General features: G+C 38.7%; 5 protein-coding genes across 5 annotated transcripts; 2 read left to right on the top strand and 3 right to left on the bottom strand.

Annotated features, from left to right (window-relative positions):
* Window positions 1–1,168: 1,168 nt before the first annotated feature.
* Window positions 1,169–6,414, bottom strand: LOC143606760 (serine/threonine-protein kinase PBL27-like). Its single transcript, XM_077082423.1, has 5 exons — window positions 5,605–6,414; window positions 5,213–5,418; window positions 4,940–5,129; window positions 3,060–3,451; window positions 1,169–1,796 (listed from the first exon to the last, which is right to left on the bottom strand). Exons 1-5 carry the CDS (start codon window positions 5,735–5,737, stop codon window positions 1,218–1,220), a joined length of 1,500 nt encoding a protein of 499 aa, XP_076938538.1. The 5' UTR covers window positions 5,738–6,414; the 3' UTR covers window positions 1,169–1,217.
* Window positions 6,415–22,540: 16,126 nt separating this feature from the next.
* LOC143605226 (putative feruloyl esterase A) lies at window positions 22,541–25,604 on the top strand. Its single transcript, XM_077081430.1, has 10 exons — window positions 22,541–22,734; window positions 22,816–22,895; window positions 23,948–24,013; window positions 24,287–24,334; window positions 24,413–24,480; window positions 24,568–24,640; window positions 24,721–24,882; window positions 24,964–25,158; window positions 25,241–25,329; window positions 25,399–25,604. The coding sequence occupies exons 1-10, from the start codon at window positions 22,665–22,667 to the stop codon at window positions 25,571–25,573; spliced, it is 1,026 nt and encodes a 341-aa protein (XP_076937545.1). The 5' UTR covers window positions 22,541–22,664; the 3' UTR covers window positions 25,574–25,604.
* Window positions 25,605–29,529: 3,925 nt separating this feature from the next.
* LOC143606750 (pentatricopeptide repeat-containing protein At1g11290, chloroplastic-like) lies at window positions 29,530–32,146 on the bottom strand. Its single transcript, XM_077082417.1, has one exon. It carries the CDS (start codon window positions 32,143–32,145, stop codon window positions 29,713–29,715), a length of 2,433 nt encoding a protein of 810 aa, XP_076938532.1. The 5' UTR covers window position 32,146; the 3' UTR covers window positions 29,530–29,712.
* A 12,461-nt stretch (window positions 32,147–44,607) lies between these two features.
* Window positions 44,608–55,847, top strand: LOC143606003 (cyclin-A2-1-like). The gene is made up of 11 exons (XM_077081923.1): window positions 44,608–44,680; window positions 45,135–45,259; window positions 53,588–53,947; window positions 54,064–54,381; window positions 54,782–54,874; window positions 54,958–55,091; window positions 55,221–55,296; window positions 55,362–55,438; window positions 55,505–55,538; window positions 55,628–55,777; window positions 55,827–55,847. The coding sequence occupies exons 1-11, from the start codon at window positions 44,608–44,610 to the stop codon at window positions 55,845–55,847; spliced, it is 1,461 nt and encodes a 486-aa protein (XP_076938038.1).
* A 3,434-nt stretch (window positions 55,848–59,281) lies between these two features.
* On the bottom strand, window positions 59,282–61,761 carry LOC143605216 (putative WRKY transcription factor 40). The gene is made up of 5 exons (XM_077081423.1): window positions 60,961–61,761; window positions 60,788–60,853; window positions 60,452–60,715; window positions 60,235–60,351; window positions 59,282–59,767 (listed from the first exon to the last, which is right to left on the bottom strand). Exons 1-5 carry the CDS (start codon window positions 61,015–61,017, stop codon window positions 59,504–59,506), a joined length of 768 nt encoding a protein of 255 aa, XP_076937538.1. The 5' UTR covers window positions 61,018–61,761; the 3' UTR covers window positions 59,282–59,503.
* Between the last annotated feature and the right edge of the window lie 10,328 nt (window positions 61,762–72,089).

Raw genomic sequence — 72,089 nt, 5'->3', positions numbered from 1 at the left:
ATTGGTACAATACCAGCGTTCAATAAACTATAAGGCCAAAACCGCAAAAACAAAACAAATAAACCATATTACCAAAGTAACCCTTGATATCAAACGGGTACCGAGTACCTTAATACCCCCCCCCCCCCTTGAATATACGCATGGTTTGGGTTTCCCAATAAAACTCTACATATTTTAAACAGGTATCGGGTACCGAAATGCCCGTATCCGTACCCCGTGACTCCGTGAGTAGCGAATACAGAATTTCTAAAAGCTTGGTACCAGTTCGGTACCAAATATGTGGGTACGGGTATTTAGTAAAAAAAACTCATCCCAAAATCATAATTTTCAAAGTTAGAGATCGAAAATCGAAACTCACTTATACAAAACATTAATCATCTCAATCAAATATTAAACAAAACTCCTTCAAAGTAATTGACGGATTGACACATTAACCTGTTTAACTCAGTTACGGTCTTTAACTCAGTCAAGCCATAAAAGAAATATAAACCAAATAGGCTCAAACAACATCGCCTATAAAACCCGTTTAGCTAAAGTGGTTGTATTCATTTCAACCCGACAGGTTCACACGTTTACCCATTTAACCCGGTTGCAGTCTTTAAGCCGTTCATTCCATAAAAATTAAAAACCAAATATAGCGAAGTGTTCAAACGAGAACACAAACTCAAACAAAAAGTGAGTACTGAGTATGCAAGGCACTGTACAAACTACAAACAGCCGCAAAATCCGAACATATCATTGGTTACGGTACGAAGAGAAAGGATCGGTACAAGAGAGAACCGTGCCCTTTCTACTTCAGCCATAGCGTTCCAAAAGTACAAAATCTTCACCGCATAAAAGGCTTAGCAAGAAACCAAGGCTAACCGACCAAGACGATTGATCTGACTGTAATACGTGTATCGGCTAGAAATGTATACATCCATATGAGAGATCATTACATATCATATAGATGCAAGTATGCACATTGTAGTACAGTACATAAAAAACAAACATCTATTCAAATATACCTACAACAAATACAAATGGATAAAGACAGACACATCTCAGTTAACTCAAATCCATGATATAATTACCAACAGTCAAACCAAATATCAACTTTTTTTTACAAAAGTCAACAGCACTTTCCCCTTTTTACCCCAACCAACATAATAACCAGCAAGTAACTTGCTCATGAAAAAACACAAACACATGATATTAACCAACAACCTTAAATTCCATTACTCATGTGTAGCATCAAAACTACCACCACCACCCATCGTGTTTGTCCGCTTTCTGTCCCTCCGATTCTCTCCCACCCAAACTTTAGCCTCCGCCACCGCCCGTTCTCTATCAAGATCCCGGTTCCTAGCCCGACCCGTATTCACAGGACTATCCTTTTCACAATCCGGGTCATCCACCAAACCCCATTTCCTACCCGACCCATTACTGCTTTCGCCGTTTCCAACATCGGGCCGAGTACTAATTTTTCTGTAATCAGGTGAGTTTTTGCCGGTAGAAGGGGACCCGGTGTCGCGACCAGCGTCGACACTAGGGTTCCTAGTCCGGGTCCTGGGAGTGCCTGACCCACTGCCTCGGGCTCGTTCAGTGCGGACTGCTTCGGGGTCGTAGGGCTGAGAGGCTAAGTAGGTTAAAGCGGTTACAACGTCACCGATTAGAGGGCGTGTGGAGGCTTGTTCTTGTAAACACATTGCTGCCACTGCAAGTGCTTGGTAAAGCCCTCTCACTGGGTAGCGTCCTTGTAATAACGGGTCAGCCATTTTTGGGAATATCCTCCGGTCTTTGAAAAGCGGTCGGGCCTACAAATTATTACAAGAAAAAAGTGATATACGATCTCCAGTGAATATCAAATACCTGATTCTTATCCTTCTTATTTTAGAGGTGCAAATGAGCCAAGCCGAACCAAGCCCGACCTCGGCTCGGACCTCATCTCATTTATTACTTACTAATTAATCTATATGCATTTATTTTTATTTTTTTATCTATATATATAACAGTATATATGTTAGTTATTTTCTATCATAATTTTATGTATAAATGTATAGTAATAACTATTATACAAATATGTATATAATATACTGAATAAAAATTATAAAAATAATAGGTTCGTTAAGGCTTGCGAGCCAGCTCAAGCGTGATAAGTAAAGCTCGGCCTCATGCTCCTTTATTAAATAAGCTACTTTTAAGGCTCGAGTTCGCTTAAGCTCGTATGCATTTGATCTTTAAGCGAACCACACTCGAGTACCTCATGAGCGGCTTGGCTCCGTTTACACCATATTATTCTCTTCGCGAGGTGGAAAAATGGGCGGTTGGTAAATTGTCAAGCATGTGTTAAAGTTGGTAATTTAATATTCAAATCAAGCCAGGTTGAAACAGGTTATCTTTAATAGTCGTTCATGTTGGTGAAAGTTGGTTTGACCCGGCAACACTGTCTACCTTTTTCCAAAAAAAAATAATAATTATGTATTTGGGTGGCAAACTGGCAAAGTATACTCGTCTTTTCAAAATTTTAAAAGGCATTTTTGTCATATGAAACCAAATACATACTAGAGTGTGCAAGTGGCCTATAATATACTTTCACTGTATAATAAAATAAGTTGAATAACTGGCTTCCGCATACATTATCTCAAAGTCTTATTGATAATTAATATATTAAATATGATTATAGAAACTGCATTTAAACAATAATCTGACTATGTGTTTGACCCATAGGAAATATATGCAACTTGACTCTTAAAAATATCAAAAAGTGAAGGTTCGTAAATTTACACGCACACACACACACACTAAAGTACAGGGTCAAATGGGTCGTCCAGCATCAACCGAAAGTGTATTTTCAGACTTCAGTGCATAAAGCTACTAGCTTTTTTTTAAAAAAATTTGCTGAAATTATATTATTCTCATCACAAGTACTTATTTTTTTAGTTATAACAAATAGTATTTTGACTCATAAAAAATAAAAATGGTCCGTTTTGACCCGTTTCCCGCCCCTCCCATTTTACCACTTTTACATGTAGATTTGACAGTTGAAACTTAAAAGTTAATTGCAATATAAAACTTACCCAAGCAACAAGATTATGTTCTCCAGGAGCACGGGTATTGTCAATGGCTTTTCGTCCAGTAATAAGTTCAAGAAAGACGACACCAAAACTGTAGACATCGGATTTCAAAGTGAGTTGACCGGTCATGGCATATTCAGGAGCACAGTAGCCATATGTGCCCATAACCCTGGTGGAAACATGTGTTTTATCGCCTACGGGGCCCAGTTTCGCAAGTCCAAAATCAGAGAGTTTAGGGTGGAATCCTTCGTTAAGAAGAATGTTGGATGATTTTAAGTCTCTGTATATGACAGGCGGGTTTGCTTTGTCGTGTAAATATTCCAAACCCTTGGCTGCACCAGCAGCTATTTTCATCCTTGTGTTCCAGTCTAATGGTTCTTTATCTGGTGGAAGATCTGAAAAAAAAATGAGTTTCTTTAACAAACGAGCCCGAGTCGAAGCTTCACTTGTTGACCTCAAGCAGGCATAAAGGTTTAAACAAGCCTACTACTTATGTTACTTTTATATAATATATAAATATATCTATATAATAATTAATATCGTATATAGAATTATGATGATAAAAATGTAACTTAAATTCATATAAACTAATTAATAAATAATCAACAAGCCGAGCCTGAGCTTGAAAAACTACTCACGAGCCGAGCTTGAGCTTTAGAAATAAAGCTCGAAACGAGCTCTTGTAAATTAAACGAACCGAGCTCGAGCTTGCGCTTAGGTGAGCTCTGGCTTGGCTCTCCATAATTACACACGTACTAAATAGTATGCAAAAGGGATGCTATGAGTATATTTTCTTATTCTTATTTGTATGTTAATTATGCAAGATATGGATAAACAAACAATGAGACGTAAACTGCGCGCGTGTGCAATGAAAGTTATCCAGATTGGGTTCCTCGTATGCCTCCTATTAAATTATGACTACCAAAGAGAAGTCTTAACTTTTTAACTAAAAGATAATAACACCCAGGAAGGCCTAGAGGTGCCTAGGTGGCAAAATGGGTGGGTTGGGTAGCGGGTCAAACTGGTAATTTTTATACAGGTCAGGACGGATTTACCCAAAACGCATCGTTTAAAAAATATTATAATGCATGATGTGTCAAATGTCAAATATGATTAGAAAATTGATATTATTTCATTATTAACCTTATTAACTAAGTTATTTATTTTACCCCTTTGACCCATTAGAAATAATGCATAACCTGAATCGAATTGCTATCCTTACTCAGGGCCAACTAAATGATACAACAGCCAATGTTCTAGCTTCACTAATGGTTATATATAGCAACATAATGAAATAAATAAATAAATAAACGCCATGGATGATTAAAAATAATGAAAATACTTATAGAAAAAGTTCTCTAGTTGTTCTTATCAACAATTAAACGACATTAAAGTTAGGCATGAATGCTAAAGCAGGATAGCATGCCTACAAAAGCTGTTAATGAATTTAATGATATTAAAAGTCTATCCATTTTCTATTTCTTTTTGCCAGTGGTGTTTTTTAAGCATTTACATAAATATGTTAGTCATTAATAAGAGAAAAGAATTTCGTCAAGTACAATGAGATAAAATGCTAATCTCTCCACATGTGATACATTAGACGCCAACTCTACTTCAACCCTACACGTTGACTCATTGTTATAAGTTCTCTAAAAAACGAGTTCAAACCAGGTCTCGTATGTGGTAAATTTGGGCTTTGATGACTTATGGGTGCATTTGTATGCTTACTAATGTTCAACTTAGAAAATAATGTCATATCATGGTTCCATCTACTTTGTATGTCATGTCTAAAACTTTTTAGGTAACAAACTTGACGCCATTGAAAACATTTCTAACGAATAACGATGCATAAAAAATTAAATGAACAAAGAAAAGAATATGACCATGTAAATGATCCTCGAGCGATCCCAAAGGCATAAACTCATAAACAAGAAGCCGTTGGTCTCCATCCGCACAATAACCAATCAAATTCACAAGATTCGGATGATGTAACAAGCTAAGCATCAAAACCTCCACCAAAAACTCTCTATTCCCTTGAAGACCATTTCTATCAAGCTGTTTCACTGCAACCACCTGTAACCAACTTACTTTCATCATTCACGATGACAACGATTAATATTAACATCACAATACATGAATTTCAAAATGTAACTCACCTGTCCCGTGCTATCCAAACGACCTTTATAAACCCGCCCAAAACCACCTTCTCCTAACAACGATTCGGGCCTAAAATTCTTGGTCGCTGCAGCCAGCTCACGAAAAGTAAACGTTTGCGCTGCAATGTTCGCGGGCGGTGCGTCTTTCGTTACCGTTTGTTCTTTCTTAGGATCCAAATTAACCTTAGATTGAGATTTCGATTTTCCTATCACAATTATAAAACACAAAGCAGATCTTCAAATTACATTCTTGAACCATCACATTACTCCAAACCAATCCAAAATCAAGAAAATCAAGAATCTAACCAACTCAACAGATCAATTACAACCCACAAAAATTACATTAAAAAAATCAAAACTTGATGATGAAAAGTGTTTATTTAATCAATTACCTGAACTAACCCTACTGACATGATTCAATTGATGACCAGCTGAACCTTCTTTCCCAATATCCTTCTTCACCACTTCTTTCACACCATTTCCTTCTTTGTTTGATGACCCAAAGCATGGAAAACACCCACCCATGCCAAAAAGATGCAAACCCACTAATTATTTCAGATGGGTATGTGTAAAAACACCTCCTTTTGCAATTATCTTGAACACCCACAAATTATATCAGATGGGTATGTGTAAAAACACTTCCTTTTGCAATAATCTTGAATACCCACAAATTATTTCAGATGGGTATGTGTAAAAACACCTCCTTTGGCAATAATCTTGAATACCCACAAATTATTTCAGATGGGTATGTGCAAAAACACTTCCTTTTGCAATAATCTTGAATACCCACAAATTATTTCAGATGGGTATGTGCAAAAACACTTCCTTTTGCAATAATCTTGAATACCCACAATATTTCAGACCCAAATCAAAAACCCATGAATAATTTGAGCTGACCGATCATCAACAGTAAGTAACAAAAGTAGATCAGCAAATTGAAGAAATGTTGTTGTTTTAATAATAATAATAATAATAATAATAATAATAATAATAATAATATCTTGTGGTGAAAAAGATTGGATTTTTAGGGCGTTAATGTAATGTAAATATGTAATGAGATGAAGAAGAATTAGGTGAAGTAGATAGTAGATATTATAGTGTCGAAATCTACGGTCATGGGTTTGGATTTGGGAGCAAATTACGGGTTCGGGGCATCATTAACGGCTCCGGTGGGTTTTGTGATGGGTGGGTGGGTGGTGGGGTCGGCAAGATGTATGTGTGTATGTGCTTTCATAATTCTTTTATAAGTATATAGTTTTTTAAGTAAAAGGAGATGAGACTGGAAATATATGTTGGATACAGTTTATATGGCTTTTGACTCGTGTAAGATGCTTTAATTATCTTAATTAATATTATTATACACTTTGTTTTAAATAAATTAATTTTCTTCTTGTACTAGATTAAACTATTAAAGACATGTGTTAGACTATAAGACCATGCGGTGCTTGGTTCTACCACACAAGTGTGTGTGTGTGTGGTGTTGGGTGGGTGTGGGGGGGTGTGGCACCGCAACAATGGAAAAATGTGGCAGGCGAGATGGTGGAGTGCATGAGCGGGGATCATTACATAAGGATGAAAACTGAGCAAAAAGATGGGGTGTGATGGAGCAGTTATGGGGAGAATTTCCGTCTGGCTAGCATGACATGTGTGGGGCTTGCGATAGTGTGGCGTGACCATTGCACATGCTTAAGAGAGTTATAAGTTTGGATAACAGTGGGATTATATTATATAATTTGTATTTCCTATTAGAATAATGTATGGTCATTCATTATCACCAGGTACAACGTTTCACTATATGTTAATTTAACATATGCTAGTTTGATTAACATACAATAACAACACGCTCATGCACGCGCACCATTTAAAACACAATCCAAACAAATTTAAAAAAGATCTTAATATCATGTGTAATGAAAGCCAAGGGGGAGTCAATCAAATGATACCATTTAACTATGAGTGGCACCCTCTTGCGTAACCACCACACATAGTTGCAGCACAAGAGTACAAGGCCACTGCCCACGAAAAAATGTTGACTAGAGGTATGTTTACGTAATTGCATTGGAATTTTTTGTATTTTTTTATATTTATGCATCACTAAAAATTATAATATAATATTTTTCTATATAGAAATTATTTGGTATTCACAATATAATATGTACCGTAAACATATTTTAGTCATCAAATGTATCTTATCACGTTATTTGTGTGTGTGTCGGTGTGTGAACAATTAAGGGTAAAATAATTATGAAATTTGTGCAAATCATAATGTTTCCTTTGTTTTTAAGTGTACTTTTAACATAATTAGACCATATATTTCTATGAGAAGAATAGAGAAACATATAAAAGGGATCATAGGGATCATAATGATGTTTTTAAGGACTAGTGTTTAGTATTTTGGTTGGTTTATGAAGAGGTAGGTCCCCGCAAAGCCTAGTTGGACTCGCAAGACACACCTTGAAGAGGTACGTCTGCGCAAAGACCAACTGGTTCCGCAGGACCCACCATGCTCAGAGAGATGAAGACCTTACACGCAGTAAGCCAGCTGTTCCCGCAGGAAAGCCTCCCTTGGTACAGTACCCTGCCTGTCCCCGCAGTTGTGGGTACAAGCCAAGAAGGAAGGCCACCCGCACTAACAGTAAGGCTACACGCATAAGGCACTAACTCTTAATACTTCAGCAATGTCACATGAAGAAGGAATGAGCAGGGCGGGAATATTCCCGCCCAAAAGAGCTAGTCCGTACGCTTCTGGAAGATCTTTTGTACTATACCTGCCAAGGTATGGACAAAATAGACAAGATCTGACCAAAGCAGCCCATGAACCAATCACAGGGTGACAGCTCACCGACAATAGTACGAGGAGGAGCACGCTCCATTACAAAATGTCACTATCATCCGCTGCCTACCCACCAACTCCCATCGTGGCACGTACATAGCCCGTAGTTAGTGGAAAAGGAATATTATACAGCTGGCCGTACCTGCTTGGAAACCTACCTTCGGCTATAAATACTCCAACACCTTAGAACGGTATGATCATCTTATCTTCTCTCTAGCTATTCCTCTCAATATACACTTATATTCAGAGCAATCTAGTCTGATTATCAAGCCGGAGGGTGGTCACAAGGAGGAACCCCCCCCCCTTCTCAGTGACGAGCTCACGGTGTCTGTTTTGCAGGTCAAGAAGAATAACCATCTTTGCCGGACCTAACCCTCATGGGAAACATCTACTTAACCCTAAGATTATCTGTAATCTGTCAGGGTCATTTAGTGTTTCTTCATTGGCGCCATCCGTGCATTAAGCTAGAACTAATTCTTTTTTTCAGTTTTTTCAAAATTTCTAGAAAGATGGTTAAGGTTACTCCGAGGCCAAGGCCACCGAGTGACCAAGAAACCCCGGTAACCACAACCCCAGCTACTGGTGGGAATACCGGTGAATACACGGTTTTTACGAACACTACCCCAGCTACCCAAGCCGGGGCAAGTGCAGTAAACAATCCGCCCCTGGGATTCATTGATACCCAGGTGGAGAAGCAACAAACGAGGCTTCCCCGCCAAACACTAGATCAAGTTAAAGCTTGGGCGGAAGCACGTCAGAAAGAATTCCAAGCTGAGTTGGATGAACGTTTACGTTCACTCCAACAGGCCAACGACGAATTCGGAAGCACTCGACAACAGCTCAACACGAGCAATGATTGCGAGTATTCGGATGACGATTAGGAAGAATCTGACAGTGACGCAAACCCTCGTCATAAGGCGAAAGGGAAGCGTAAAGAAATAGACTTCCGCTCGAAAAGAAATTTTGGAGAAACTTTCAAGCCAAAGAGCGTGGGGAGAAACCCACGTGACTTCTCCAAAACTTTCAGACCGACTGTTGCAAATGCGGGAACGTCCAAGTTTGCAAGAGACATTGCGGAAGCAATCGCTCCAAAGAGTGCCAAACAGATGTCCAACATAGGCACTTATGATGGCGTATCCGACCCAGACGATCACTTGAACAGATTCATAGCGGGGGCAACCGTCAGTAATTGGACGGAACCCACGTGGTGTTACATGTTCCAAATGACGCTCGTCGGGGCAGCCAAAGCGTGGTTGATCGTGTACCGGTCCACCACATCTATGATTGGGCAGACTTCCAGCACAAGTTCAGCCAGAACTTCAGTCAACAAAGAAAATATACTTAAGAGCAGTGGACGATCCTCAACTGCGTCCGAGAGGAAGACGAATCTTTGCTAGACTTCATCACTCACTTCAACTCAAAGAAGCTAAGTCTAGGCACTATAAGCGAAGATCTTGTTCGCGCCGCTTTCATCCAGGGCGCCGAGTACCCAGAGCTTATCCGCACTTTGACGGGTAAAGATGGCATACCATCTACGTGGGATGCCATCATGACGGCAGCTAAACGCTTTGCCGAGAAGGAGAAGCAACTGGGTAGAAATCTTCCCCAGAGCACAAATCTCTACACGCAGAGGACCAGAGAAAATAACGTCCGTACCGCCCGACAGAATAAGAAGAGGAAGCTTGGTATTTGGCAGTCAAGGATAAACTTTGACACCTCATCCAGCTCTTGCCCTCTCTCAGGCGGAAGGGACAACACGCACTCACCAAACAGGAATCCCAGATGGACGCCACTCACCAAAAGCGTCACCGAGATATTTGCCACCGAGAAACTCCCATGGCCAAAGGCTCCAATAATCCGACAGCGTCATAACGCTGATCAGAGCAAATCCTGTGACTTCCACGGGACAAAAGGCCACACCACAGAGGAGTGTACGTCTTTGAAGGATATTGTCGAAACATTCGTCAAAAATGGAGAACTTACACACCTCGTGGCGGCGATTAAGAACGGAGGGAGAAATGACAATCGGTACAAGGGCAACGGACGAAAGCCCGTCGACATCAGCATCCACATGGTTCATGGCAACGTCAGAGTAAGAAAACGACGAATGACAGAGCCAAGTGCGTGGAAGGAAGCTGAAGTGCGCTTCCCGCGTGTACCAGGAGGGCCCAACAAATAAGGCCCCATAGTGATCAAAAGCCAGCTGGGGCACTACATCACTTCCCGCACTCTTGCTGATAACGGCACTTCGTCAACGGTTATGTATAGGCAATTCTTCGAAAAGCTAGACGACGAAGACAAAGAACGCCTAGAAACGGTCTACGCCTCAATGGAAGGGTTTGACGGCAGCACAAACACCCCCTTGGGGATCCTATCCTTCCCCGTCACTCTCACAGACGGGAAGTACTCCCGCACAGAAGACGTGGACTTCGTCGTAATGAGGAAGCCACACCACACGTACGACATTCTCTTCGGGAGAGATGGGATGGCAAGGTTCAATGCTGTGGTGTCGTCGGTCCATGGTATGATGGGATGGCCAACAGCTGAGGGCGTTGCTATGATCACGGGCATTCCCCCGGTATGCATCGCATGTCTCATCCAAACCTAAACCAAAGATGGCTAAACCAACAACCTCTGAGCAAGAAGAATGGGCCTTCAATGACAAATACCCTGACCAGGCTGTTACCATTGGCCCAACGATCACTCATCCCACACGCACCCTGCTCAACGCTTGTTGCAAAAAAATGCTGACATCTTCACGTGGACACCAGCCGACATGATTGGTGTACCCCGAAGTAGGGCTGAGCATAAGCTCAAGTGTGACCCGGCGTTTACGCCGATCATACAAAAGCGTCGCGTGATGGGGACTGAACAGGCTAACGCGTGTAGAACCCAAATTAAGGAACTCCTTGACGCAGGCATCGTACGCGTTAGTAAATATCAAACATAGGTTGCAAATCCCGTCATGGTACCGAAATCCAACAAACAATGGCGCATGTGCATAGACTTCAAAGACCTAAACAAAGCATGCCCCAAGGATTGTTACCCGTTACCCGAAATTGACCTTAAGGTAGATTCGTTGGCACCGTTTCGCCTTAAATGCTTCCTTGATGCGTATAAAGGATACCATCAAATCCACATGGCCGTTGACGATCAGGACAAAACCGCATTTCGGACGCCCGATGGCACATTTTGTTATCAAATGATGCCATTCGGACTTAAGAATGCTGGGTCCACATACCAACGTCTGATGGACAAAGAGTTTCACGCCCAAATTGGGAGGAACTTGGAAGTTTACATGGATGACTTGGTCATCAAAAGCCTTGGGCCAGAAGCGATGTTGAAAGACATCGAAGAAACTTTCAACATGCTCAGAAAAATAAACATGAAGCTCAACCCGAGCAAGTGTTCCTTTGGGATGGAAGAAGGGAAGTTTTTAGGAGTCATCATTACTAAAGATGGCTTCAGAGCGAACCCTGAAAAGGTCGAAGCCATTATGAAAATGGAATCACCTACTACCATCAAACAAGCTCAGACACTGAATGGACGACTAGTCGCACTTAACTGCTTTTTGGCAAACCATGCGGATAGGTCGTTCCCATTCGTGTCAACATTAAGAAATTGCTTGAAGAAAACGCACTTCCGCTGGACACCAGAAGCGGAAGCAGCTTTTTAGGAGATTCGGTCACGCTTGATCGAACTCCCAACGCTCACAGCACCAGAAGCGGGGGAAGAATTAATTCTCTACCTCTCCGCCACAGACAGAGCAACCGGGGCAGTCTTACTAGTAGAACGAAAAGACATCCAGATGCCTATCTACTATGTTAGCCGCGTCTTGACAGACGTAGAAACCCGGTACTCTACCCTGGAAAAATTAGTCTTAGCGCTTGTACAGGCTTCACGCAGGCTAAGACGATATTTCCAAGGTCACCCAATCACCATTCTCACCAACTTCAAACTTGCAAACGTTCTAGGCAAACCCGAGTTGTCGGGACGCCTAGCCAAATGGGCAATTGAGTTGGGGGAATACGCGATAAAGTACAAGCCAAGACCAGCCATAAAAGGCCAGGTCTTGGCCGATTTTATTGCAGAAGTCCCCGCATCGCGGGAAAAAGAGTGCCAGGTAGAGGCTCAACCCTCTCCAGCACAAGACATTAACGATGTCTGGCGACTCTATACTGATGGAGCAGCCAACAACGAAGGTTCAGGCGCAGGGTTGAAACTAACTAACCCGGCAGGCCAAGAATACACTTACGCCATTCGGCTTGATTTCCCAAGCACGAATAACGAAGCGGAATACGAAGCATTCTTGGCCGGGTTAAGAATTGCGCGTAAGATGGGGGTGAAAAACTTGGAAGCCCACGTAGATTCCATGCTAGTAGCCAACCAGATTAACGGAACGTACACGGCCGTAAACGACACAATGACCCTGTACCTCGCACAAGAAAAAGCCCTTATGCGCGATTTTAACGATTGCAAAGTTATGCACATCAAGCGAAGCGAAAACAAATCTGCGGATGCGTTAAGCAAGCTTGCATCGTTAGCCTTCACCCACTTGGGGAAGGACATCCGCATTGAACTTCTTGGAGCACCATCAGTCCCGCATAAAGAAATTTGTGTCATCCAAACCGGCACGGAAACATGGATGACACCAATCATAAATTACCTTGCAGCGGGTATACTACCAGAGTCGAAGACACATGCAAGAAAGATACGCTGTAAATCACTGAACTATCAACTTGTTGATGACATACTTTACAAGCGTAACTTTCTTGGCCCACTCCTCAGATTCGTGGACGACCAAGTTGCCAACTACCTCCTAAGGGAAGTACACGAAGGCATCTGTGGAGTACACGCAGGTCCACGAGCAGTTGTAGCTAAACTAAACAACGCGGGATACTTTTGGCCGGGGATGCACACGGATGCACTGGCCTACATCAGAAAATGTAGATCCTACCAGCTTTACGCACCCAACACGCATCGCCCGAAGAACGAACTTGTTCCAGTCACGTCGTCGTGGCCATTCCAGAAGTGGGCCATCGATGTGACAGGCCCATTTCCCACAGCAGCAGGGAACGTTCAGTTCCTAGTGGTAGCCATCGACTACTTCACCAAGTGGATAGAAGCAAAACCCCTAGCCCAAACAACCGCAAAACATATCAAAAAATTTATTTGGTAATTTATTATTTGTCGTTTTGGACTTCCACAGAATTTGGTAAGCGATAACGGCACCAACTTTGCTGACCAGAAGCTGCAAAAGTGGCTGAAAGAACTTCAAATCACCCACACCTTTACCTTAGTGGCACACCCGCATGGTAATGGTGAGGTGGAAAGAGCAAACAAGAGCATCGTCGACGGCATAAAGAAAAGACTCTTGGAGCATAGATCCGGCTGGGTGGACGAAGTTCCACATGTTCTTTGGGCGAACAGAACGCTAAGAAAGGCAAGCACGGGCGAAACCCCGTTCAGCCTCACCTATGGCACTGAAGCCATGGTCCCGGTCGAAATTGGTCTACCCTCACCAAGAGTCATAACTCAACCAGAAGACAATGATGCGGAAAGACGGTTAGACCTTATGTTAACCGAAGAACGCAGAAACTTAGCCGCAGCGCGTGAAGAGAACTACAAGCGACAAATGCAAAAGTACTACAACACGCGGGTAAAACTCTGCAACTTCAATATCGGAGACTACATACTGCGTAACAACGAGGCTTCGAACCAAGAGCGCCCAGGAAAGCTGGCCCCGATCTGGGAAGGGCCATACATCATTAAAGAGGTTTTAGGAAAAGGCGCATACCGGCTCGAAAGGCTCGATGGCACTCCCATCCCAAGAACATGGAATGGAGCTCAATTACGCAAATGTTACATGTAGATCAATTCCAAACTTGTAAAGAAAAGGCCTAGAGCCACTTCTAATGGAAATGATTCTCCTTTATCACATTGTGTTGATAGCCTTACCTTTATACTTATGAACTGACCACACTGATATGCCGGTGTTCACCGCATAAATAAGTGTGAGAGGAAGTAAGTCGTTGCGTGTGGAAAGCGTCACAACCCGCATAAACACAAAAACAGTAAATATTTCTAAGGGGAAGATGAGGAAAACCTTCACGCAAGACAGATATAGGTAAAGTTTGGTCATCCTACTAAGTGAAAGTGACGGGTGTACCCGCACAATCATGATTGAGGAAACAGAACATTAACCTATTATCCAACACGCGTCGAAAAGTTAACTTATTCAAAACACTTAGAAAATTGCTAAGTTAAACTAAAATATGCATGAGCAAATCATATAAGGTTTACAGGGCAAGGCGTTAACAAAATATTTATATTCACAATAAAAATTCAAACATTACAAGAATGGCTAGGTATCTACCCGCCTACAAAATTACAAATCTATCCTAACGGTTGGAAGGGATCTCAAGGTTCAGGCTTCAGGACCACTCCCTCCAAACCCACTCGAACCCGCACCATCAGTTGTCTGCGGCGGTTCGAGGAAAGCCTTGAGAACAGCTAGCCCGTCATCAGCAGCCGCAATTTCGTTCACCTTCTCCACAACCGGATGCGGGAAGGCAGCATACTGGTTCACAGCTTGGTCGTAGGCAGCTTCAGTGTCTACATCGTGTAAAGGAAAGTTGGAAGGCGGGATGCCCTTCTCTGCAAATCCTAGACCAAGCAGGAAACCAGCCTTCTCCCCGTCCTCATGAGAAGCGTTGAGGGCTGCACTCATGGCATCGTCATAAGATGTGTTCGCGAAAATCCGATGCACAACCTACAAAAAAAATATATATATCAAAAACTTTTCTAAGTATAAAAAAAAGCGTAAAGCAAAGGAATTATTAAGTTATGCGTACCTGAGGCAACGCTTCTCGTAGAAGCCACTCCTTAGTGATTAGAGCTTCTTGGAGGGTAGCTTGAGCTTGATCGCGGGCACGTTCGGCTTCATTTTTGTTGAGGTTGCGAAGCAACACATCCTTAGCAGCAGCCTCTTCAATGCCCCTAAGCTTGCGCTCAGTGCGATCAAGCATACCCTTCTGATCCAAGAGCTCTTGGAGCTTCTTGGCATCTTCCAAAGCCAAAGCATCATGAGCCTGCTGAAGCTTCTCTAGTTTGGCTTTGAGCTCTTCGTTCTCAGTGCGCAGAGGCTCAGCAACGGCTTCAGCTTTGGTGGCCCTCTCGGTCGCATTACGCGTGGTTTCCTTGGCCAACCTAAGCTGTTCATTGACAGCTTGGGTAGCCTTGGAACGGGCCTCATGCCTGGCCTGAATCTCGACCTCGAGGTCCTTGAAGGCCTTCTCCTTCTCCGCAGCGGTGGCAGCGAGCCTCTTGTTCTCTTCCCGCAATGCTTGCGCTTGAGCCACTTCTAGGCTACGCGCCGTCTTTAACTTGTCGTTTTCGACAAAGTAGCTCGACACGCGGCTGCATCCGGGCAAGGAGGATTCGGAGCTCATTGGACAGCCTACCCTCCTGGTAGCTGGCCATTGCCTCCCCCAACGCACCGCTTGGGGCGGTGTGGCGCGCCCAGTCGACACAGTCCGCAGCCGTTCGGAGGGTCGTTCCCCGGAGGATATTCCACCGTGGAGCGTACACCTCATTGGAATCTGCTGCAAAAACAAACAGTTAGGAAAAAAATGACAAAAATGGGTGATAGGCCAAAACAACCCCACGCACCTGTAGGGTCGGTAACAGGTCGGTAGCCGCCAAACCCATCACCCGAACCTAGAGGATATCCATCCAAAAGGTCAAGGAGATGGGAAGGAGGCAAAGATTGGACCCCCCTCATCAACAAAGGTAAGTCCAGGGGTCCCAACCCCAAACATACCTGAAGAACCAGCCATGGACGAGGTAGCCGCTGACACCGGAGGGGGCATGGTAGAAGCCACCGTGGTAGAGACCATCGGAGGTGAACTCATTGGAGATGAACTCACAACCGTGGTCGCCGCTGCGGATGAACTCGCAGAAAAAGTCACCGCCGGCCCAGTGAAGGATGCGGTAAAGATGGCACTAACGGCCGGCGGAGACGACATCATAACCGGAACAGTTGACTCAACAGTATGAGCAACTGAACCAGCACTGGAAACAGGCGCAGCCGCCTGGGTCATCGCCTCGGATAGGTTGACCAAACCTATCGTCGTGGGTCCTGAACTGCTTCCTCCCACACCGCTCTGGAAAGCGGATACATCCACTCCTGCGTGAAGACAACAAAAGATTAAAAACAATGGCGGAAAGAAATGCGGGAAAGGTAAAAAATTATACTTACGGGTTTTCTTAATCTTGAAAGACCTGACTGGCGGAGACGAACCCGATAGAACTGGCCTCTTCACGCCAGTCACCGTCGCAACGCTTGGTTGCTCGGAGGTGACAACCGTCTCAACCTCCAAGACAATGGTCTCGCTACCACCAAGGTCCCCCGCCGCCTCCTCACTCTCAGTATCAGAATCCGACTGATTCCCCAGGTCGACGACGGAAGCGACCTTCGCCTTGCCCTTCCCGCCAGCAGCCTTCTTTTTCCTCGCAAAGAAGGGCCCATCTGCGGATTCCTCATCAGAAGATGACAAAATCAGAGGAATTCCGGCAGAAGTTTGAGCATGAAGAGGACGAGGGTTGAAGAACTTATTACCTGGCCGAGTGGCGCTCAGGATCTCATGACCTGCCGGATAGACTTCTACGAACCTATCCGCAGTTTGCTCCAAGATGGGCAACTCGTTCTCGTCAAGATCACGAGTACCCAACCGTGCGGGACCACCAATCTCCCGCGGATACAGGAGCGATTGTAAGTCGTTCCCCTCTGAAATAAGAAAAGATAACAGTTAGTTGAAAAACCCTAAACCAACACAAAAAATGGAGCATACCGTAAGGAATAGAGCTCAAATCGTATTCAAGGACGATTGGTATCTGCGGCGTCCCGGACCTAGCATATTTCCACACGCGGCTCATGCCGAGCATAACCATCCCAGACTCCGCGAAGCGATAAACCGGAGTCTGGATCTGGGAGATCTTGGCGAACCATTCCGCCTCCTGGTAACTGGAGGCGTGAAAGCTAGGGAGCGCCCTCCCGTTCTTGAACGTCATCGCGATGGGGACGACGCGAGCGGAGATGAAGAAAAACTCCCGCTTCCAAGAACGAAGACTACGCTCGGTAGCGCAGATTTTCAACCCCTTGATCCGAGTGACCAGAGTATACTAACCTTGGATGCACCACCAGGAGTAGAAGGTCATCAGGCGGTCAACGCGGGGCTCGATGCCCAGAATACGGCACACCCATTCGAAGTGGCGAACTTTAGCAATCGCCATTGGGTGCACCTCCGTCAAATGCACACCGTGTTTCTCCAAAACACGGTATACAAACTTCGTTAATGGGAATCTAAGATTCCCATATATAAAGAACGAAGCGTAGACCCCTATCTTGCCCTTAGGGGCATCGTACACCGTCTGGTGAGGCTCCGGAAACTCAGGCTCATAAGGCTCGAGCATGAACTTCTTGACGATATAGTGGTATAAATCGACAGAAAGAGTACACTGGCACTCGCCAGCAGTACTCTTATCGTCCTTATCAGACGTGGACGTCGGGTTCTCAGGGTATACATCGGACTCCTCGACAGTAACCTCGGGATCATGTGTAGAAGAAGACATTTTTTAGATGTTAAAGAAAGCGATTTCAAGAGAATGCTCGACAGAAAAGTTAGAGTATTCGCCGGAAATCGCTTAGAAGAAGAAGAGTGAAGTGAAAGTATGGAATGGGATACACCCTCTTCCCCCTTATATACTCATCGCAATGAAAGCGATGAATTTAATGCGGAGGGGAGAGAAAACGCAGGTGCAATGAAACGGCGACACGTGGATAAAGCAAGCTGGCAACAGCTGTCAAAAGGACGCGTGCCATAAATCTCGCGCCCACGCGCCTGAAAAAGCGTCCGGATTGACCACATACTGTCACGTCGTCATAACTTCCTGCACGTCCTGAAACCGTCAGAAGAAACCGTCAGGAGACGCCAACGTCACTTCAACCGTTGGGGCTGTCCTTATCCTTTCACCAACTCTTCGAATTTCAAAAAAGATTCAAAAAGATTCAAAAAGATTCAAAAATAAGAGGGAATATACCCCCTTACATTGGGAAGCAAAAAACCGTAGGACAAGCGCGGGTACAGTGTCAAGGCGAAACCCTTCACATACTTAGCACTTGCAGGGAATTGAAGCCAAGAAGGATCTTATGGTTCATGCTTGCGGAAAGGGAAATAACACCTCCGCATGGCGGGAACGTTGAGAACTAGGTTGTTTGAAGCTTCAAGGTGGAATTGGTGGTTTAACATAACTGATCACTATGTCCAAAACTACCAAAACCTCGTGAAGAATCTGTACAAGTGAAACTCAACGCTCCCGACTTGCGAAGAGGTTAAACACCTACCCGCATCATAACCAAAGATCAGGCAGAAAAGTCAGGAATTTCTGCAAGTGACGTTAGGAAAACTGCGGGAAGAATCCCCGCGGAAAACCTTAGAAAACAAAAACTCCTCTTTAAAACCCCTTGCTTAAAGTCCAAAAGTTCACCTCACTTATTGACAATTCATGAGAGTAACAATGGACTGGGGGGACTTGAAGAGGTAGGTCCCCGCAAAGCCCAGTTGGACCCGCAAGACACACCTTGAAGAGGTACGTCTGCGCAAAGACCAACTGGTTCCGCAGGACCCACCATGCTCAGAGAGATGAAGACCTTACACGCAGTAAGCCAGCTGTTCCCGCAGGAAAGCCTCCCTTGGTACAGTACCCTGCCTGTCCCCGCAGTTGTGGGTACAAGCCAAGAAGGAAGGCCACCCGCACTAACAGTAAGGCTACACGCATAAGGCACTAACTCTTAATACTTCAGTAATGTCACCTGAATAAGGAATGAGCAGTCTGGAAGATCTTTTGTACTATACCTGCCAAGGTATGGACAAAATAGACAAGATCTGACCAAAGCAGCCCATGAACCAATCACAGGGTGACAGCTCACCGATAATAGTACGAGGAGGAGCACGCTCCAGTACAAAATGTCACTATCAGCCGCTGCCTACCCACCAACTCCCATCGTGGCACGTACATAGCCCGTAGTTGGTGGAAAAGGAATATTATACAGCTGGCCGTACCTGCTTGGAAACCTACCTTCGGCTATAAATACTCCAACACCTTGGAACGGTATGATCATCTTATCTTCTCTCTAGCTATTCCTCTCAATATACACTTATATTCAGAGCAATCTAGTCTGATTCTCACGCCGGAGGGTGATCACAAGAAGGAACCCCCACTTCTCAGTGACGAGCTCACAGTGTCTGTTTTGCAGGTCAAGAAGAATAACCATCTTTGCCGGACCTAACCCTCGTGGGAAACATCTACTTAACCCTAAGATTATCCGTAATCTGCCAGGGTCATTTAGTGTTTCTTCAGTTTATTTTTGGGAAAATTCCCAAAATAAACGTTTATGAAAACGTTTTTCAGGTTTTAGGTGCCATTTGCAAGAAAGTTCCAAATAGGTATTATAAACCAGTCGTGACGAGTAGTTTATGATTACACACGAGTAGTTTGTAGAACTAGTTAAAACTTGTCACGTGCCCTTAAACTAATTGTAATGAGCAGGTTCACTAATCATTTGCTCGTCACGAATAAATAATATCCATGCCTTGTAATCAACGCCCACGAGTAATTCATAAGTTATTTAGTCGCGAGTCGCGACGACTAGTTTACCTGGTTTACATTCCCACACGAGTAGTTTATTAGTAATTAACTCGTCGCGACTAGTTTAACTTTACAATCTACTCGTTTCGACTAAAGAACTTATGAACTACTCGTGAGTGTTGATTACGAGGCATAAAACTTATATAATCGTGACGAGTAAATGGTTAGTAAATCTTTTCGTTACGGTTAGTTTAAAGACACGTGTCCAGTTTTAATTGGTTATACAAAATACTCGTTACGACTATACTATAATACCTATTTTAGGAATTTAAAGCAAATGACACATAAAACCTGAAAAGCGTTTTCATAAACGCTTATTTTGAGAATTTTCCCTTTATTTTTTATTATTCACTTCGGCAACGGTTTAATATATATTATTCATTCCAACTTTATTTTTAACAAATGTTTGCATGACTGATTCATTGATATTATTCACGTCAACAACACTATGCTTGTTTTTTCTTCCAAACAATTCTCTAATGTTCATTAAACATTTTATATCTACATCCACCGGCGCCGAGACCTACCTTCACAATATGTGAACGTATGTGGCAAATACACAAACCATGCATATGATTAGATATTTAGGGTCTACTACAAGATATACCATTATAAACCGGGATGGGTTGGATATTTAAACATATACTTTTGTGACATAGCTATATAACCTACCACTTAACCATAAAAAGTTTTATTTACATTGTGGTCCATTTCCTATCACCATCTCTTTCGCAGCTACCGTCATCTAGATATGTTGCATTTTACATGTCATCTCGTAAAGTTTGTCATTATAACGACCTCATTCATCAATTATGTATATAACTTTATGCTATCTTTAACAACCTCCCCGTTTATATAACATTTGTTCAACCTCTCAACATCTCCTAAACTCAAAAACTTGTAAAATGTAACAAAAATATATTTAGTGTGAGATCTTGGTCATGCTAATATTATGTCGAAATGAGTCGACTATTAAGTGTTAACTTAATGATACGTTTTGCAAATCCTTAAAAATGAACAATGCTTTGATTGAATTGGAATTAAGTGAAATATTAGCAAAGGTTTTTACTATTTCATTAAAGATTATTTTATTTTATTTAATTTACCTATTTATTTATCACTCAGATTCACTCTAGTCCTTATATTTTATTTTTTTAACATATTTTTCAACCGGTTGATCAATGAAGCGATATTCATATGATAGTTAGTTCAACGACCGGTCTAAAAACAATGCATATTATATATTACTCTTAGTGCGATTTGTGATTTGAAGTTTTGCTACGAAGGCTGTCATGTCATCATCTAAAAGTTATACATCATCTAGAAGGCAGGCATATGCGACAAGAATATGCTCCCTAGAACTTTCATGATATAAGAATATAATTATTATATTATTTAATAAAATTATTTTATTTTTTTAATAATGTTCTGATATACTTAATACTCGAGTTAGTTTTTCTAGGACAAGATCTTAACCCATACTGATTTTGAATGACACTTCAGGTCTGACTCACCTAGAAACATCATCAAGAAAGGAACTCACTATTGTGAGTAAACTACTACTGAGTCATGCTTCGAACTTAAGAAATTAATATCCAAAGCCTTAAACATCATATACATGTCACTGGATCACAAGACAAACTACAATACAATTATTTTATATTTATTACACTTTCGAACCATGGCGATACTCTCATTTATGATTTTTCTAGTGGATACATGTAGACAGACGAAACAATCATATACTTTTAACTATTTGCATAAAACTTAACAGCATATTTAATAAACAAAAAGTTATCATTTGGTTTAGTGGACATTTTTGAAAGAATGAAGGTTAAAGTGGAAAATATTATTGGAGTCATAAAATCTCTTGCCTTCTTGCGTTTAAAAATAGGTTTAAGTGCAGATCGATAAGTTGATCTAGTTTGTGTAATTTTGTTTTTATGCAATTGTGTTTTCCCTTTTATAGCAGCCTCCGGGTTGTGGAGGTCGCACGGCAGTGGTGTTTTGTTGGTGTTTTTACTTATTTATAAAAGTTTACAGTTCGAAAAATTTGGTTTAACAGACGGGTTAATTGGTATACATAAATATTTGATTTTTTCTATCATTTTGGTTTATATATATTAAATAAAAAATGAGAAATGGAACAAAAGAATACATAACTTCATATAACTAAAAAAAATACAATGTATTAGTTTAGTATATTTCTTCATTATTTATTTATAGTTATCACTTGTAATTCATTATTTGTATTTTATTATTTCATATAGTTATCACTTAGTTCTTTTCGTTTTAGACGAATAAATAAAGTTGTCACATTACATTAAAACAAAAAACATTTACGAGTCAAACCGAGAGATAAGGCAATGTGAAACTTGAGCTAGAAAAGCTTACAGGTTATGAACCAAGCAAGCCTAGTTGAACACTGTTTACAACGAGCCAATAACAAGCATCTAAGATAAAAAATATATGTTTTAAAATCCTTTTAATCAACTTTTGGTGGACAAAGACAGGTTCGATACCCTTCAGTACCGACAGGAACATCTCCCACTGGTGGCCAGTACCAAGACAAAAGAGCAACTCGATTGGCTTGGCTTTGCCAACAACCCCCCCCCCCCACCCCCACCCCCACACCCTTGATGTAAAAATAGGTGAAGCCGTGAAGCAGAGAGCGGTGAAAGATGAATTTTTTAGAATTTTAAAATAATAATAATAATAATAATAATAGATAATGGTGGTGCAAATAGAATTGGTTTAGAGTCATGTACTGCAAGCACACGACTCAATAACTTCCAAAATTCATGTTCCACATAACCTGAATATTTCAGTACAATTGCGTATACAAAAACCGCAATCAAATTAGCTTAATTAATAGTTCAGACTCCATCATTTTCTTTATTATTATTATCCATGGAGCAAAGATGGTGGATAGTATTGCTAATTACAACTTCTCTATTTGTTGTTGGTTCAACTGCTAGAGGTAACAACAACAATTCTAAAGACTTAATTTTGCCCTAAAGTTTATTACTTTATATAAAATTCAATCTTTTTATGGACACAGGGATTAAAATCAAGCATAAGGTTGACTCACCTGTGTACAATCATACACTCACTACAATTATGGTGGAATATGCTTCTGCAGTAAGCTCTGTTTATTATATTAATTGCAATCGATATATATATATATATACACTAGTTTTTACCCCCGTAAGGTTGTTTTATATTGTTTGTTCGAATATTTATTTATTTTTTGAATTTATATTTTTTTTATTGTATGAAAGTTAATAATATACTTATGGTTTGATGATAAATTGTTTCACAAATAAACGAGATGTTATAACCCGGTTTAAAAGCTATATGGTTTTGATGAGACCCAAGACCCGTTTATTTTTTTTACTATAAAATTAGTTTTTTAATTATAAATAATATTTATGAAAGTTAATAATAAACTTATGGTGTTATGAGACACAAGACTCGTTTATTTTTTTTACTATCAAATTGGTTTTTTAATTTAAATAATATATATATCTTTTTTAAAATAAATAAGATATTAATTTTTAATATATCCTATTTTTTAGGATTTTTACATCAATAATTTGGTGAGAATAATTTTTTATTTAGTGAGATGTTATAACCCGTTTAAGGAATATCTGGGTTTGGTAAAACCCATACCCATGAATTCGGTCAAATGCATGAGAAGCCTCCATTTAAAAATCAAGCAAATCTGGTGACTCCAAAAAAAGGGGGAGCGACCACATCGCGACACGTAGAATTTTTATATCTTCGTTTATATATTATATATATATATATATATATATATATATCGGTTATCAGTCCCTTGGTAAAATATCGCTCTCAGCGATATTTGACTGATATATCAACAATTTTCCCGAGATCAGTTTTTTAAGTCTTAATTTTGTCACTTTTTAGTGTTTAATGTTAATGTTTTAAGTCTTATCAGTTCCTACTTGCTACAATTGTTTGTTAGTGTTTTGTAAGTTGCAAAAGGTTAATTTGTTAATGACGGGAGAATATACTGGATTGTTACTGTTAAATTTTACTATTACCGATATCTCACCGTGATAACCGATATCTCAAATATCGGACTTTGACCGATATCCGATATTTTTTCGCATTAACTGCATAGTTAATTATATAATAAGTTGATAAGATATTACTGTGGGATATTGCAGGTTTACATTTCGGATTTAGCGGATCTTTTTACATGGACCTGTTCAAGATGCGATGGTCTAACCAAGGTATTTGTTGGTGTATAATTTATCGTGCATACAATCTTTCGGTCCATAAGTCCCAAAACTTCGTGTTTAGTAGGATCGGTTTTGCTATTCAAAAGGGGGTTGCCCGTTTAGTTGTCACTTTATTGTAACCGTTTGAAATTAATGGTAAAAGCACGTTGAACTTATTGTGATAGTTGCACAATGTGTTCGTTTTTTAAGAAAATAAAATGAAATTATAAGTACAAAACAGTTTTAAAAATAATGCTCATGTTTGGTGTTATTATCTTGAATCAGGGATTTGAAGTTATAGAGCTCATTGTTGATGTTCAGAACTGCTTGCAGGTACATCTGGTTTGTACTGTTTTAGTGGCATTAACTTGATAACTTTATAATTTATATTGATTGTATACTATATTGCAGGCATTTGTTGGGGTTGCAGATGATCTTGATGCTATTGTTATTGCATTCAGAGGCACTCAAGAAACCAGGTATTGATTTGGAATATTGATAATGATTAACTGTTGCTCACTTATATTTTGGTTCATGTTTGAGTAACTTATTTATGATCATCATAGTATAATGAACTGGATTGCGGATCTGTTCTGGAAGCAGCTTGACTTTGACTATCCTGGTTGCACAGACGGCAAGGTGCTTGTTGCAACGATTTTGCTTATTGTGTTTGCACATGTGATATTATTATAATTTCATCTTTGGTTTCATTGTTTCAGGTGCATCATGGGTTTTTTAGTGCTTACAGTAATACAGTCATGCGTTCGGGAATTCTTGATGGTGTTAAAAGAGCAAAAGACGCATATGGAAACCTTAAAATTATGGTGACCGGACATTCGATGGGTGGGGCAATGGCGGCTTTTTGTGGATTGGATCTTGCGGTAACTATCATTATTATTCCGCCCCTTAATTTATTATGTATCTTTTGAATCTATATTAACGGATTGTTTACGTTTCCACAGCTTATGTATGGATCAAATAACGTTCAAGTTACAACCTTTGGACAGCCTAGAATCGGGAATGCTGCTTTTGCATCATATTATAGTAAACTTGTACCAAATACGTTTAGAGTGACACATGCGCACGATCTGGTCCCGCATTTGCCTCCTTATTATCAGTATTTCCCACATAAGACATATCATCACTTTCCAAGAGAAGTAATCGTGTTTGACAACATTCTTGACTTTTAGCATTTTCTATACATGCATTTCAAATATATTATTTACTTTTCATTTGCAGGTATGGGTTTATAACATTGGATTAGGGTTTCTTACGTATCCCGTTGAGATTATCTGTGATGGTTCTGGTGAAGATCCTGAATGTAGCAGGTAGGTCAAACAACTTAATTTTAGATATATGTAACGATGAAATTTCAACTGCTCGTTGAATATTTTCAGATCGGTGTCGGGAAACAGTATTTCAGATCATTTGACTTACTTTGGTGTTGAAATGGGGTGTGATGTACCAAGCAAATGCAGCATTATTATGACCCCTGATCTTGCTTCTTATGGAGAAGTAGATAATAATGGTAATTTTGCCTTGAAGAAGGAACCAAAAGTGAGCGCTCAGTGAATCAACTCGTTTCACGATTGTGTATGTATATGTTTAACAGGTTTTTATGCTCGAGCGGAGGGGCTCTAGCGCCCCCGTTGAAGCCCCACACCCCTAAGTCTAACAGGTTTTTATGCTCTTAATGGATTGTTTTCATGGGATTTGGTGTTTCAAAGTAGAATGTATATGATGATTTATAGAAGTATTTAATAGTTTAGTTTGTCGTGGAAAAATAGTCTAGGAATATATTTTTTGTTGGTTATGGAAAGTATTGTTTGTAATAAGTTATTTTATGTGTATTTGAGCTGCTTTTATTTGAAAATGTAGGCTATCGGTATGACTAGAAACCGAATCATGTGATTGGATTAAAGTTCAAAATATATTTTTTGAAAAGATTATTTAGTAATCTGGTTGATACTTTAAATCCTGTATATAATTATTTAAGGGTATACTTTATTGTAAATAAAAAAAAGTATTTTGAACTTCTTATTATTCTTCGGCTTGGTCTTATTCTTCGGCTTGGTCTTCTTCGATCAACCTCTTTCGGATACGTTTCTTTTGCTTTTCCATTAGCATTTGATCGACCGGATTTAGGTTACTGAAGTCTCTAGTAAGAAAGTCCAAATCTCTCATTCGAGTTTTTTCCTTTTTGTCATAAGAGACCACCGCCATGTTTTTGTTGAATTTATTGAGGGATTCAACAAGATTGGCGATGTTTACGGCTTCCCCCTCAGCCGGTTTTTTCCCCTTGGCGTCCCTTCCCAATGGCCGCCTCCTCGGTGGTGAAGACGTTTCCTCCTTCGCAATGTTTAGGTCGAATCCAACGCGGCAATCCGACCCGGTTGAAGTGCTATACGCTCCAGACGAACTAGTTTTAGTCCGTTTCGGCCCTACTTCCGCATCAAAGTCCGGCGCCACCAGCTCAACCCACTTGGAACACTTTTTCAACCTGTCCCACAACTTTAAATCGTCCCACGTCTTCACCATCTCATACCTCCGCAAACACTCCTGCTTCCACTCTTCGACCGTGAAATTGTAAACCGCCAAATCATCACTGCCACTTGGTCTCATACGACCGCTGTTCCTGTTGAAAAGATTAGTAAACATACCAACAAATTTTCTGATTTCGGACCACCGACCCGAAATCATATCGGCGTTCCACTATGTACTCCCAACGAGCATGTAGAACGTCTCCCTAACCTTTGTCCAAAAAATCTTTCTCTTTTGGTAGTCGGCTGCAAAATGAATAAATAAATTAGATTTCCATTTAACTTTTTTATTAAAAATCTTTTTTAAAAACGTTAAAACAATTACCGCAACGCCGATCCTCAGAAATGACTATCCAAGCCCGACACAAGGCTTCCTTCTCATCCGATGACCACGGAGTGGCTTTCCGTTTCGTCCTCGGAGTCGAAGCCGGTCCCGACCCGTCCGTTGCAACTGGTTTTTTCCGGTGGACGTGTCTTTTTGGTCCCGTAGCTTCACCTTGTGATTCTTGTGTCTCCGGAACAACAAAGTTAGGAGACGGTTGTGTGTTGGATGGTTGAAAGCCGGATGATTCTTGCGTCTCCGAATAAAACATCGGTTGGTGCGGTGACGACCATAAATCGTTGTCAAGATAATCTGAATCAAGGTTTGGGTACCAATTTCCAGACATTTTTTTTAAAAAAAGTTGAGAAGATGAATTGATTTTGGGTGAAGGTTTGAAGTTTTGGTATAAAAGTGGGTGAAATGGAGTATAATTATATAGAAAATATAATTTTTTTTGTTTTTTTCGGCTCCCAACGGTCCAAAATAACTCAAAAGGTGTGCTCCTCTCTCTCTTCTCCCGCTAACCAGCTCACGCCTCTCTTTTTTTTCCCGCTAGCGCCCCGTTCGCGCCCCTGGTGGCGTGGTGTTAGCGTCTGGGGGCGCGAGCGGAGGGGCTCTAGCGCCCCCGTTGAAGCCCCACACCCCTAAGTCTAACAGGTTTTTATGCTCTTAATGGATTGTTTTCATGGGATTTGGTGTTTCAAAGTAGAATGTATATGATGATTTATAGAAGTATTTAATAGTTTAGTTTGTCGTGGAAAAATAGTCTAGGAATATATTTTTTGTTGGTTATGGAAAGTATTGTTTGTAATAAGTTATTTTATGTGTATTTGAGCTGCTTTTATTTGAAAATGTAGGCTATCGGTATGACTAGAAACCGAATCATGTGATTGGATTAAAGTTCAAAATATATTTTTTGAAAAGATTATTTAGTAATCTGGTTGATACTTTAAATCCTGTATATAATTATTTAAGGGTATACTTTATTGTAAATAAAAAAAAGGTATTGTTACATTTTATTTTGAACTAGATGTTTTCACCACACGTTGTGCTGTGGTTGTAAGGTTATTACACCGTAATAGATTGAATATGTTGTTTGTTTATAGATGTGCTTTGAGCTAATTAGGATGTTAAGCTATAAGTCAACTATAATCAAATGAAAAATATTGTCAAGAATTAGAACCTTTCTTCTTTGTTTGTTCGTTGGAATCTTTGCGAAATCGAAACATAAAGGTATATTCGGATTCCAAATGTGAAACTTAAAGCTATATTATACGTGGTAGAAGCCCAAAATAAGACTATAATAATAACTGACGTACACCGGAAAAAAAAACAAATTGTAAAGACCTAATATGCTACATTCTACTGGGCTATATATGCATAAAGGAAATTGTTACCGTAGCATCTTTGGTTTCCTATTATATATAGGATAATTCGTTCTATGTTTATATAATTAATTTTTATTTATGACTGATCAAATGTTAGCAAGTCGTTTTATATTCATCAAGTATTGCTTTTATTTATGTCTTGGAAGTTACGTTGTTTCTCGAAATGTGTTAATAGTTGAGTTAAGTTAGAACAATAATATGTTATGAAATAGAAACTATACGAGAAAATAGGTAGGACAAAAAGAGCAACAAGCTTACAAAAGCCCAAGTATATTTTAACTATGGTCAGGGGCGGATATACACCCCTCAACTTTCCCTAGCAAAATTTTATTTGTTTTTAATAGTTTGCTATATCAGGACCCTTGCGGGAAGATTAGGTTACCCTAAGCAAACATTATATAAAAGAGAAATTGTAAAAAGTTTCATCTATGTAGACTTGCAGAAAAGTGAAAGAGGATGATAAAGGTTGAAGATGGGTTTTGGTTTACAAATATCGAGGTAAAAATAGTGGGAACGGAAAACTCATGTCATTGCATTTGAGTTATTATTAAATTATTAATAATATAATATATATTTTAAAATAATAACCGTGAACCTGAGAGTTCAATTGTTTTTCAATTATCGATATTGAATTTGGATTTCTTATTTTCCATAAAAAAAGTAATAAAATTGGATTTTTATTTGTTAGTTATTAGTTATGTATTTATACATTTGTTGGAAACTTGATATATTTAATTTAGTTGATCTTATTTGCTTTATTTTTATAACGACTAATGAATAAAGACAAGTTGTCCGAGGTAATGAATAAAGACCGGTTACCCGAGGTAATACACTAGCAAAAGGCCCACGATGGCAGACAATATTGGGTAACCCGGACCAATCATCTTCTGTTACGACGTGCTTATTTATATATACGTATCGATATAAATTTATTCACAACAATCATGTGTATGTTTCAATGTAAATTTTATTCAAAATGAGTTGGGTCAAACATGATGTTATAAATAACTAGATACGTTAGACGTTAAACCCAATTTAAAATTTGAAAAATAAAAAAATAGGGGCTCACTGTTACACTCGTATAGGACCTTGAGGGTTTTTTGAATTCTCATAGATGACCTTGTATGGATGTACGGTAAAAAAAATTAGGTTACCCCTGATTTTATTTTCTAGATCCGCCACTGACTATGGTATTACATGGATTTGTGTTGTATATTACCATGATTCCTCCATAAAAGGACATGGATTTCGGATGATACAGATACAGGAGCGGAGGTCAATAGTCACATATAACACATATTTACGTATGCATTAATTGTTGTTACACGGGCAAAAGTAGATACACAACTTTGGATTCGTGTATGTCATGACTATAAACATAAATTTCGAGAATTCCATTGGGATTGTTGAAGCATAAATCCGCTATGGAGCAGTTGAATGTCATTACGCCTCAAAGAGACGTTACCAATAATCTCCACAAGAACAAACCCCATTCTTGAAATGATGAAACCGATGCAAGTCTCTTACAATAATCTCCCTGTTCTCAACAAGCGATATAAACTTAGTCGCAGCATGACAATCGCCACACACACGAAGGTTCTTTCTAATATGTATAGTTGTTCCTGGACGCGTATTCAAAAGCCCAAAAGCAATAGCAAGTTTCTCACTATGAGTACTCACCATTTGTTCTTGCAGATCATCTTCTGCATCATGCATCAAATCACTAGCAGGCACGTAACCGACACCTTTAATCTTATCAACCAATTTTTCAAGAAAATCATAAATCTTGCTAGAATCATAATGCCATGAGCTTCCAGAATAAAAGGTATGAACTTTATTTTCTAACTCAACTGAACTATAACCAGGTGTTTTCTTTATCCCTCTTTCTTCCATTTTACCCCTGATTTCACTCACTTTATCCCACATCGAAGCCGTCGCGTATATATTAGCTAAAAGTACATAATACCCACCGTCATTCGGGTTCAACTCAAACAATCTACCTGCAGCCATTTCTGCAAGTTCAACATTTTTATGAATCTTGCAAGCACCCAACATTGCACCATAAACATTGACCCCCGGTTCAACGGGCATGTCCTGAATGAAATCCCAAGCCCTGGTTAGCTTACCTGACCTACCTAACAAGTCCACCATGGCTCCATAGTGATCCATTGTCGGCTCGATCTCATACTCGTTTTTCATTTTTGAAAAATACTCAAACCCCTCTTCCACAAAACCCGAGTGGCTACAGGCTGAGACGATGCATAAAAATGTTATCATGTTTGGTTTTATGTCTCCGGCTTCCATTTGTTTAAACAGTTTTATAGCTTCTGTTCCATACCCGTGGGTCCCGTACCCATCAATCATAGCATTCCATGTTGTTACGTGTCGGTCATCCATTAAATCAAATAGCTTTCGAGCGGTAGTAATCGCTCCACATTTAGCGTACATGTCTACAAGCGCGGTTTTCACAAATACATTTTTATCCAAACAAGTTCTTGTGACGACCCCGTGGACCCACTTTGCTTGGCGTAATACTGAAAATTCCGTGACTGCTGCGATGATACTTACCATGGTGAATGAATCAGGCTGGATGTTTTTGACTTTCATGAGACGGAAATGATTCAAAGCGTTGACTATTTGACCATTTTGCGCGTATCCAAGTATCATCGCGTTCCAGGATACAACAGTTTTTCCTTTCATGTTTTTAAATATTTCAGAAGCAATATCAACACGTTTACACTTGCAGTACATGGAGATTAAAGAGTTCATGACCGAAACATCACGGTTTAGACCTAATTCACCGACTAATGAATGAATGAACTGCCCGCGAGCGAGATCACCTGAATCAGCACATGCCTGTAAAGCTGCCATAATAGTCACACCGGTTGGTTTAACTCCATCATCCAACATTTTCTCAAAAAGAGATATAGCTTCAGCATAATCACCATTTTCTGCATAGCCACCGATCATAATATTCCACGAGACCACGTTTTTACCACGCATCTTGTCAAATATCACACGCCCCATGCTTAAACACCCGCATTTCGTATACATGTCAACTAACGCAGTGGCAACATTTGCGTGTCGGTCATACCCTGACTTCAAAACATATCCATGAACCGATTTCCCAACTCTCAAATAACCAAGATTACCAATAGCCGGCAAAACGGATATAACCGTGACGGGATCCGGTCTTAGTCCTTCACTTAGCATCTGTGAAACTAACTCCAACGATCTCCCCGCAAAGCCATTCTGAGCATAACCCGCAATAATCGTGTTCCACGACACCACATCTCTCTCAGGCAATTTAACAAACACCTTATATGCATCATCAATTAACCGACATTTCGCATACATATTAACCACACATGTCATAGCATAAACATCCCCTTGATGCCCATGAACAATCATCATCGCGTGCACCTTTTTCCCTTTGCTAACAAGCGAATTCTCACCACAAGCCTTCAAAAGATTAGTAAAGTTATACACCACCGGCTGCACACCGTCGTCCATCATTCGACAAAAGAACGAAAACCCATCAAAAATATAAGAATTCTGAGCATACCCTTTAAGCATTGTGTGATAAAGAGCATCGTTTTTATGTTCGATTGGTTCGAATACACGGGCGGCTTCGGTTAAGCTGTTGTACTTGCAGAACAAGCTTACGAGCTTGGTTTGAAAGAGGTGTTCTTGGTAAAGGCCGTTTTTGATGATTTGTGGGATGATTTGGTGAAGCTCTTGGATTGAAGTGCAGAGTTCTAAGAGGAGTGCTGCTGGGTGTTTGTAAATGTGAGATGGGATGTGGGTTCTTTGAGTGAGTGTGTGTTGGATGCGAGAAGACGGTGATGATGGTATGGGAGTTGTGGAGAGTGATGCAGAAATGGAAGTAGCCATTTTTATTGTGTTGTATCCAATATCAAAATACTATATTATCAAGATGGATGATGTTTTGAAATGAAATGGGCTATCCAGGATTCACACATTATTGATGTCATGTGTATATTAATATGTAAGGGCTATCTAAGCTACTCGTTATTCGACATTTGTTTGTCGCTTGGTCGGTAATTGCTAAAAATGTACATTTTATTTCGGCTTGGTTTGAAATGAGTTGTTAGGCTTGGTTCGGTTTAAAAACAAGCCAAACATGAACAAAACCTCACTCGGTTTGGTTCGGTTTATTTTGCTTGAATTAGTTTTATATATAAAATTTATGTATATATATATATATATATAAAAGTATACTATTTTTTTAAGTTTTTAAAATTTTTCTCTTTGTGTTGACTTTAAAGTTCGAATTTAAACTCACTTGTTTTATATATGTTTTCTGTTAACTTTGAGTTTTAGACATTTTAAAAATGAAAGTTTAAACAGTTATAGAGTAAAAAGTCTTGAATTAATAATATCTTAACGCCCTGCTTGCGGTGCGCGCATGTAATGTATATATGTGTGAACCCTAGGGTGGGCAAAAGTAAAATTGCACTAATTTTGACGTTATTTTACTAATCTCGTGAAAATAACGTTAAAAGTGGCGGAAGGTTAATCAGGCATCATGTGGTGGCGTTGATAGCCGAAAGACAAGGGCACATGCACCGATCAGCCGGTGTCCCGATGATTGAGTGCTATGTGCCTTATGTCCAAGGCTTGATGCAAAACTACTATCGAGCCGGGGGTCTCACCGGAAGCAGCCTCTCTATCCCTATGGGATAGAGGTAAGGCTGTCTACATCTTACCCTCCTCAGACCCTACCATAGCATTGCTATTGGTGGGATATACTGAGTACGATGATGATGATGATGAAAATTTTGTATAGAACCAAAGCGTTTGGTTTCAAACCTAACCAAGTTCAATCATAAAAATATCGTTTGTTTCTTTAAATTAATTCGTTCGATTTGACTCGCTTTCAAACCAAACCAAGTATAAGCAAACCTGCGTTCAGTTCGTGGAACGCTTTACCAGTCCATTAGTTAGATTGGTCCAATAAGTCCGACCAGAACCTGATAACACGATGTTATAGGGTCACACCCCGACCAAAGGCGGCGGAACATGCCGGGGTGCAACGTGATTGGACAAATACACAAGACACTATTAAAGTGACAATATTTAATCAACTCATTAATTTCATTCAATCACCAAAGTAACACATATTGTTCATACAAATAACATCAAAACATAAGAAATAGATATTGTTCATTCTTCTAATAACCTAGCGGTATCAAAATAGAATGACGTCTTCAAACTCCAACTCAAGTAATAATCAAACCTGTAACATGCATAAAATAACATTTGTCAACACGTATGTTGGTGAGCAATTTCATAGTTTTGAGCATATATAATATGAGTGAAATCCACAAACGTATATGAGACTATAAATAAAAGCATCAATCATGGTATATAAAACATATGTAAATGAGGATCCTTTCTAATCGGTAAGAATACCGACATACTTTGATAATGAGGCCCTATTCTACTAGCACAAGGCTAAGTAGTTAGGGGAGCGTATGATCATACTTAAGGTTCATTTACTAAAACCGTACCGTTCACCACATCGTTGGCAACTTGAGCTTGGTTGGCGTTCATCATAAAGGCACGCCCTTGGTTGCCGTGGTTAACTTGTTGAGCCGGAGGAGGTGGGAGAGCTTGCATGGCTTGCAGGTGTGATGGAGGAGGAAGGGCATGCATGGCTTGGATCGGTTGAGTGGGAGGAGCCAAAAGTTGCGGGATTTGGGGTTGGTAAGTTTGAACTTGGTAGGCTTGGGTTTGATAGTAGGGTGTGGGTGTGATTTGGGCTTGGTTAACAAGAGCAAGTCGAGGACAAGCTTTGCGGAAGTGATTCGGGTTGCCACAATTGAAACAAGCTCTAGGTTGAGAAGGAGGGTTTTGAGCAAAAGGAGCGGGACGGTTTTGGTTGGATGGGGCATACCTTGGTGGAGCGGGTTGCCCACGAGAGGCTTCTCGACACACGTTGTTAGTGTGACCATAGCGGTTACACTTGGTGCAGTGGCGACAAGCAGAGTAGGAGGGATGATGACGTTGACAAGTGTTACATAATGGGTGCGGGCCGGAATACGGTTTTCGGTTTTGGAGTGCGTGGGATTGAGATTGAGGTTGTGATGGGTGGGTGACAGCATAGTTTCGGTAGTTTGGTTTGATTTTCTTTTTGGTGTGGTGGGTGGAATTGGAGTAGTTGATGGCTTGAGGTTGTGGGTCGACTTTAGCTTGAGGGGTTGGTTCGGGCTTACTCTTGTCACTCGTTTTCTTGATGGAAAGGGTACCGTCTTTGACATGGTTTTCAGAAAGAGCACCGGCGAAGGTAATAGCATCATGAAGGGTTTGCGGGTTGCGACTCATCACCGAGTCGCGGATTTGCATAGGCAAACCTCCGACATACTTGTCAATAGCCCTTTCGAGGGGAGTGACCAAGTGAGGAACCAAGAGACTAAGCTCGTGAAAGCGGTTGGAGTAGGTGGAGTTGTCACCACTCTCTTGCTTGAGTTCCCAAAATTAGGATTCGAGTTTTTGAAGTTCATGTTTTTGGCAAAACTTTTTCATCATGACTTCTTTGAGCTTGGTCCATGAGTAAGCCATAGCTACGTCCGCTCCATGGTTGAAAATCTCGCTATTCCACCAAGTGCGGGCGGTATTCTCAAACATGCTAGAGGCATACGTGGTCTTTTTGAGTTTTGGGCACTCACAAAGAGTAAACACACTTTCCATTTTCTCGAACCATTGTGACAAAGTGGTGGAACAGCTCGTACCAAAGAATTGAGATGGGTTGGCACTAGTGAAGTTTTTCAAAGCAAAAGGTATGGGGTTGGGTGTGGTTTGAGCAACGGTGGGTTGGGTGGCTTGGATTTGAGTTATGAGTCCGGGAATCACAGCGGCGATTTCTTTTGCTACCATGGCGGCCATCCGACGACCGGAGCTCGGCTTGCGTAGTTGGCGACGGATTGGAGGCATTTTAAAATAATAAAAGAGAAATGGTATAAGTTTGGGGTAATTGATATAAGTATGAGGGAAAAAGAGTAAATGTAGGGTTTAATGATTGTGAATCTTAGAGTTATGAGAATGAGAATGTTAGTAAAAACCATTTTATACTTACATCAAAAGATAAAAATGTATATATATTTATAAGTTTCAAACTTTTGCCATTCAAAAATTGGAGGTTTTGAGATTTTGAAATTTATATATATAGTCGGGAAAATCGTACATGAAATCACCAGGGTTTGATATCCCGACAAATAAAGTTGTATAAAATAATAGGTGGAGTCGAACATGTGCACGTACCATCGCGTCTTAATTATGTTGTTGTGACTCAAATAACGAAAATAACATATAATAAAAACGGAGATACAACGAGATGTTAAAAACAACTTGTATTTTTAACACCAAAAAATATAAGGAGGCAACCGGAACTCTTGCATTCGACAACTTAAAGTATTGACATGTATAACACGATTCGTAGGCCTAGAAAACGCACACTATAATTCAACCATCCCAGGTAAGTATATCACCTTCGATTCTTGGAATCTTTTTGTCAAATGGTCGTTTCATAGTGTTTCGCTTTCCATGATGGCTACAAACCCGATATAAATGCAACCTTTAAGGAGATCTTAAATAACGGGATCGAAATTAAGTTTGTGATCCATAAAACACAATATAAAAACTAATGTTTTTGCGTTCTAAGGTAAGGATACCTTGGAATACTATGAGAGTGTGTGCATGTGTATATTTTTGAAGATTAAATGAAATAAATAAGCAATTAAATGTATAAGTGTAATGAACAATCAAGTAGGGTAACACGTATAAGCAACACGTATAAGGACCCTAAAGCAAAACTATACTAGGCCGTTACGTATAACCACCTATCTTACAGTCTTGGCTCTGATACCAATCCGTCACACCCCGACCAAAGGCTGCGGAACATGCCGGGGTGCAACGTGATTGGACAAATACACAAGACACTATTAAAGTGACAATATTTAATCAACTCATTAATTTCATTCAATCACCAAAGTAACACATATTGTTCATATAAATAACATCAAAACATAAGAAATAGATATTGTTCATTCTTCTAATAACCTAGCGGTATCAAAATAGAATGACGTCTTCAAACTCCAACTCAAGTAATAATCAAACTTGTAACATGCATAAAATAACATTTGTCAACACGTATGTTGGTGAGCAATTTCATAGTTTTGAGCATATATAATATGAGTGAAATCCACAAACGTATATGAGACTATAAATAAAAGCATCAATCATGGTATATAAAACATATGTAAATGAGGATCCTTTCTAATCGGTAAGAATACCGACATACTTTGATAATGAGGCCCTATTCTACTAGCACAAGGCTAAGTAGTTAGGGGAGCGTATGATCATACTTAATGAGGCTCAACAACAACATAAAAATAAACACTCACGCACGTAAAGCATATGAGACATATAACACACAATAGAGCAAGTATTCTAGCATCATATACCCTAAAGTTTGTGGTTTGAGAAATGAGTATAATATAAATCATTTTTGTTTGAATAAGTATGCATGTTACCCCCAAAAGATAAAAGTGAAAACGGGGGATGAAATGTACTCACGTTAACTAAGTAACTTGAAAGATTGATTCGTGAATAATCGGAGATCGGGTTTAACGAGCAAGACCTAGATTAAACGGGTCTTAAGTTAGTAGGTAGTCTTGGAAGGGTTTAAAATAAAATATGACAAGTAAAGTAAATAAATGAAGTTTATGGTTTAAAAATGTAAATACTTGGGAAATTAAAGACATGTTCTAAAAAGTAAGTTTACTCGAAACCGGATCTTGGTATTTCATTCATAATTATTACTCAACCTATGTTAAGTAACTTATGTGGGTTATAATGCACTAATGCAAGACCCTTTGGGTATATGAACACCAAAACAAGGTTTTAATCGAGTGTTCGGATTTGTTAACTTGGGTCTAGATAATTAACTAAACTCAAAGTTAACTTTCCAAAATGTTTTGAGATAACTCAATAAAATCGAAAGACTTAACCAAGTATATAGTTCTATTATGAAGAACCTTAACGTCCGTTAAGTGTGTATTTGGTATCACCGGTACAAGCTTGTTATAAGATCAAGTTGGATACCGACACACCAAGTAAGTTGATAAAATACTTAAAATTAGTTTAAAATACATTCTTGAAGAATAGATGAGTTTCGATGGCCAAAAACACACTTGTGTGTCTTAGGCAAGTGAACTCGGTTTAGTTCGGTTTTGGTTCGGTCCTTGACTCGGAATGATACCGAGGATGGTTGCCACATACCCAAATACCATAGAACTATCAAAATGGTTTTAGAAGTTACAAGGTTCAAATCTTTCATAAACATGTTTATTTAACTATTTTAAACAAAACTAGTAAACAAAACTATTTAAAACAAAAGCTAGTAAACAAGAGTTCGGTCTTGATTCGGGTCTAATCTCGGGATGAAACCGAGACTAGTGACTTCATACCCAACACCATGGAACTCTTTAAACATGAATTAAAACTAAACTACTTACAATATAAACAAAAGTATTAAAGGGAAATAGTATAAACAAGACTAGTAAACAAGAGTTTGGTCTTGGTTCGGTCTTGATTCGGGTCTAATCTCGGGATAAAACCGAGACTAGTGACTTCATAACCAATACCATGAAACTCTTTAAACATGAATTAAAAGCTAAACTACTTACAATAAGAACAAGACTAGGAAAGCATTAAAGGATAATAGTATAAACAAGAACTACAAAGAGTTCTCCATGTAGCCTTGCCTTGTAGCATATCACCTCCCGAAGAAGATGAAAGCCGAAGGAAACAAGGGGTGCATATTATATGTAAGGCCCCGAACCCGGTAGCCCTACTTTAGCGTCGGATTTACTCATAAACACAGTTCTTCAAATCAGAGTTTATTAAAACTTTTCGCGGAATATAAAACATCAATCATTTGTTACAACACGTTAAACCTTTTCTTTGATACCATAACACAAGACTTTATTTTTAAAACATCTTTACTTCTTTCTTCAGATGCCAGCCGTTCAATCCATGCCGTGTGTCATCCTCATGCTAACTCTGTAATCAGCTCACCTGCGTGCATACTAAAAGTCAGCTACGCTGAGTGAGTTCTTGTTAATCATACAATACCATACAATACCTTATTACATACATACGTACTTAACCTCATAACTTTCTTTCATACACACATAAGTACTCATATCTTCATTCTTACTTACATACTTTCTTTCTTACTTACATACTTGCTACCATACATACATACATATCTACAATCACTAACCTCAGTCTACCGAGAGTACGTTCATAGTTCACCGTCTATACCTGTACTCAAGGTCGTGAACACGTACAAAGGTCCGCAGTCCTTACCTATGTTCACCCTTTATGGTACGTGCAAGGTCCGCAGTCCTTCCCTATACCATCCTACATCCACAACACGTACAAGGTCCACAGTCCTCCCCTATGTTGCAACCTAAACCATAGCACGTACGAGGTCCGCAGTCCTCCCCTATGCTACCACAATACAACTACAGCACGTATAAGGTCCACAGTCCTTTCCTATGCTGATGCCTATCTATAATACGTATAAGGTCCGCAGTCCTTAACTACGTTGTCGTCTATTATCTGTAACACGTATAAGGCCCACCGTCCCTATCTACGTTTACATCTATCATCTACTTTACGTATAAGGCCCGCAGTCCTTAACTACGTTTACATCTATCATCTACTTTACGTATAAGGCCCGCAGTCCTTAACTACGCCATCACCAGCCGAGTCTATGTCCGACAAAAGCTAGAGGGATTTGCCATCCTAACTTACTATGTCGAACGTAGAACTCACATACCATTCGTGTACCTGTATACACCTACTTCACATATACAATAATTACATCATAGCATAAGAACACCCTAGGCGTTCTTTACATCATTCATTTAACAACCATACCTCTTGTCGATACGTGCAATATCCGAAGATCGTTCATGCCCCGACAAGTATTCATTTGAAATATTCATACATCTTCGATATATAATATTAATACCTTTATTTTTAACCTGACAGTACGCGCAATATCCGAAGATCGTTCGCGTACCGACAAACAATCATTCATATCTATCACACATATCACATATGACATACACTTATCACTTAGGATAAATGTATTAACAACACATCGAGTATGCACACAGCCCCGAAAACATAACAAGGAATGGGGCTAGAAACTCACCTGAATACTGTTACGCTCTCCGTTAATAGTTATTCCCCTCTTGAGCTGTGCACGGCTAACTGTATAATATTTACACGTATCAATTAGCTACTACTACTTATGTTGCGTTTCTATCTTTATATGACCCACAACGAACGGGGGTCCGGGGGCAGCGCCCCTGGTAGCGGGGTTCTAGGGGCGGCAGCCCCTAGCGGGGTCCAAGGGGCAGAGCCCCTGGCTGGGGTTAAGCTGCCAGGTCAGCTTGGAAAAATTTTATTTTCGATAACTGCCTTAACACATTTTCCATTAGGTTTTTAATTTATTTTCTAAACGAACCTCACTTCAGGCGAAGTTAAACCTCGGGCGAACTTGGCTTCAGGCGAAGTTAAACCTCGGGCGAACTTGGCTTCAGGCGAAGTTAAACCTTAGGCGAACTTGGCTTCAGGCGAAGTTAAACCTTAGGCGAACTTGGCTTCAGGCGAAGTTAAACCTTAGGCGAACTTGGCTTCAGGCGAAGTTAAACCTTAGGCGAACTTGGCTTCAGGCGAAGTTATCCTTAGGCGAACTTGGCTTCAGGCGAAGTTATCCTTAGGCGAACTTGGCCGTAGGCGAAGTTATCCTTAGGCGAAGTTACGCTTGAAGGCGAAGTTACGCTTGAAGGCGAAGTTCATCAGGCGAACTTAATCTTGCAGGCGAAGTTGTCGCGCTGCAGATCTGTTTGCCCATAACTCCTTCGTTTCTTAGCCAAATAACTCGATTTTGGTACCCACGGAACCGTATGATCGGTGCCTACAAACCCCAACCATCAAATCGGCCTAAAATCGACGTTTTAGGGGTCCGATTTGGGCAGTTGGGTTTCGGGTCCGGTTAACCCATCCAATCCTAACCATTTTCAGTAATAATAGCTTTGTTAGATTAGTTCTTACCTTACCAACTCAGATCTATCAACAAATCTCGGGTCTCGGCTTCGAATCTAGATCGGTTAGAATGTGTGTGTTTTGAGGGTGTAAGGAGTGTGTGTTAGGGAGTTTGGTGAGAAATGAGATATTTTGGGATTTTGGGGGTATTTATATCCCTGAAATCCCATTCTCATTTAACCTATCTCAATTAACCCAAGTCCATAACCCACTTCCATTACCCGACACTAGCCCGACCCATACCAACTCCTATTCTTTTATTTATTTCCTGATAACCCGAGTAAACTTCCCATCTATTAATAAGTAATATAATTAATATTACCTTTGAAATTTCGGGATGTTACATTATATATATGTTGTGCCACAAGATATGAATTAATAAGTAACAAACAAGAATTAAAGAAGGTTATTGCTTGATTATTAAGAACCTTAGAGGTTAGAGATATGAACTTTATTTGGGAGAGAAAGAAGATGAATGAGCAAAGAATAATGAAGATGATGGGGTTGTTTATATAGGGAAGGAGTCAAACTTGTGTTCCTTGTTTTATATCAATACTTGCATGTGTTTTTTTTTATAAAAAAAGGTTTAAATAATACAATCTAGTAACAAATCCAAAAGGTAAGAGATGATTATGAAACATAAAAATCCAACAATTTATATTAGTGAATGATTTGGTTTACAAATCGGGTCGGGTTTTGATACAAATACAAATACAAAAAAGATCGAAAATGACGAATGTTACAGTCTTCCCCACTTTAGGAAATTTTGTCCCGAAATTAAGAAGAATCCGTAATAAATAAGTGCGGGTACTTTTCCTTCATCTCGTCTTCTCGTTCCCAAGTAAATTCAGCGCCACGCCGTGATTCCCAACGGACGTTAACTAAACGGATGCGGCTACATTTGGTTCGTTTCTCATCGCGGTCCACGATTTCAACGGGTTTTTCGATCATTTGCAAGGTTTCATCGATACGTACTTCGTCGAGAGGTATATGGAGGTTACCTTCGGCTAAGCACTTTTTGAGGTTTGAGACATGAAAGGTGGGATGAACACCGGCAAGTTCTTGCGGTAAATCGAGTTTATAAGCCACTTTTCCAATCCTTTCGAGGATTTTGAATGGGCCTACAAAACGGGGTGCTAATTTGTCTTTCTTTCCAAAACGGACTACCCCCTTCCAAGGGGATACTTTGAGAAGGACAAAGTCGCCAACATTAAACTCGAGAGGTTTTCGCCGTTTGTCGGCATAACTCTTTTGGCGACTTCTAGCAGCAAGGAGATTTTTGCGGATTTGATCGATACGATCGGTAGTGTCTTGAACCATCTCGGGACCGATGATTTGGGCTTCACCAATCTCGTTCCAACAAATCGGAGAACGACACTTACGACCATAAAGAGCTTGTAAAGGAGCCATCTCAATGCTAGAATGATAGCTATTATTGTATGAGAATTCAATAAGTGGGAGATGAGCATCCCAATTTCCACTAAAATCAAGAACAGAAGATCGAAGCATATCCTCGAGAGTTTGGATTGTACGTTCGGATTGGCCATCAGTTTGAGGATGGTAAGCGGTACTAAGATCGAGGCGAGTGCCCAAAGCTTCTTGAAGTGATTTCCAAAACGGGATGTGAAACGAGCGTCACGATCAGAAATGATGGTCAAAGGAATACCATGGCGGCATACAATCTCACGAACATAGATTTGAGCGAGTTGTTCAACGGAGTACTTCTCGCGGATCGGGATGAAGTGAGCCGATTTGGTTAATCAATCAACAATGACCCAAATGCTATCATTTTGCTTTTGAGTGGGAGGCAATTTGGTGATAAAGTCCATAGCGATGCCTTCCCATTTCCAAACGGGGATAGGAGGTTGCTCGAGTAAACCAAAAGGTTTTTGATGTTCGGCTTTAACCTTTGAGCAAGTAACACATTTCGAGACATAAAGTGCTACGTCCTTTTTCATACCCGGCCACCAATAAATAGATCGAAGATCTAAGTACATTTTATCCGCACCGGGATGTACGGAATATCGCGACATATGAGCTTCGTCGAGAATGAAAGTACGAAGTTCATCACGATCGGGAACCCACAAACGATTGAGGAAATAAAGCAAGCCATCGGGTTTGGTTTCAAGTTGAAGTTCGGCTCCACATGACATTTCATAATACATATTGCCTTCATCAGTGGAGGTGCATTGGGCTCGATAGATGCGATCTTGGAGATCGGTTTGAATGATGATGCTATGAAGCAGAGTGGATTTAACATTAACTTTACGACTAAGGGTATCGGCTACAACATTTGCTTTACCGGGGTGGTAGCGAATTTCGCAATCGTAATCACTAAGTAATTCGGCCCATCGACGTTGTCTCATGTTGAGATCTTTTTGGTCAATGATGTGTTGTAGACTTTTGTGATCGGTGAATACAACATATTTTGTGCCATAAAGATAATGTCTCCAGATTTTGAGAGCGAAAACGACGCCACCAAGTTCGAGATCATGAGTCGTATAATTCTTTTCGTGATCCTTGAGTTGCCTTGAGGCATATGCGATAACTTGACCGCGTTGCATGAGAACGCAACCGAGACCTTGGTTGGATGTATCGCAAAATACCACAAAGTCGTCGTTTCCATCGGGAAGGGTTAGAACAGGAGCGTTGCAAATCATATGCTTTAGAGTTTGGAAAGCTTCTTCTTGTTTCGGTCCCCATTTGTAAGGTTCTCCTTTATGAGTTAGTGTGGTGAGGGGTAACGCGATTTTAGAGAAGTTTAGAATGAATCGCCGATAATACGCGACCAAACCAAGGAAAGATTGGATTTCCGTGGGTGTGGATGGAGTCTTCCAATCTTTTACGGCCTCGATTTTGGCGGGATCAACATGAATACCTTTATCGTCGACGACATGACCCAAAAATTGAACCTCTTTTAACCAAAATTCACATTTGGAGAACTTGGCATAAAGTTGTTCTTTTCTTAGGAGATCGAGAATGGAACATAAATGATGTTCATGTTCGGCTCGGGTTTTGGAGAAGATAAGAATGTCATCGATAAAAACAATCACGAATTTGTCCAAGAATGGTTTACAAACATGGTTCATGAGGTCCATGAATACCGTGGGTGCATTGGTTAATCCGAAAGGCATAACCAAAAATTCGTAATGTCCATACCGAGTACGAAAAGCAGTTTTAGGAATGTCATCTTCATGAACATGCAATTGATGATAACCCGATCGAAGATCGATTTTGGAAAAACAAGTTGCGCCTTGAAGTTGATCAAAGAGGTCGTCGATGCGAGGCAAGGGGTAACGATTTTTAATGGTGAGTTTATTGAGTTCACGATAATCGATACACATGCGAAACGAGCCATCTTTCTTTTTCACTAAGAGGACGGGAGCGCCCCAAGGAGAAGAGCTTGGACGGATAAAGCCCTATCGGAGAGTTCTTGAAGTTGGTTCGATAACTCTTGCAATTCCAAAGGAGCTAAACGGTAAGGAGCCTTGGCTACGGGAGTCGCGCCGGGCACAAGGTCGATTCGAAATTCAACAGGACGAACGGGTGGAAGACCGGAGACGTCTTTGGGAAAAACGCCTGGAAATTCACAAACAACGGGAATGTCTTGAATCTTCTTTTCTTTTGGATCTTTCACCACCGCTTGGGCTAGGAATGGAACGTACTTTTGGCGCAAGTACTTACGAGATTGAGATCAAGACATAAGGTTGAGTTTCTTGGGGATCGTTTTGCCAAATACTTTGAGAATTTTGCCATTGACGAGCAGGATACGAATGAATTTGTCATAACAAATGACTTCGGCACGGTGCAAAGCTAACCAATCCATGCCTACTATGATGTCGAAGCTTCCCATTTGCATCGGGATGAGGTCGATCGAGAACTCGTGCTTGCAAAGAGTGAGGATACAATCGCGAATGGCCGAATCGATGATGATGGAATTTCAGTTGGCGACTTCGACAGAAAAGGGGCGAGAAAGTTTAGTGCGAGATACGCCAAGAATAGATTCGAATTTAGAAGAAACAAAACTACTATCAGCTTCGGTATCAAATAAAATTGAAGCTAAATGTTCATTTACAAAAAACGTACCGTTCACCACATCGATGGCAACTTGAGCTTGGTTGGCGTTCATCATAAAGGCACGCCCTTGGTTGCCGTGGTTAACTTGTTGAGCCGGAGGAGGTGGGAGAGCTTGCATGGCTTGCAGGTGTGATGGAGGAGGAAGGGCTTGCATGGCTTGGATCGGTTGAGTGGGAGGAGCCAGAAGTTGCGGGATTTGGGGTTGGTAAGTTTGAACTTGGTAGGCTTGGGTTTGATAGTAGGGTGTGGGTATGATTTGGGCTTGGTTAACAAGAGCAAGTCGAGGACAAGCATTGCGGAAGTGATTCGGGTCTCCACAATTGAAACAAGCTCTAGGTTGAGAAAGAGTGTTTTGAGCAAAAGGAGCGGGACGATTTTGGTTGGATGAGGCATACCTTGGTGGAGCGGGTTGCCCACGAGAGGCTTCTCGACACACGTTGTTAGTGTGACCATAGCGGTTACACTTGGTGCAGTGGCGACAAGCAGAGTAGGAGGGATGATGACGTTGAAAAGTGTTACATAATGGGTGCGGGCCGGAATACGGTTTTCGGTTTTGGAGTGCGTGGGATTGAGATTGAGGTTGTGATGGGTGGGTGACAGCATAGTTTCGGTAGTTTGGTTTGATTTTCTTTTTGGTGTGGTGGGTGGAATTGGAGCAGTTGATGGCTTGAGGTTGTGGGTCGACTTTAGCTTGAGGGGTTGGTTCGGGCTTACTCTTGTCACTCGTTTTCTTGATGGAGAGGTACCGTCTTTGACATGGTTTTCAGAAAGAGCACCGGCGAAGGTAATAGCATCATGAAGGGTTTGCGGGCCGCGACTCATCACCGAGTCGCGGATTTACATAGGCAAACCTCCGACATACTTGTCAATAGCCCTTTCGAGGGGAGTGACCAAGTGAGGAACCAAGAGACTAAGCTCGTGAAAGCGGTTGGAGTAGGTGGAGTTGTCACCACTCTCTTGCTTGAGTTCCCAAAATTCGGATTCGAGTTTTTGAAGTTCATGTTTTTGGCAAAACTTTTTCATCATGACTTCTTTGAGCTTGGTCCATGAGTAGGCCATAGCTACGTCCGCTCCATGGTTGAAAATCTCGCTATTCCACCAAGTGCGGGCGGTATTCTCAAACATGCTAGAGGCATACGTGGTCTTTTTGAGTTTGGGGCACTCACAAAGAGTAAACACACTTTCCATTTTCTCGAACCATTGTGACAAAGTGGTGGAACAGCTCGTACCAAAGAATTGAGATGGGTTGGCACTAGTGAAGTTTTTCAAAGCAAAAGGTATGGGGTTGGGTGTGGTTTGAGCAACGGTGGGTTGGGTGGCTTGGATTTGAGTTATGAGTCCGGGAATCACAGCGGCGATTTCTTTTGCTACCATGGCGGCCATCCGACGACCGGAGCTCGGCTTGCGTAGTTGGCGACGGATTGGAGGCATTTTAAAATAATAAAAGAGAAATGGTATAAGTTTGGGGTAATTGATATAAGTATGAGGGAAAAAGAGTAAATGTAGGGTTTAATGATTGTGAATCTTAGAGTTATGAGAATGAGAATGTTAGTAAAAACCATTTTATACTTACATCAAAAGATAAAAATGTATATATATTTATAAGTTTCAAACTTTTGCCATTCAAAAATTGGAGGTTTTGAGATTTTGAAATTTATATATATAGTCGGGAAAATCGTACATGAAATCACCAGGGTTTGATATCCCGACAAATAAAGTTGTATAAAATAATAGGTGGAGTCGAACATGTGCACGTACCATCGCGTCTTAATTATGTTGTTGTGACTCAAATAACGAAAATAACATATAATAAAAACGGAGATACAACGAGATGTTAAAAACAACTTGTATTTTTAACACCAAAAAATATAAGGAGGCAACCGGAACGCTTGCATTCGACAACTTAAAGTATTGACATGTATAACACGATTCGTAGGCCTAGAAAACGCACACTATAATTCAACCATCCCAGGTAAGTATATCACCTTCGATTCTTGGAATCTTTTTGTCAAATGGTCGTTTCATAGTGTTTCGCTTTCCATGATGGCTACAAACCCGATATAAATGCAACCTTTAAGGAGATCTTAAATAACGGGATCGAAATTAAGTTTGTGATCCATAAAACACAATATAAAAACTAATGTTTTTGCGTTCTAAGGTAAGGATACATTGGAATACTATGAGAGTGTGTGCATGTGTATATTTTTGAAGATTAAATGAAATAAATAAGCAATTAAATGTATAAGTGTAATGAACAATCAAGTAGGGTAACACGTATAAGCAACACGTATAAGGACCCTAAAGCAAAACTATACTAGGCCGTTACGTATAACCACCTATCTTACAGTCTTGGCTCTGATACCAATCCGTCACACCCCGACCAAAGGCTGCGGAACATGCCGGGGTGCAACGTGATTGGACAAATACACAAGACACTATTAAAGTGACAATATTTAATCAACTCATTAATTTCATTCAATCACCAAAGTAACACATATTGTTCATATAAATAACATCAAAACATAAGAAATAGATATTGTTCATTCTTCTAATAACCTAGCGGTATCAAAATAGAATGACGTCTTCAAACTCCAACTCAAGTAATAATCAAACTTGTAACATGCATAAAATAACATTTGTCAACACGTATGTTGGTGAGCAATTTCATAGTTTTGAGCATATATAATATGAGTGAAATCCACAAACGTATATGAGACTATAAATAAAAGCATCAATCATGGTATATAAAACATATGTAAATGAGGATCCTTTCTAATCGGTAAGAATACCGACATACTTTGATAATGAGGCCCTATTCTACTAGCACAAGGCTAAGTAGTTAGGGGAGCGTATGATCATACTTAATGAGGCTCAACAACAACATAAAAATAAACACTCACGCACGTAAAGCATATGAGACATATAACACACAATAGAGCAAGTATTCTAGCATCATATACCCTAAAGTTTGTGGTTTGAGAAATGAGTATAATATAAATCATTTTTGTTTGAATAAGTATGCATGTTACCCCCAAAAGATAAAAGTGAAAACGGGGGATGAAATGTACTCACGTTAACTAAGTAACTTGAAAGATTGATTCGTGAATAATCGGAGATCGGGTTTAACGAGCAAGACCTAGATTAAACGGGTCTTAAGTTAGTAGGTAGTCTTGGAAGGGTTTAAAATAAAATATGACAAGTAAAGTAAATAAATGAAGTTTATGGTTTAAAAATGTAAATACTTGGGAAATTAAAGACATGTTCTAAAAAGTAAGTTTACTCGAAACCGGATCTTGGTATTTCATTCATAATTATTACTCAACCTATGTTAAGTAACTTATGTGGGTTATAATGCACTAATGCAAGACCCTTTGGGTATATGAACACCAAAACAAGGTTTTAATCGAGTGTTCGGATTTGTTAACTTGGGTCTAGATAATTAACTAAACTCAAAGTTAACTTTCCAAAATGTTTTGAGATAACTCAATAAAATCGAAAGACTTAACCAAGTATATAGTTCTATTATGAAGAACCTTAACGTCCGTTAAGTGTGTATTTGGTATCACCGGTACAAGCTTGTTATAAGATCAAGTTGGATACCGACACACCAAGTAAGTTGATAAAATACTTAAAATTAGTTTAAAATACATTCTTGAAGAAAAGATGAGTTTCGATGGCCAAAAACACACTTATGTGTCTTAGGCAAGTGAACTCGGTTTAGTTCGGTTTTGGTTCGGTCCTTGACTCGGAATGATACCGAGGATGGTTGCCACATACCCAAATACCATAGAACTATCAAAATGGTTTTAGAAGTTACAAGGTTCAAATCTTTCATAAACATGTTTATTTAACTATTTTAAACAAAACTAGTAAACAAAACTATTTAAAACAAAAGCTAGTAAACAAGAGTTCGGTCTTGATTCGGGTCTAATCTCGGGATGAAACCGAGACTAGTGACTTCATACCCAACACCATGGAACTCTTTAAACATGAATTAAAACTAAACTACTTACAATATAAACAAAAGTATTAAAGGGAAATAGTATAAACAAGACTAGTAAACAAGAGTTTGGTCTTGGTTCGGTCTTGATTCGGGTCTAATCTCGGGATAAAACCGAGACTAGTGACTTCATAACCAATACCATGAAACTCTTTAAACATGAATTAAAAGCTAAACTACTTACAATATGAACAAGACTAGGAAAGCATTAAAGGATAATAGTATAAATAAGAACTACAAAGAGTTCTCCATGTAGCCTTGCCTTGTAGCATATCACCTCCCGAAGAAGATGAAAGCCGAAGGAAACAAGGGGTGCATATTATATATATGTTGTGCCACAAGATATGAATTAATAAGTAACAAACAAGAATTAAAGAAGGTTATTGCTTGATTATTAAGAACCTTAGAGGTTAGAGATATGAACTTTATTTGGGAGAGAAAGAAGATGAATGAGCAAAGAATAATGAAGAGGATGGGGTTGTTTATATAGGGAAGGAGTCAAACTTGTTTTCCTTGTTTTATATCAATACTTGCATGTGTTTTTTTTTAAAAAAAAAAGGTTTAAATAATACAATCTAGTAACAAATCCAAAAGGTAAGAGATGATTATGAAACATACAAATCCAACATTTTATATTAGTGAAATATTTGGTTTACAAATCGGGTCGGGTTTTGATACAAATACAAATGCAAAAAAGATCGAAAATGACGAATGTTACATATAGGGTTCTGGTCAGACCTCTTGTACCGATCTAACTAATGGGCTGGTAAAATGTTCGGTTATGAAGACATTGCATATGGATAATTGGATGATAGTAACGTAATGCCCACATAACATGAAAAAAAAAAGTTCATCAAAATCTTATGTCTAATGAAAAAATGATCATATGAAGGGTATATGAGATGATGTCTAACAAATCATATGAAATTATAATATGATTGATTCACACATAAAATAATTGATGTGACCATTGACGAGCGTATAACCATTAATCATACGATGTCATATGGGACGCATGACATATACACCGGTGTACACATTTGTATTAATGTGTCTAATGTGAGAAAATATATATAATAATCACGAATCGCAACTAAGCTTTAAAAATCAAACAATCTATCCTAGTTCATACAAACGGCAAGTGTACCGGTCGCGTATAGCAAAGATGAGGAAAGTTCGGATATCGAACTCGAAGACACGTGAGAACGGCTCAGATTATAAACCCCAATCCAAGTCCTACCTTAAAATATTTAATTGATATTATTATTCTTTTATTTTTTTATATTTTATTTTAATTAGTTTAACTAACTTACTTAAGTTAACGAAACTGACAAGAAAAACTTAATGGCACAACGGAGCTCTCAAATATGATGAAGGTGAACCACCCAGGTAAGGTATCTTAACGACTATCAACGACGCTCAGGTGACAACGAACACATAAAACCGGGTTATAAAGATGATCTCACTAGACAATAATTAGGGAAAATAGGTCCCCACGGTCAGTTTTACTAAAGACCCCTAAAAACGTCTAGAAAAGAAGAAAAAACACAGTTGATTTTCTAAGTACCCAATTGATTTATTACTTGGTCCGTATCAAAATCACAAATTCCTCTAAAGCTCGTAATCTTAACAAACTTAAGGAATAAGGGGTAATTCAATATTAAAGATTAAATAATTCGGCTTACAAATTAACCTAATCAACAGCTAGAAAACCGCACGTGATCTCGCAACGGCTAACTAAATCGAATATACCAAAGAGACAAACCACTCCTAATGTCTTGGTCCAACTAAAAGGAGATGAACCATTGAGAAAAACAATTCTAACCTATCAAACCCTATGGTGACGTCTACCACAAATAACCAAAAACACCAAGTAATTAGTCTAACATGCAATCCTAAACAAAACACGAAAGTAATTAATGTAAAGATAAAATCACACGGGGTTTAATTAATATAACATTGAACAACTCAATAGCAATCATATAATAAAATCATAATAATATGAACTTGACACTAGAAAATCAATTATATGTTTGTTACTCAACCCGAAACAATCGTCAACACATCGTCAATTAACCAAACCTAGGTAGTTCTAATAAGTTTAGCTACTCATATTCAATGACGAATAATAAAATAATAATATGCAAATCATATTTTTAATCTTTGAAAATAGTAAAAACATAAACCTGAAACAATAATGATACTCCAAATCGTCTCTTGCGTCTCAATCCAAAAACAGCCGGCACTCAAGAAATAAATAATAATAATTCTGCTGCCTTGAACTTCTCTGATCTCTCGAGAATCAAAAAGTATTCTGCCAAACAAAAACCTTTTTGTGGTTTTTGTCTTCCAGTCAACTCGAATATGTATGCCATCACCACTTTGGTGGGATGGTAAAGGCTTTGGCCTTTTGGTGAGAGGTCCAGGGTTCGATTCCTGGCATTGGCGGTATAATGTAAATAGTAGGAGGAAAACTTGTATGTTCAAAAAAAAAACTCGAATATGTATATATATTATTCTATTCAAAACCCTATCCCAGACTCTTTATTCTTTTTGATCTCTGCGCTCCTCTCCAAGAAAATAATAATACTCTGCCTCCCGTTTGCTGCTCTTCCCAATCATATATATATATATCTTTCTTTTTAACTTTTGCCACAAGTTAACATCTCTAACCTAGAGGCTTCACCGGGTCCATAATTCTTGTCTAGCCCAAAAATTGACCAGCCCAAATTTTAAGATTATTGAAGGAGCCTTGACCAACCATGCATCCATGTTCTACTCTTTATGTGTCTTTCATCATGGTGGGCCTACAATAATAATAATAATAATTCATGAAATTGAGATGTACCATATATTGAATAATAATACTATTAATATAATAATAATAATATTCAACCAGACCAACCCTTTCCTATTTTGTTCTTTTTGTTAAATACTAATAATAATTAAGGAAAAGGAAAACAATGACAAATAAAATTTGTCAAGAGTTTGCTCGTTGGTTTAGTAAAACTGTTCCAGTTTAACTCGTTGACTCTTGAAACCATTAAAATTTGAATATGAGCCATATAGAAATGTTATTCAATAAAAACTAGCTCGAAACCAAATAAAAGTGTATCAAATATTAATATTATTTATATATAATTTAGACCCCATCAGTGTCCTTTGTTGTTAAGTGAAGGAAGCGTTTGAGTCCTAAACACTAAGTGGAGGTGGGGTCTAGCCTAAGACGAAGGAAGCGTGTGGCTTAGACCTTTTCTGTCACAAGACGTCTAGGTAGACGTTTCTCTTAAAATGTCACATGTCAGCAAATCGTTGTTCCGTCTGTATATTCGGCTACTAGACTAAACTTTTACAACCCAGATGTTTCACCTATGTGTCACAATTTAAGCTCTTGATAAAAGACATTAACCATAGTTTATTTGGTGAAACGTGGAAGAAATAATTGTCCAGAAGATTTTCGAAGTTTATACATATACATACAGCCACTATACACACACACACACACCTATTATATATGCCTCTCACTCACACACACATCAGCACAGCACGCATTGCTAGCTACCAGTCTATATGGTTCTCGCAAGATGTACTTCAACGGAGCCCTAGCTCGATTATTCTTTCCAGACTACTCCATTCTTCACCAAATGCAGAGTCAGTGAGCTCATATTTTATCTCATTTTGACAATTGCTGAATGAATAATAAACAAACAAACAAACAAACCCTAAGTTGCTGCCTTGGAGATGATATAATAAAACCTCTATATTTTTAAATTAACGACAATCTGTTACTCTTTCTGTTTTGTTTTGTACTTGATTCATTATTTAACTACTATATATATTAACAGTAGATTTATTTTATTTTATATGTGGCCCTATGGTTTGTTTGTTCTATTCAGATTTCGGTTTTAGCAAGTTTCTATTATCAAGTTTTTTATCTGTTAATTCTGTTTGATAATTTGACCTATTATTGTTATTTTATTTAGGGTTTTGAGATCTACTTTCGGGTGATCCGAAACGGTTTTAAGTTTATAATTATAATTCACCTAGGTTACTCAATTGACTCTTTTAGGAATCATAAAATATAAAAAATGTTTTGATTTTGCCTTTGATTCTAAACAAAATGTGTTAGTGGAAGTGCCAATACATTTTTAATTTTTTATACACCGAAAGAAGAGTTCTGTGTTGACATATAAATGGTTCATTAGTTTATTTGATTTGTTTATCATAGATTAAAAAACCCTTGCTTCTTGCGTCTAGGCCCATTTTTCAGGCGAGGCTTAATAAATGCGCTAACAGTTCCCAGGTGAGCGCTTTAGCATTGTCTACGATAGGAACATGAAAAGATAAAAGCCGAGCAAAAGAAAGGGAAGGAGTGAGATTGAAACTTAGATCTTGGATTGGTCAAAGGAATTACATTCAACATTTCGTCATTCAAGTTTTGGAATTACATTTGAATCTTGACTATTTTAAAACTTTTGGTACTAGATTATATGATATTAAATTTTATCTAATCGCTTTTGTTTATTTATTTGAAGAATATAATTATTATTTTTCATATACAAAATATATTTTTAGTTTTTTTTATTTAAATGTGATTTTTATTCTCAAGCCCTCACTTTTTTTGTGCCTTGAAGTGTGCATATTGCATTTGAATTATTTGATAACTATGTTGTTTATACAATTGGCTTGTTAGTTGGTTTTCAAGAGTGCAATGCAGCAAATAGGAAAGTAAAGCAATTGGACAACAATAATTGGGGATGCTGATTCATTATTATACTGTTGGTAAAGAAAGTTGAGATAGGAACAATAATGATGGATTTTCATATATGATTATTGGTTGATGAGTTTTGCTGCATTACAATAATGTTTAAGCTATATTTTGGAATGACTTGATAGTTTATATGCGGTGTACCTACTTAGGGGAATTATAGATCAGTAACCGTTTTATGCCATATGCTTGCATCAAAACAAGATGGAAAGTTACAGTCACTGCGCTTTTGACATTAGTTTGTTCAAACGTTTTACAATTCCAATTACATACAAGTGAACCGTAATTGTATTTCACAATAAGTATGATAACAGTTACTTAATAACATAATGTGAATGTTTTAGGTGCAGATTTCATGGAAAACAAGTCAATCTGAAATCAGCTACCACCAATCTTCTTCAAGGCAGAGGGACATGGATAAAGAAAATGTACTTGCATCTAATAATCAAGTGCCCACCGGACGAGTTACTAGAGCTTGTGCAAAAGCATCAAGGGCATCAGGGGGTCTGCCACCATTACCTCATGTGGTGAAACCGGATCATAAGCAGACCCTTCAACCAAAAGCCAAAAGAACATCATCAGATAACAAGTCTTCTACTGATGTTGCCCCCATTGTCCGAACCAAGAGACGGGCCGTTCTTAAGGATATCACTAACAATCCCTTTGATTCAAGCAAAACAGACGCCAATGCAAAAAAAGTAAAGGTACATATTTGTATTAGTTAGTATATTAAAAATAGAACATGTTATTTGTCTATGCAATATCAAACAATGACAATTGGTCACAATGAACACGACACAGTCCAAGTTTTTTTTTTTGATTTCCTGATAATGTTGTTTGTTGTCAGGCTAGCAAGCAGGTCAAAAGATGTACTGTCAAGAAGAATGACGGTGTGGCGTTATCTATTTGGGTGGACCCTCAGATTCATAAGAAAAAGGAAAAAGCAGCAGAAAATGATAAAGCAATTCAACCACATATACACAATTTATTGTTTCATAATGCAGGAGAAAGCAAGATTACCAGCAAAGTGGATGCTTCAAATGATCAATCCATTATTGACATAGATCTGAAGCACGAGGGTCCTCAGATGTGTAACTTATATGTTGCAGAAATATATGACAATTTACGCACTGCAGAGGTCTGCATTGCTGTTGACATCCCTTCATCGGTTAATACCTTCGTTGTCTATGAGTTTTTATATATTTATAAAAACTAACCAAAATTCACTAGTTGCAAGGTTTTACTTTTAATAATATATATATTTTTTGGGGTGAAAATATCAGTTTCTGTTACACTTTCTCTACTTAAATGTTCCATTATGTTTATTATATTTTATAGTTATATGCCTATATATGTGTGTGGGTGTGTATTTAGAAGACCTAGACACCAAGAGAAACTCCTTGAATTTTATTAGCCAGTCCAACTACTTGAAATGATACAATATATGCTCACTTTTGCACATTATGTTTTTCTTGTTTTCTGTAAAGGAAATCTTATCTTCTCTCTAACTTATTTGAAGGTACTTGGTTTTTTCACAGCTTAAGTGGAGGCATTCGGTTGATTATATGAAAACAGTGCAGCTGGAGATCACACAAGAAATGCGGAGCATTCTTATTGATTGGCTTGTGGAGGTTAGCTCTGCTTTTATTTGATTGCTTCCTGGAGGTTGCACATGAATGTATGATCAAATTGTTTTTTTTTATATTGAATTCAGGTCTGTGAGGAATATGGGCTAGCTTCAGAAACATTCTATCTTACAGTTGCTCTCATTGATCTATATCTCTCTAAGAAATGTATCGCAAAACGAAGACTCCAATTGCTTGGTATAACATGCATGCTCCTTGCTTCGTGAGTTCTCTTCTTTTTCCTTTATCAAGACACATAAACCTTCTAGAGGTTACTTAAACCGTCCATATTTTTTACGTGCTTGTGAGAAAATTGTCCACTGATAATCTAATCAAATTTATTTTGTTTTAGGAAGTATGAAGAAATTTGCGCTCCACGTGTTGAAGAATTCTGTCTCATCACTGACAGCACCTACACAAGAGCAGATGTATGTTTAGTTCATAAAATCCACATAATAATTTGAATTTTAGTAACCGAGATTTTAGTTAACAGGTACTGGAGATGGAGCATCAAATACTTGATGCATTGAGCTTTCAGCTTTCTGTTCCAACTACCAAAAAGTTCTTGAGGTTGTAGTCCGTATAACATATTAACACCTTTTTTTCAATGCTAAATGCTTCTATTTCATTTTACAGGAGATTCCTTTTGGCAGCACAAAGTTCTTATAAGGTAAGTTAACATAATTATAAATTACTTTCATCAAACAGACTCATGAAACTGAAACAATTGAATGAGCCCATTAACTGTCTTCTATGCAGGCTCCAATCATAGAACTTGAATTTCTGGCCAACTATTTAACTGATTTAACTCAAACTGAGTACGGTTTCTTAAAGTTCCTACCGTCCCTCATAGCAGCCTCGGCAGTATACCTGGCCAAATGGACGCTAGATCAGGATGAAGATCCATGGGTCAGTGTTTATTTGCAAAATATATATATGCAAGTTATTATATTCATAGAATGATCAGAAGGAATGCTAATAAATAATAATACAGTAGTCAAAAAAGTCAACTTGATCATTGAATCTTCTTGCAGAATGCTACATTGGAACATTATACTAGTTACAAGGCAGCAGAGCTAAAAGTTACAGTTCTAGCCCTTCAAGATCTGCAACTTAACAATGCGAGCCCACTTCATGCTATACGCCAAAAGTACACGCAACAGAAGGTAAATGCCTTGTCACATAACTTGATTCATTTAATTGGATTGGATGCGATTGGTTTATGTTCTGATGAATCTTACTTGTGACAGTACAAGAGTGTTGCAACATTAACCTCCCAGAAGCCTGTGACACCGCTGTCCTAGTGTTCGTGTTGCTGATGTTTTGAGTTTTGACATACAACGAGATATTTATCCGCTGGGGTCATTCATTTTTTGGAGCTTCTGTATTTTCTGTTTTTATTGATTTATTTTTTCTCTTTGGTCTTTATTCCATGTTGTAAGTGGTAAGTAACCACATGTTGTTACAAGTTTTGATACTTGTAGTTGTTACCATAATGTCACAACTGTTATGAAAAGCGAGATTTTCTGAAATGGTTTAAGTACACACATTTGATGCAAATATTGCTTCTTTAATACTATTAATCTTTGTAACATAGGTATTGAAATTTCATTGTACCACATGAACCATCTGTGTAATATATTATAAAATATATTATTTTCTTTTTTTTTACCATACAAACTGAAGCATTTGATGCCGAAGACCAATGTCCAAACACTCTGTTGCGGATACTGAAAGGTGCCGTGAATGGGACCGAAGAAACCTGCTAGAATGGGTGACAGGGTCAGGTGCAGGCGAACTCGTGCCAGAAGTGAATGGGGCTTGGGGAGTGGGCAATGGTAAAAGTTAACACTGTAATTGTAAAACTTGACACGTTGTATAATTTTATCTGTGTAATATTGCTTCTTTAATACTATTAATCTTTGTAACATAGGTATTGAAATTTCATTGTACCACATGAACCATCTGTGTAATATATTATAAAATATATTATTTTCTTTTTTTTTTACCATACAAACTGAAGCATTTGATGCCGAAGACCAATGTCCAAACACTCTGTTGCAGATACTGAAAGGTGCCGTGAATGAGACCGAAGAAACCTGCTAGAATGGGTGACAGGGTTAGGTGCAGGCGAACTCGTGCCAGAAGTGAATGGGGCTTGGGGAGTGGGCAATGGTAAAAGTTAACACTGTAATTGTAAAACTTGACACATTGTATAATTTTATCTTTGTGTTCACTACTATTAAATAATAATTTTACTTATTAGTTAAAATAACATACTAAACCTAACTGTTTTAAAAATTGCAAATACTTACAATTACAAACCTTCCAATTCCTTCATGTCGATAAGGTAAACTGACATCTACCTTTATAAATAATTAACTCATAACAGACCGCACATTTTAGAAGATCACAAGTGTTTTCGTTTTGTATTCATAATAAGACTACTGGTTGTAAAGTTTAGGGGACGTTAGGGATTCCTATTTTACCTCCTTATAACTTTTCAATAAGTTACAAAAGTGTAACTTATTAACTTTTCCCTCTCACATCAAAAGCAATTCCAAACACCTTGTTCTTCTTCAAAAAAATTAATAAATTATAAGTTGGTGAAATAAGCAATCCCAAACATCTCCTTAATCAGTTGGAAAAATGGACCGGTCCGATTAATTAACGTAGCCGGCCGAGTTATGACTCGTAAGAGTTACAACATGGGCAACAAACTAAAATCCACTTAACGGGTTTAACTGGTAATTACAAACGATATGTGAAACGAATCATGGATGTATAATTATACAGTATAATTATATATATGATCGTTAACAGGTTTATATTATTATTAACACTTGTTATTAATAATATATATACTTTTTATTTTAAATAATAAACTTATTGCGGGTACCAAGAGACCGATGCATGAACTGGTTGATAACCAACAGGCAAGCCTTATTTGCCATTTGTCGCGCATGCATAATTCAGTCGCCATTTGTAGCACATGCATTTTTTTTTTTGCTACTTGTCACGCGTGCATAATTCAATCGCCACTTGTAGCACATGCATTCTTCTTCGTCACTTGTCGCACATGCTTTTTCATCACCACTTGTCGCGCATGCATGCTTCACCGTCACTTAGCAAACATGCATTCACATCCATACTTTATAAATAGAGAATGTTCATTTGAAGTTAGGGGTGATTTGGGTAACTCTTGAACAAAATAAAACCCCCACAACCACCGGCCGCAACCACTGCCGCCATCGGACACCGCAGTCGCCGCTCCAGTCGGCTGTTTCCGGCCATCGTAAAACCGTTGCCGCATCACATCGCCGCCACTGCAACCCCTCACTCGTGTTCGGTCGTCACCTAGCATAAGTTCGTTGAACCTCGGCATCTCGACCGGTTAGTCATTAACCAAGGTATATCTTTCTCATCACTAGTTAGATTAAATAATCACTATGCTCGCATCGTATTTAACCATGATCCTGTCAGGTTTCGTTTTTGTGTTGATTATTCGTTTATTTTTCCGATGCGTATATTAATTAATATAATTAATTACTATCTAACTTATTGTTAAACCAATTCAAATAGTACATAAATTTTGACTAATTATCACTTAAACCTAACATAATTTTTGGTTCGTTTGTTGAATGTTGTAGACTTTTAGGTTTTTATTGTCCATTTTTATAACTTTCTAAACATTTGCATATTTGAGAAGTTGATAGAATGACATTCGGTCAATGATTTTCGCATAAATTGTCATTATAATAACCTCAGTTAGATGAAATACCGACCATTACTACTTATAACGTTCAAATACAAGCAACCAAACGCTATAGGTGTTAATCAATTATAATAAACGCCAATTGAAACATTTTAAATACAAGCATTAATCAAGCACTAATCTCTAAGAAACTTATCATTTGGTGCAGTCAAAACTAATGTTACCAAGTTTGAATACACGCTATAAGGTACTGATATTGTGTGGTAGATATGGATCTCTTTGTCATGACGAATTACTTGAGCTAATTATATTCAAACTGAAAAAGACATGTTACAAAAAATTTCAACGTCTTTGAAATATTCAAGTTTATATACGTGTTATATGTCACTATCCGATCGAACTTGAAATATCTATTCACATACAATAGTATTCTTGCCATGGCACTTGTCACATGATCCACGCGCGTTCAAGATATGCTTATGTATGACAATTAAACGGAAAGTACTTGGCATTGTATGTTTATATACATGTATAAAATACGTATAACCTACCTAAGGGTACCAACTTTGGCGGTATATATGTTGCGATCGCAACATCTTATCAGAAGCTTATAATTTTAATAAGCAACTTGGTACTTTAGTGAACTATGTGACTAATATTTTAGGATTTGATACTATTAAATTTAATATCTAGTCATTTTATTTATTCATTTATTTGGAATGTTGTAAATGAAGATGGAAACTGATTAATTATGTTCAATGGGATCTCTGGAATTTACGACGAATTATAGTTCCAACTAACAAACCCGCTAACATACTGACAGTCTGACCTAACGATGAATCCTTATTAACACCCTTAATCACATAATTGAAACTTCAAAGAATAAACACTATCTAGGATTCTAGTCCATTTAACATACTTCAGAAGGTTTCTACTTCCAGAATCTTTGAGGAAATGGCAGCCGCAAGCTTTGAAGTAAAATTAGGGTCTTTACTTAGATAAGTAGCCATTTGTTCCACTAAACTTTCATCAAGTTTTGGGGAGTTGAACATTCTTTCACTAGGACTAAAAATCTCACTTTCATGGGCTAAAGCATATGTTGCCTCTTGCATAGTGCTTCTATGGTTGTGTTCTCCTTCATAGGTTACAACTACAACACCATCATCATCCATACTTCTTTGCACCTGAAACCAATGTTGTGTTTAGAGTGAGTCTGTGATAAAGAGATTATCAAACCGACTCCTACCATGACTAGTTAGACATGGAAAACGGGACAGAAAGGGACCCATATATAATATGGCATAATGTGGCAAAACACTGTTTTGGCTCAGCCGTCGTCCAAATTCCATAAATTAGGCGTGCTATTTCGCATTTAAAATTTCCCTAATTTTAGTAATTTTTATTCTTTCATTTTGTTTAGTGTAAAATGCGTAAATCAATGATTCCCTTAATTTAAGCATTTGGTTATGTCTTGAATTTCATAATTTATCTGATATTTGTAATTTTAGAAATTTGGTAATCTTTTCATAGAAAATCCCTATGAAAAGAACTTGTATGTAAGTTTTCGTCATTTCGTAATATATCAATTCCTTCGAGACTTCTTTCTGTTTATCTTTTGTACGTGTTTCTACTCTCGTCATAGAGACGTTACCTTCTTCTTCATCGGGCAGGTCGGTGCCCAAAAGCACTTGTAGTAAGCTCTAGGTGAAGGGTTATCTCTTGTCACCTTTTGTCCATATTTCCTCCATTGATATCCATCCTTCACTACCTTCAAAATCAACAACACAACTCTTTGAACTCATGCTTAAAATAAAAGAGAGTTTATTTAACAGTTAAGCTTGTTTACGAAAGAGAGAAGAGTATAGTACCAGGCTTTTATCGGATGGGTCTATGCGTACATAAACTATTTTAGTTTCCGACCTTGCTAGTTCCTCGTTCAGCCTCTTCCACGAGCTTTGTTGAACTGTGTCTTCGAATTTTCTTTTCCTTGGACTCCACTCTAACTCTTCTTTGTCTTGCATTAGTTTCTTGACTTGAGTTTTTAGAGAGTAATACTTGCCATATGCACTAATAAGTCTCTCCTTTAGCTTTGTATTTTCATTACTTAAATCTCCAACTGAAGGATCATCAGCCTGCAGCTCATACATACACCATACCTTAATATAATTACCAAACACTCCTCACTCATGTAATTAACCACAAACCTCATTTTCGAACGAATGATCGTCGTCATCGTCATCGTCATCATGGCTGAAACTGACTTCCTTGACCTTAATTCACAAGAAGTAAAAAAGGTTAAACTTCAAATGCATATATATGTATGTTTATGTATAAATGCATGCATTGATTAATTAGGTAAGTAATATTATGTACTTACTGGAGGGCCCTCATTTGGGCAAAAAAGACTAAGATTAAGATCTATGGTGGCTGCCATTTGTGCTGGTTTGATGGACTATTCAAATGATTGAAGAAGAAACCCATAAGGGTTGTGAGTTCTTATAGGAAGTAAACTCGAGGATAAGTCCATAAGAGATAAGAGGTCAAAAGTCTTGGTCTTTTTGTACTTATTGGTACATGTGAGTGAAACTTCGAGGAAATGGGATTTTGCTTATTAGGAATTAAATTAGTAGTTGGAATGACTAGTCAAGTTGGATTAAGAAATAGACTTGTATTTGGATTCTTAGAAAAAAAAAGATGATGTGTTTTGAAATATAAATTGACCATTAGGGTTTTTGTCTTGAAATATAGTGTAATTGGATTTTATTTGTGCTACTTAATAGTCTCTAAAATAACAAATCAAATTTCTTTCCTTAGGACTTAAACTCGTGGGATCATTAGATTCTTAAGAGGTTTAGTTTTTGTTACTTGACAATCAGCCACGTAACCCTATAAAATCAAACGTAAGAAGTACGTAGATTACACTAGAAATCATAGCATATAATACGTCATACGAAAACTACGTTTAATTTGTCATGTGGGGTGACATCATGCATGATTGGTAATTGCAAGACAAACTTCCTCCAACTAACTTTCAAAGTATCAAAACAAATATTTTAAAAGTGTGGAAATAATGAACAAATTTTATGGTCTATTATTTATATATTTACATGTTATGTATTTTTAATAAGTATTGATATAAATCAAACAGTAATATATGTAGTTAGGTTCGTGCGAGAAGTGTTTTTTGGTACGAGAAGTGTACGTGAGAAATCATTCTAACCAATTATTCTTTTTATTATTTGTTTAAGTATTTAGAAGAGTATATTTAGCATGTCCGGGTGAGTGAAAACGAGTCTGGTCAACAGATCAATATAAACTAGTGCTAAACAATTGAACATAGTATATCAAAATTAAACACTAAATTACTTAAACATAACTAAATGATTCTTTTTTTCTGGCTGAAAATTTCCATCAGATCACCCGTTTCAACACTCCTCTCCACTTAAACGAAGTTGTGATTATGAACACTAGAAGAGCTCAAACAAAGGATCTTTAGTTTGTGTAAGGCCAATATTTGTGACTTGCGATATCAAATTATGAAACTCATTACATATATTATGGTCAAGTTAATAAGTTATGTTGACTAGGAAACCGGACACGAAACGAGAGCTTCGGGACACACGTTTAGCTTCAACGAGATTAAGCTTCTAGAAAGATATGTATTTGGCTATATATATGACTTTATTTGTCATTTGTATGTGTGCTTGTAAGATGTAAATCACCACCCAAGTAGAGCTCACATTGGGTGGGTCGGTTCTATCTTTTATATATCAAATCTTTTAACTGAAAACGAGATCGTTCATATATCTTATCTTTATCTTTATGTTCGGTCGTTTGATTTACCGCACCCGTCTCGACACGTTTATCGAGAGCAAAACCGCTCGGTGGTTGTTTTGGGACCTACAGTTTGATGGTGTGTAAAGTGATGCCCCATCTTAAAGTTGAAGGTTTGTAGCGCATAATTAATATTGGTATTACTAGAAATAAATTAAATTGTTAGTTTAAAATAAAATCTAAAATTAAGTTTGTTTTGGTGAAGGTGGTATCAAGATGCAAGATAAATGAATTGTAGAAAGTCTTCTACTTAAAAAAAAGGGTCCAGCATTGTAACCATTTATTACGAGTTATGACATCATTTTATATTAAATATATGATGTCATTAACATTGCCTGATTCAAAGCGATCTTTCAGTCAACATATTTGTGAGGAAATTTGATACGACTTAAGTGTAGATTTTTTCGTTTTTTAAGCGATCTCTATATTGAACTCTTGAAGCAACAGGATCCATCGGATAAGATGAGGCTTAGCATCCTGCTTGCTGAAAAGATATCTAATAGCGGCATGATCTGTATAAACAATCGTTTTGGACAAACCAGATAGGACCTAAATTTGTCGAAAGTGAACACCACAGCTAAAAGCTCTTTTTCGGTGGTGGTATAGCTTTCATGTGCGCCATTTAATGTCCGGCTCGCATAGTAGATCGGATGGAAATGTTTATCCTTCCGTTGTCCAAGAACCGCTCCGACTGCGAATTCGATCGCGTCACACATCAACTCGAATAGTAACGATCAGTCGGGAGCAACCATGATTGGGGCGTTAACGAGTTTGTCTTTTAGAAGATCAAACGCCTCGATACACTGCTCTGAAAAAACAAATGGAGCACCCTTCTCCAAAATTTTGGTCATGGGTCTCGCGATTTTAGTAAAATCTTTGATGAACCGGCGGTAGAACCCGGCATGACCTAGAAAGCTACGAATTGATCTCACAGAAGTAGGCGGGGGAAGATTAGAAATGGTCTCGACCTTTGCCCGGTCAACCTCTATCCCCGCACTTGAGATTCGATGACCTAGAACAATGCCCTCGTGAACCATGAAATGACATTTTTCCCAGTTAAGGACTAGGATGGTGTCAACGCAGCGGGACATCGTCCTCTCGAGATTTGATAAACAATGATCGAAGGAACTCCCAAATACGGAAAAATCGTCCATGAACACCTCCATGGAGTCCTCGTTCATATCATGGAAAATGGCCACCATACACCTCTGGAATGTGACCGGAGCGTTACAAAGTCCGAACGGCATACGTTTGTAAGCAAACGTTCCGTAAGGGCAGGTGAAAGTGGTTTTCTCCTGGTCGTCGGGAGCTATCGGAACCTGGAAGTACCCGGAGAAACCATCTAGGAAGCAGTAGTACTGCTGACCTGCTAAGCGCTCTAACATCTGATCAATGAATGGGAGAGGAAAGTGGTCTTTCCTGGTGGCATCATTCAATCGGCGATAGTCGAGGCAGACTCGCCATCCCGTCACAGTCCTCGTGGGAATAAGCTCGTTCCTCTCGTTGGTGACGACAGTCATGCCACCCTTTTTAGGAACCACTTGAACTGGACTCACCCAAGCACTATCAGAAATGGGGAAAATGATCCCCGCATCAAGGAGTTTAATGATCTTCTTCTTTACGACCTCTTGCATTTTTGGATTAAGCCGTCGTTGAGGCTGGACGACAGTTTTGAAATTTTCCTCCATGAGGAATTTATGAGTGCAAAACGAAGGGTTGATACCCTTGATGTCGATAATCTTCCATGCAATAGCCTCCTTGTGCTCTCGTAGCACCCTCAACAACTTCTCCTTCTCGACCTCGGTCAAAGCAGATGCAATGATAACCAGAAGCTTCCTCTCTTCATCTAAAAATGCATACTCAAGGTGGGAAGGTAAATCCTTAAGCTATAAGGAAGAAGGAGGACTCTCGACTGAAGGTCGGTCCATCGGATCGTCTCGTACGATCTCAGCAGACACACCAGATTCAGGGGTATGCGACTCGGTGTCGTCATTTAAGGACTGATTGGTTACGGCAACCATTTCAATCTCCGGAATCTCCCTATCGAGAATCTGGGTGTCGGAGGCAGATCCTCCACAAATTTCGCTGAGAAACTCCCCGACATGCTCCATGATGGTATCAATGAAATATAAGGAGTCATCAGCAGACTTGGGGTGTTTCAGTGACTGTCGAACGTCAAAGGTGACGTTCTCATCCCCAACTCTTAAGATTAATTTACCCTCGCAGACATCGATCAATGCCTGTGTAGTGGCAAGGAATGGTCGGCCCAAGATGAGTGGGACACTATCGTCATCGTTCATGTCCAGGATGACAAAGTCCACCGGGAAGATGAACTTGTCGACACGAACAAGCATGTTCTCGACCACCTCTCGGTGTATTTCACAGAACGATCAGCAAGCTGGATACTCATACGGGTAGGCCTCGGTTCGCCTAGACCCAACTTGCGATACACGAAATACGGCATGAGATTAATACTGCACCAAGATCTGCCAGCGCATGGACGACTGTATTATCACTCAAGATGCAAGGAATTGTGAAACTCCCAGGATCGGACATCTTTTCTGGTAACTTTCTCTGCAAGACAGCAGAGCAACCAACACTCAGAGGAATGGAAGAGACTTCGGCTACCTTCTTTTTGTTCTAAAGAATATCCTTAAGAAACTTTGCGTATTTGGGCATTTGCGTAAGTGCCTCAAGGAAAGGAATATTAAGATGAAGTTGCTTCAAAAGATCAAGAAATTTGGAGTTCTGCTCCTCGTCTCTATTCCTACGGACTCTCCCGGGATATGGGAGTCTAGGTTTGTAGACTCTCGGTGGTGTGCTGGGTAATGGTTGGTTCTCAGCCTGTGCTGAACTTTCGGGGCTGTGCCTCTGATGCACCTTGGCCGGTGGAGATTCCAACTAAATCTCCCCATCTACCTGCTCCTCTACATCTACCTCAGGCTCGTTAACGACTCCTCTCGTCTCCTCTTGAATCACGGGCTCGCTACGTGCCCCTGCAACGCTCCTTGTCGTCACAGCCTTCGTGAACGCCTTCGGAAATTGTTCAGTGTTACTTGGAAGTGTACCTGGTGACCTCTCATTTAGACGACTTGCTATCTCTCCTATCTGACGCTCAAGATTTTGAATTGACGCTCCTTGATTTCTCATGAATGACTCGTGCTCCCGGAATTTCTCTTGAGTTTCTTTGTGACGGGAGTCCTCTCGAGTCATGAGTTGCGACAACATCTGTGTCTGTTGTGCCATCATCTCCTCTAACGTGGGCTTCTTCTCCCCACTACTCGTTCCCTCACCGGAATCCTGGAATAGGCTCTGACGTTGCTGGAAGCCGGACTGATTTCCGTTTCTCCAGTTGGAATTTTGGTTACCTCTCCACCCCGAATTATAAGAATTGAAAGAATGTTGATTTCGGTTTAGATTATTAACGAAGTCGACTGCCTCCTCCTGGAAACCTACGGGGCACTGAACAGTATCATGTCCCCCTCTACAGATCTCGCATAACTTACTTTTCACCTGCAAGTCCTTCACGATCTTTGCTAACGCTTCAACTTGTGCCGCAAGTGCGGTGCCCGTGTCGACCGAATGCATGCCGCGTGATAGGGAATCGACGGTTTTGGTACTCTTAACTGGTGGTCGCTGGTATCCACTCATGGCTAAACCGTTAAACAAGGCAATGCACTCATCCGCATCCTTCGTTGTCAATAGTTTACCTCCTGCAGCTGTGTCGAGCATACTCTGAGTTGCGTACGTTACTCCGTTGTAGAACTTTCAACAACCGCCCAGTCTTGTAGGCCGTGGTTTGGACATAACGCAAGTAGATTTTTGAACCTTTCCCACGCCTCGTAGAAGCTCTCGGTGTCCTCCATCTGGAAAGAATGAATTTGGTTACGCAAACGAGCGGCCTTAGCCGGAGGATCGTATTTTTCAAGAAATTGGGTCTGCATGGCAGCCCAAGTAGCAATGGATCCCTGTGGGAGGGACTCAAGCCACAGACTCGCATGATCAACGAGTGAGAACGGAAAGATTCGGAGTTTGATGGCGTCTTCGGATACGCCGGCAAGATGAAACGTGTCGCAAATTCGTGTGATGCGAGTGATATGAGCATGTGGGTTCTCATGGAGTAACCTGTGAAATTGAGCAGAATGAGCAATCGTGTTCAGAACATTAGATGGAATCTGCCAAGTCGTTTGAACTCCTATAGCTGGTGGGGCAATGCTGGATCTCACGCCAGCATCGACCGAACGGGCCCGGTCTGCAACTGTCCTCCTCGGTGGTGGATTCGCGTCGCCCATAATCCTATCCCTAATGACGGGTTCAAAAAAAGTAGGAGAAGAGAACGTATTATCGACGGATGTAGATGAACTGGAAGACGGTTTTGTACGATGTCTCTCAAAAATCTCTCTCTCTGGTTCGGGAAATCCTTCAATTTCTGGTGGTCCTAGAGATCGAGTACGTCGCATACAACTATTAAAATAAAAAAAAGAAACTATAATTAGCTAAACTATTTTAAACTAACAAACAAAACAAACAAGAAAAACAAGTAGTAAACAAGGCAAGTCCTAACTCGAGTCGTTCTTAATACGCCTCAAACCGTGTCCCCGGCAACGGCGCCAAAAACTTGACGTGCGAAAATATATATATAAATAAAACACACGTCGCAACTAAGCTTTAAAAACCAAACAATCTATCCTAGTTCACACAAACGGCAAGTGTACCGGTCGCGTATAGCACAGATAAGGAAAGTCCGGATATCGAACTCGAAGACACGTGAAAACGTTTATAATCACTAAACTCTAACCAAGACTCACCAAAATATTTAATTGATTTTTTTAGATTTAATTTAACTACTTAACTTAACTAAATGAAAACTTTTAACAAAACTTCGGAAACTTTGACTGCAGTGATAAAAACGTCTACCTAGGTAAGAATCATATTGAAGGAGATGACAAGACAATGGATTGAAAACTCTCACGACACCGGTCCTAAAGGATGACACAACTAAAGTTCGCTCAAGAAGGTCAGATCACCTCTCGGTCTCACTAACAAACTCTAACTTATTTTAGTTGATTTTAAGAAAAAACCGGGAAAACAAATTATTAACGTGTTCTAATGCCGACTCACCTCTCGGTCTCACCGACACACTAGCCTAATGGAAACGAATACTACGCAACCAAGGATAGAGGAACAATTCAACTTAACTTAAACTAGACCAACTAATCGCTCAAACACCCAAACCCGACAAGAACAAAACCCGCTCTCGTGCGATCTTAATTCTAACAAGTAAAAGTAACGAGACAAGTTTACTTCTTATCACCTCTCGGTCTCTAAGAAGGTGTTTCACAACTGATTTTATCTAATTAATTTACCCACTTATCCCTACGGTTGTACTTCCCGCAAATAAACCCTAAACACAAAGTAAAGAGCCTTAAACATGCAACAACTAATCAACACCGATTCAATTAATTAAAGCACGAGGTTATTAGGTATAATCAAACAAAACACAACCACTAAACACAATCTAATTTACTGTTAAATCAAACTTTACATTAACAATTTAAGTCATGATCATTAACAATCCATATTACTAGTCAAAACCTAACAATATTCATCAAACCTAGGTAGAACAAACAAGATTAGCTACTCATTAAGTTTGGAAAGCCATTAACATTCAAGTAAAACATCATAAACATCAACATAAACATAATCAAACTCATTCAAAATCCAAGAATAACTAAATCAAAGTCAAACAATCAATTACTTGCAAAACAATCCAAAGAAAAAGATCAATTCAACTAGTTAGGGTTCTTGAACAAAAAATAAAGTTTATGAATGATTACTTAGGGTTATATGGCTGAGATTATGAATGTTTATGATGCCTAGCAGCTGCACAAGACTCTCCTTGGTGTTCTTCCTCTCCAGCCGTCACAACAGCCACCACAGCCGCCACAAGCTCTTTTTTTTCTTTTCCTTTGCTGCTGTCGATCGCAACCTTGGCAGGAGTTAGGGTTCTTTTTTTTTCGGGATTTAGGGCTAGATCATGGCAGAAAATTAAGTTAATTAACTTAATATAATATCATGTAAGGCTTCTAACTTGTGGGATTGGGTCGGGCCTTGAGTTGTAGCTTTGAGACTTGACCAAAAAGGCCCCTAAAGTCTTCCAACTTAACTCTTTTTTCACCATCTTTCATAAACCTACAATTAACATTTAAACTTTGTAAATTATTGCACTTAACCCCCAATACTTTCATAAAATAAACAATTAAGCATAAAAACCGTGATAAAATCATAAGGAAAATAAGTATGTTTTACAACACATCAAATATGTTTTATATAATTAATTAAATAAATAGTTAATTTACTCGATAAACGCGGTTTTTCATTGATTAAATTCTTTGAGAAAATCAAAATGGGTCGGGTTACGGATACAATCTTAATTGGAATTTTCGAGTTGTTACAATAATATCGTCTCATTTTTGATATAAAATATATATATACAAAGTATACTAATATTAAATGGCGATGAATATGTCCTTGTTTCAAACGTTTCGTCTTTTATGTAATGTACAATGATAGTGTAATCTTTAAAATGTGAAATATAATAATAGTGTTACACAAGTTACGATTACATTAGAACGAACGAGCGAGTAATTACAAACTAGTCCTAAGATGTTTAAAATAGCATCCACACAACAAGAACATTAACGACAATTGCTTCAATTGTCAAAACCCGCCTGCAACCTTTTGTTCATCGATTAATAGTAATGACGCACACCAGTCATTACTCCTAGCTGACCGAATTCCAAAATCCCTTAAACCTTTTGGGATTTTCGGGACTGTTGGGATTCATGAATGGGGCCCTCTAGGCACGTTCATCCCCCTCGTTTTATATTGATTTTAATAAAGACTCCAAAATAGCATCTACACAGCCACCAATATCCGCTCGACCAACCACGTTAAATTGACCGACGAGACTGTATTCTATATTAATAATAATGGACTCCAAAATAGCATTCACGCAGCCCCAATTATCTTCTTAATTTCAGACCGAATTTATCGTGGCTGTGTAGATGCTATTTTCGGGCTCCATCGTTATTAGTTTCCAGGGTAATATACTGATGAGCGGACTTAAATCGTAGACCGATGAGACCATTTTCTATACTAATAATAATGGACCCCAAAATAGCATTCACACAGCCACAATTTTCTTGTTTATTTCAGATCAAAATTTTCATGGTTGTGTAGATGCTATTTTCGGGCTCCATTGTTATTATTTTCCAAAGTATTACGGTGATGTATGGGTGGGGGATTAACAATTTTTTGTTGTATGGAGCCTATAGATATCGCGTGTTTATATAGTGGTTTCTATGGTCTTCTACACGCCGCGGTTCGACCTTAACGGTGCTTATGAAGGTTACTCGAAATCCCACAAAGCTGTAAAAGGATGGCAACCACTGCAAGAAGAGCGTGTTCACCGCCCCGGTAAGCGTTTACCGCGGCGTAGGATGATGATGATGTTGATGATGAAATTTTTCGTTTAATTGTTCTAAATATTTAAGTAATCTAAATATTTTTTTAAATTAATTTTATATTAATTATATATTGTTTATTTTTAAATAAAGAAATTAGTTTAACCTATTTTAAACACTTTTAAAAAAAACACAACAATTATTAATAAAAATATTTATAAGTCATATTTATTTAATAAAAAATAATGAAGTTTGGTTTTGTTGGATTAAATTGGTGGAAAAGAGAGATATTATTTTTATAATAAAAATTGTGGTTTGGTTGGTTTGTGAATGAGATAGTCTAAGAAATTATAAAAATAACAACAGTGCTAACAATTTTTAAACAAATTAGACAGGTCATAGTGCTAACATCTAATCTTTAAATTACAAAATATAATAAAGGTGTGTTATGATGTTGATGATATGAAACTAATATTATGATGATGATGATGATATGATGATGATATTATGATGATGATGATGATGATATGATACTAATATTATGATGATATGATAATGATGATGATGATGATATGTTGATGATGATGATATGAAACTAATATTATGATGATGATGATGATATGATGATATTATGATGATGGTATGATGACAATATGATAATGATATCATGATGATGATGATATTATGATGATGATGATGATATGATACTAATATTATGATGATATGATAATGATGATGATATGTTGACAATATGATAATGATATCATGATGATGATGATGTTATGATGATGGTATTATGATGATATGAAAATGATGATATGATGATATTATGATGATGATGATATGAAGATGATATTATGATGATGATATAATGACAATATGATAATGATATGATGATGATGATGATATGAAACTAATATTATTACGATGATGATATGATGATGATGATGATGATATGAAACTAATATTATGATGATGATGATATGATGATGATGATATGATGACAATATGATAATGATATCATGATGATGATGATATTATGATGATGATGATGATATGATACTAATATTATGATGATATGATAATGATGATGATGATATGTTGACAATATGATAATGATATCATGATGATGATGATGATATGATGATGTTATGATGATGATGATGATATGATGACAATATGATAATGATATGATGATGATGATGATGATGATATGAAATTAATATTATGATGATGATGATGATATGATGATGATGATGATGATGATATTATGATGTTGATTATATGCTGATGTGGATATGATGATGATGATAATTATATGATGACGTTGCGGTAACACTTAAAAATAGCATATAAACAAGTCGGATACAACGACCACTGCTCCAAAAACATCTTAATTAGGTTATCTTATGTTCAAAAATAACACAACTATTGTTGTTCTTCTACAAAGTGAATGCCACCACTTTATAATCGTTATTATAGTGTTTTTATCCCCACTATTTATGGCTCTACGATGGTAGCATTCCATGTGAGATCACTTCATGGTTGTATTTTTTAGGTGGCACCGAATTCACTAAGAGCCACGGTACACCCTCGTTAAGTAGTAGACAGTTTGAGGTGGTCAGTGCGCGGTGTTCCCCGCTCCAGGGTTGAATGGAGTTCACTATGCCTGCAATCGGCCCGGATGGGATTTATTATGGTTATTATAAATTTAATAAATTAGATATTAAAAACATAATATAATTATATTTAGTCATTATTCATATTTAGTCGGGTTAAACGGTATTTACAGATTCGGGTTTTAGTGAAATAATTCATATTTAGTCATTATTATTTATATTTAGTCGGGTTAACGGTATTTACAAAGTCGGGTTTTAGTATTTAGTCATTATTATTATTAATATGATTAATTGTGGCTTAAAGGAAATAAAAACATAACTTTCCAACAAAAACGGGGTGCACAGGGGTCGAACCCGCGACCTCTACCCACAAAGCTTCAAGTGTTAACCAGCAGGCCATAAGGCGACGTGCATAAAGAATCGGTTTTCATAATTAATATACAAAGGAAGTTCATCTCAAAATTTGTTTCATATATGTGAGAGTAAACCCATATATATTTTGAGAGTGAACCCATATACAATCTGGAACTCTGGTCTGGTGGTAATACTCCTCCCTTTAATCCAGCCAACCCTCCTGTCAACCCGGG

Source organism: Bidens hawaiensis, unplaced genomic scaffold (assembly GCF_021521415.1).
Source record: "Bidens hawaiensis isolate Kalapana, Puna unplaced genomic scaffold, B.hawaiensis_p1.1 tig00002123_1, whole genome shotgun sequence".
In the NCBI taxonomy this organism is placed as follows: Eukaryota; Viridiplantae; Streptophyta; class Magnoliopsida; order Asterales; family Asteraceae; genus Bidens; species Bidens hawaiensis.
The sequence above is the reverse complement of the archived record's forward strand: the minus strand, read 5'-3'. Positions and strand labels throughout refer to the sequence as shown.

Coding starts and splice junctions, on each gene's coding strand:
- LOC143606760 (XM_077082423.1), bottom strand. CDS start 5,737: ATGGGTGGGTGTTTTCCATGCTTTGGGTCATCAAACAAAGAAGGAAAT. Junction 5,130..5,212: donor GTTTGGATAGCACGGGACAG/GTGAGTTACATT, acceptor AGTTGGTTACAG/GTGGTTGCAGTGAAACAGCT. Junction 1,797..3,059: donor AACATAATCTTGTTGCTTGG/GTAAGTTTTATA, acceptor AATAATTTGTAG/GCCCGACCGCTTTTCAAAGA.
- LOC143605226 (XM_077081430.1), top strand. CDS start 22,665: ATGGAGCAAAGATGGTGGATAGTATTGCTAATTACAACTTCTCTATTT. Junction 22,896..23,947: donor TGGTGGAATATGCTTCTGCA/GTAAGCTCTGTT, acceptor GGGATATTGCAG/GTTTACATTTCGGATTTAGC. Junction 24,641..24,720: donor CTGGTTGCACAGACGGCAAG/GTGCTTGTTGCA, acceptor TCATTGTTTCAG/GTGCATCATGGGTTTTTTAG.
- LOC143606750 (XM_077082417.1), bottom strand. CDS start 32,145: ATGGCTACTTCCATTTCTGCATCACTCTCCACAACTCCCATACCATCA.
- LOC143606003 (XM_077081923.1), top strand. CDS start 44,608: ATGGAGGAGGAAGGGCTTGCATGGCTTGGATCGGTTGAGTGGGAGGAG. Junction 55,439..55,504: donor ACTACCAAAAAGTTCTTGAG/GTTGTAGTCCGT, acceptor TTCATTTTACAG/GAGATTCCTTTTGGCAGCAC. Junction 55,778..55,826: donor ATCAGGATGAAGATCCATGG/GTCAGTGTTTAT, acceptor TTATATTCATAG/AATGATCAGAAGGAATGCTA.
- LOC143605216 (XM_077081423.1), bottom strand. CDS start 61,017: ATGGCAGCCACCATAGATCTTAATCTTAGTCTTTTTTGCCCAAATGAG. Junction 60,854..60,960: donor GCCCAAATGAGGGCCCTCCA/GTAAGTACATAA, acceptor TTGTGAATTAAG/GTCAAGGAAGTCAGTTTCAG. Junction 60,716..60,787: donor ATCATTCGTTCGAAAATGAG/GTTTGTGGTTAA, acceptor TATGAGCTGCAG/GCTGATGATCCTTCAGTTGG.